At 44.7% G+C, this 72,089-nt stretch overlaps 2 protein-coding genes across 2 annotated transcripts; both read right to left on the bottom strand.

Annotated features, from left to right (window-relative positions):
• Positions 1-3,786: 3,786 nt before the first annotated feature.
• On the bottom strand, positions 3,787-8,892 carry LOC115461953 (olfactory receptor 1G1-like). Its single transcript, XM_030192004.1, has 2 exons — positions 7,970-8,892; positions 3,787-3,862 (listed from the first exon to the last, which is right to left on the bottom strand). The coding sequence occupies exons 1-2, from the start codon at positions 8,890-8,892 to the stop codon at positions 3,787-3,789; spliced, it is 999 nt and encodes a 332-aa protein (XP_030047864.1).
• Positions 8,893-33,044: 24,152 nt separating this feature from the next.
• Positions 33,045-34,013, bottom strand: LOC115461954 (olfactory receptor 1F1-like). Its single transcript, XM_030192005.1, has one exon. The coding sequence runs from the start codon at positions 34,011-34,013 to the stop codon at positions 33,045-33,047; it is 969 nt and encodes a 322-aa protein (XP_030047865.1).
• Between the last annotated feature and the right edge of the window lie 38,076 nt (positions 34,014-72,089).

Raw genomic sequence — 72,089 nt, forward strand, 5'->3', positions numbered from 1 at the left:
TATAACTGATTTCTATGGTGATGGCACAAGGAAAGCAAGTTTGATCCAGTGAAGACTATCTCAAAGTAACCTGTTCCTTAGCTGGGCCCTAGTATTACCATATTGAAAATGGACCATACCATGCCTCTGTGGTTATGTTCCACTAATAAGTTAAACAATTAACTGACTTTCTTGAAAGGATTATATAAACTTTGGATGCATGACTAGGGATACAAACACACTTATTTATTCAACGTCACAATTCCTCATGTACAGCCACAAAACAACCTTTTTAGGGTTGATAGTGTTCACAATCAATTCTTTTTATTATTGACCAGATAGAGAGGAGTTTTCATTTTTGGCACAGCATATATATTTTTTTTTGTTACATTTGTACGCCACGCTTTCCCACTCATGGCAGGCTTAATGCAGCTTACATGGGGCAATAGAGGGTTAAGTGACTTGCCCAGAATCACAAGGAGCTGCCTGTGCCTGAAGTGGGAATCGAACTCAGTTCCTCAGGACCAAAGTCCACCACCCTAACCACTAGGCCACTCCTCCACTCCATCACGGGAACAAAATATAAGAAAACCAATGGACTGCATTGGGGACTTATAGCCTGTTATGTTTAAACAGAAGAAATCTGCATGAAACAAAATATTTTTTTATTTTGACTCATAAAAACACTTGTCCCTGAAACTTGTCTCAAAATAAAATAATCTATTTGAGTATCTACAATGTAAAAACTTCTACAAAACAGATGAAGTGAAGATGTGATTCCATATGTCCCAATGAAAGAGTTTAATTTAATTTTACTTCCATTTAAATGCAGTATATTCCATCTTTATAACACCAGCTCTGGAACTCTTTGCTGGAGGATGTGGTAACAGCGGTTAGCGTTCTAGGTTTAAAAAAGGTTTGGACAAGTTCCTGCAGGGAAAGTCCATAGTCTGCTATTGAAACAGACATGGGAAGCAACTGCTTGCCCTGGGATTTATAGTATGGAGTGTTGCCATGATTTGAGTTTCTGCAGGTACTTGTGATCTGTCTTGGCCACTGTTGGAAACAGTGGAATGTGGGGAAAAAAAAGACTGGGACCAGCCCAATTAGAAAATTAAATTCCCAGACAACAAAGGTAGAAAAGAAACAAATATGTTTATGTAATACTTTGTAAGGACCGAGATGTACCTGCTTTGGAAAATGTACATTTTTTCTTTTTTCTATTTTTATTTTGCAGAGTACAGGAGAAAATGCATTCTGTTTTTCTTTTACCAGTATTGCACTGAGTCTGGCTTTCTTGGGCAGAGTGGAGGGGGTCTCTATTTCAACTTCTGTTTGTATGTTTTTTTTGTTGTGGCTCCGTATTCTGTATTAGATGAGGGTCTGTCCATGTTCTGCATATGCGACTGAGATGAAGGATTCTGCTTTCATGTAGTGTCTATGTAGGAATGTGTAACAGTACAGCTTGTTCCAGTTTCCCAAAAGTAGGTATATTGGTGCGCTAGAGTCCAGTATAATATATATAGCACTGTCTTTTCATAGGTGGGTTAGGGCTGTTATGGTGTGGTAAGTTTGGTGTTCTAGGGCACTGTTTCCCAAATTGGACCTGGAGTACCCCATTGCCAGTCAGGTTTTCAGGCTATCCACAATAAATATGCATGAAATTGATTTGCATATACTGCCTCCATTACATGCAAATTCATTGTGGATAGCCTGAAACCCTGAATGGCAAGGGGGTAATCCAGGACCACCTAGGGAAACCTCTCTAGGGCCCAGTGTAATATTTGTAGTACCGTCTTTTCATAGGGGGGTTAGGGCTAATATGGTGTTTGTAAGTTTTCAGTATAGGTTTTGGGTGTCATTTTGCAGAGTTTTGAGACCTATTTGTCTGGTCCTTTTTGAAAGTAGGCTGTGGGGTAGGGGCCGCCTTTGGTGGCACTTGTCACACAAAATAAAAATGCTCAGGACTAGTGGTCTCCAAATCCTGTAGAGTCACCACACAAACAAAAGCCCATCCGGTTTAAATAAAGTGTCCATCACTGGAAGAAGTGTATATGCTGTTCCTGAGGTGATGGTCACAATTTAATATTTTTACTTGTAGTTAAGAAGACAGGTTGCCTGCTCTGACCAGTCCAGGGATCTCTTCTGTGGCCTGTCTCCTGATGTAACTTCCTGTTTCCTTGTAGGCAGGACGCAAAAGAGACAGCCTGTATTAATCATTGCCCACCACAGCCACTGCACCTGAGACCAACATAGGCACTGCTGTCTAGCTGACACCAACCGACGCCTATTTTATAAAAGTCTGCTCCCCCTGCTGTCAAAACCTGGCTATGCCTCTGGCTTTAGTCATAACAAGACCTTGCAATTTGCATATAACACTCTTGACATTTTGAATACAAATGGTTAAGCATTGAAATGAAGACTATCAGTTGCAAGCTCACTGCCGCAATCAGCATTTGGGTGGGAACAACCCTAAGGAAGCCTTTAAGTAAAAAGGATGTGCCTCACCTAGCCCTTTGCAGCCCTAATGTCACCCACCCTCCTTCTAGTTGCTCCTCTCTACAAGCACCCTCACTTCCCCTTTCAACATCTGACTCCTTTTCTTCCCTCCTTAGCTCCTCTCTGTCTGGATGTGTATGTAGTCCTATATCATTGATGCTGGTAGCCCCCAGGTGCCATTGCTGGTGGGTACCAGTTGAAATTGGTGGGTGAGTGGAGTGAGTTATTGTTCCTGTGGGTACTGGCTCACATGAAAAACAGGCAACAGAGGAAAGAAAAAGGGAAGTGATTTGATATACTACTGCCATTCTGTGGTTACAATAAAAGTGGTTTACATATTATATGCAGCTACTTATTTTGCGTCTGGGGCAATGGAAGATTAAGTGACTTCCCTAGAGTCACAAGGAGCTGCAATGGAAACTGAACCTAGTTCTCCTGGATCTTGACCCATTGCACTAACCATAAGGAGAACCCATGTGTAGAAGGTATACAGGCCTAGATCACAGTTCATGGCATCACTGAGAAACAATTTGTGTACAGATTTAGAATTAATCAGGAGACAATACTACACCTCTGCAACCAGTTAGAGGAAGTCATAGAACCTAAAACATGCATGGGACAAGCCTTACCAGTCCATCTAAAGATTGCCACAGCTCTAGAATTCTTTGCCACTGGATCTTTCCGGCAGGGCTGCCGAGAGACTAGGCCGTGCTCGGGGCAAGGCTGCCTCCAGGGCCCCGCTGCTGCCGCCTCCCCCCCCCCCCCCCCCCCGAGGTCATTGCCGCTGCCCCCCCCCTCCGTCTGCCACCAGGCCTGGCCCCCTGCATTCAAATCACAGCGCCTCACCTCACTCTGTGTGAAAGCGCAGCAGCAGCAGGTCACCTCCCTTTGGGCCTTCCCTCCCTGTGTCCTGCCCTCACAGAAGTTACATCAGACGAGGTCAGGACACAGGGAGGGAAGGCCCGAAGGGAGGTGATCTGCAGACTGCCGCTGCTGCGCTTTCACATGGAGCGAGGTAAGGCGCTGTGATTTGAATGGAGGGGTGGGTGGGACTGCAGCGCCAGGCCCGGGGAATTTTGTCCCCCCTGCCCCTCCTCTCAGCGGCCCTGCCTTCCAGACACCCCTCAGGACCACTGTGGTCATTAGCCATCCAGCCACATCACACTACATTACCTATCCCCATGTCTCAGTAATACCAAAGAAAGAAACTGGACATCATAAAACAGACCCGCATCTTATTTTATACAGTGTCCACCAAAACCTGATAAATGCTTCTTTGTTGTGGTGTTCTAGGTATTTTTTGTGATTTTACCGAGAATTTTCCCAAAATCTTATAAAAGTAAAAGTAAGGGTCTCAGTTACTGATATTCTAATGTGCACATCACTGTGATTTCATGTATGTTAAAAAAAATGCAAGCTCTTTTATTCTCAGTGATGTCCATTAATTAACTATACATTTAACTCAGATAAATGCAGTCCACAGGTTAACATACATTAATTAGGGGTCCTTTCACAGAGGCGCATGTGTTACATATGCATGTACTAAATGCTAGAGACGTCCATTTATTCCTATGGGCAACTTTAGTGTTTAGAGCGTGCTAAAAATGTTAGTACACCTTTGTAAAAGGACCCCTAATTGAGGCTCCAAGTTTACAACACAGTCATTGAATGTAACAAAAATTAAGGGGGTCGATAGTCAAAGGAATTTAAATGGCTAGAAAGTGCTCCTGGCCATTTAAAATCACTTGCCTGGGACTAACTGGGTGTATTCAGTGACACTTAACCAGATAGTGCCACTGGAAATACGTTGTTAGCACCTAAGCTCAAACCAGAAACTTTGAGTCAGCACTGAGGGGACTTTTTACAAAGCGGCGGTAAGCCCATCGCGGGCTTACCACTTGCTGCAAAGGAAGTACCGCCGGGCTATCGCAGCAGCCCCACGGTAGTTCCCATCCTCAGCGCGCCATCGTATCTGGCGCTAAAAAACTATTTTTATTTTTGCAGCATTGGTGTGTACCCGGCAGGGGCAGTGCCGCTCGCTGCCCAGTTACCACCGGGTTAGCGCAGGAGCCCTTACCACCACCTCAATAGGTGGCAGTAAGGGCTCCCCCCCCCCAAAAAAAATGGCCAAGCGGCAAGTGCTTCTCTTGCCACGTGGCCATTTCCTGAAAAAAAAAAGATCTACCTTTTACCTGCTGCGGTAAAAGGGGGGCCTCGGCGCGCATCAAAAGCACATGCCAATGTCAGCGCAGGCCCCCTTTTTCCATAGCTTGGTAAAAGAGACCCTTAGCCAATTAAATGCCAATATTCAGCCCTTAACCTGCTAAAAAATAAGTTCATAAATAGGGCCACATAAAACACAGTCCTATCTTAATGCAGTTCATGCTAGTTGGTTAAGAGGGTCTTTTACAAAGGTGCGCTAGCTTTTTTAGTGTGCACTAATTATTAGCACACGCTAAATGCTAGAGATGCCCGTAGAAATATATGGGCGTCTCTAACATTTAGTGCGTGCTTATTTTTAGCACACGCTAAAAACGCTAGCGCACCTTTGTAAAAGGACCCCTAAGTGCGGCATATCACACTTAACCAGCTATGCTTTAGCTGCCCATGTATATGCCCAGATATTCAATGCTGGTGTACGAACATGACCTGACACTGAATATCTGGGAATAAAGCTGGTGGAAGTCAACAATGAAGACTACATTCACATAAGCAAGTGCTGGTCTTTCTCTTATAATTATGGTTACCAGCTTTTCCAGTACCAGTTTTACATATTTATTTATTAGGATTTATTTACCACCTTTTCTGAAGGAATTCACTCAAGGCAGTGTACATTAAAAGTAGATGCCTCTATATTCACACTAAAAGTTGATTAGCAAGCTAATTAGTATTAATTTGGAGCAATAGCTTCCCATTACTTTTCTTTGAGAGGCAATTTCACATTTGATTTAGTTGCTTATGAGGGTAGTTATTAAGGTGGTATAAGGTAATAACACCCAATATTTGCTTCTTAATGCTTGTTAAATGGCAATAATTCTGCAGCATGTTAGTTTAAGTCACTGCAGTGAAACATAATAATGAAATGCAAAGCATGCAAAACACGTCATTTTATGTAAATTGAATAATACCACTTATGGGGAATACCACAAGCTGTGCTATTCCCAGAGAAATTATGTCAGTTCGAAGCTGGCATTATTTTTCCTGCTTAATAACCCACAGCCCAATGCTCTCAGAAATGTTAAGTAGTAGTAGGTGTCATCTTAAAGGGGCCAAAGCTGAAGTATGGTTCCCCCTCCCTTTTCTCTTATAGAGACTCCATCCCCCACACCCACAAAGATTCCTCTAAGAGACACTCTGAAATGCCTTCTCCCCCATAGAGACCCACCTTAAAGATCTCTACCCTCCCTTATGCTCCCCCCTCCCAAGACCTGTCTCTTCAAATTCCTTGTGGGCCAGAGGTTCCAGATAGGAAAGAATCCCAGTAGTTTCTGTTCCTGCCAGCACGAGGTTCAAAATGGTGCCGGCAACCCTAAAAGTATTCTCACGGTACTACCACTAGAAGGTCAGGCCCCCATATATGTCAGTTGATGGTCTGATCCCTTAGTGATAGTACAGTGAGACTACCACTAGGGAACACTGGCACAATTTTGAACTCTACCAGTAGCAACAAGGGATCATTTCCGTCCTGAACCACCAAGGATTAGAATAGATACACATGGGGGTAGAGGTTATGGGGAAGGGATTCTTTATAAGGGGAGGATACTTTTGAAAGGGTGTCTGCAGAGACTGTCTGTAGAGAAGGAATAGGCTTCAGTTTGGCTCCTTTAAGGAGCATTGGGCCATGGGTTAGTGGCCTGATGCTCCCAAGCAGGATGAATAACGTAGCTTGCGAGGGTGATTGCTGTTCCATTATTCATGTACTGAGATACCGCAAGTTGGTGACTGCAGTATACTGGGGAGTGATAAAATGCCAACCTTAACTGCACATTAGTAACTATCTCTCTTAGAGGCCCATTTACTAAGCCGTGTAGGTGCCTACGCACACCCAACGTGTACCAATTCAGAACTACCACCCGGCTACCGCGTGGCTCGGGCAGTAATCCCACTTTTTACATGAGCGCACTACGCACGCTGGAAAATATATTTTATTTTGCGGCACATGGCACTAGCCAGGCAGTAACTGACATCACGCGTGCTAACAATTACCGCCTGGTTAACGCGTGAGACCTTACCGCTAAGTGAATGGGTGGTGGTAAGGTCTCAGGCCCAAAATGGATGCGTGCTGATTTTCATTTTGCCATATGTCCATTTTCAGCAAAAAAAGGCCTTATTTAAACGTGCGCTGAAAAATAGACCTGCGTGCATCCAATACACACGTCTACACCAGTGCAGGCCACTTTTCGGAGCACCTTAGTAAAAGGGCCCCTTAGTAATTAATACTGCATCAAATGTAAACAGATATTTGGAATTCCCTCAGATATCAAGCTTAATCAACATCGATTAATATGTTTAGTCCTGGAGTAATTCCTCAAAATGAATAAAATGGGGAGTAAAATCACTCCACAAGATCCACAAACAGGAATAGATTTCAGATTTATGAAACTTGGCTAACAAGCCTTGTTCTTATATCTCATATATGCAGATGCATCTAGGGGCCCTTTTACAGAGCGACAATTAGCCCAACACAGGGAAAAAGAAAACCCCTGGAAATGGCTAGCACGGCGGTAAGCTGGGTTAGCGCAAGAGCCCTTATCACCACCTCAATGGGTGGCAGAAAGAGTTCCCTGTTGCATGGCCACATGGTGATTGTTATCTCACTATGTGGCCATTTTTTTTTGGGGGGGGGGTTTACTGGCTGTGGGAAAAAGGGCAATGGCACGTGGAAAAATTGGCCCCTGCTGCCAGCGCTTGGCCCTTTTTCCTGCAGCTTTGTAAAAGGATCCCCTAGTGAGTATTCATCATGGACATCTTGCAAACCACACTATTTGCAGGTTATTTGGAAAAGAATGTGTTACCTATGAATGTAGTATAAAAGTGACCTGTACTCAGACTACCAGCTAGAATTCAGTGTTCACTAGCATTTAGATGGTAATTGTTGACACTGGTTATATGTAATTTTTTAGGTCTTTGATGGATCTACATATAACTCTGGGCATTTTATTATAAAACTGTCCAAAGTTCCACATTGTGAAAAAGGGAGTAGCTTGGGGGAGGGGGGCCGACAGTTAAACAAAAACTTATATGTTCAGTTGGAAGATTAAGCTGCTGAATGTAAAAGTTATACAGCTGAATGCTGAATGTATAACAGACCATTTAAAGTTATGGGAAATTTTTCAAAGCAGAACTTATTAGGATATATACTACCGAAAATATGCAAACCTTTAAAAGGCTAGCTATATGTTCAAAACATAAATAGTAGCTATACCACTGAATTTTGACACCCTAAACTTAAATTAGAGCAGAGACTTTAGGTGTCTGAACTTGAACCAACTTTCTACCAATGGCGCGTCTCAGAGCTCCCTTCACATCTTTGTTTCTGAGACTGTAGATAAATGGATTCAACATTGGTGATACAACTGTGTACATCACAGTCATAACTCTGTTCCTTTCATGGTTATAGCTAGAAGAAGGTTGAAAATAGGTAAAATAAGCAGACCCAAAGTACAAAGTCACCACGATAAGGTGAGAGGAGCAGGTGGAGAAGGCTTTACGTCTCCCCTCAGCTGATCGAACGCTAAGAATAGTGATCAGGATGTGTATGTAGGAGATGAGTATGCACAGGAAGGTGCCACAACCTATGATTGCTCCTTCAATAAAAATCACTACTTCATTGGTGGAGATATCAGAGCAGGAGAGCTTTAGTAGAGGTGGGAGGTCACAGAAGAAATGGTCTATTGTATTTGGCCCACAGAAGGTCAACTGAGACATCAACAAAGTGTGCAACAAGGAATGGAGGCTAGAAATGGTCCAGCATCCAGCCACTATTAGGCTACAGAGTTTCCTGTTCATCACCATTGTATAATGGAGAGGGTTACAGATTGCCACATATCGATCATATGCCATCGCTGAAAGAAGAAAACATTCAGCAATTCCTGTAGCAAGAAAGAAATACATCTGTGTAATACAACCAGAGTAAGAAATGCTTTTACTCTTGGAAAATAAATTGGCCATTAGATTAGGAACATTGACTGTGGCCAAACACATGTCTGCAAAGGACAAGTTACAGAGAAAGAAATACATGGGGGTTTTAAGATGAGGGTCAATGACTATTAATGTTGTCATGACAATATTTCCTAACAAGTTAAGCAGGTACAGAGCTAGGAACACCAAGAATAGTATGATCCCATGCTCTGGAAGATCTGACATTCCCAAGAGAATGAATGATGTAACAATAGTGTGATTTTTAGTTCCCATTTTTTGAGTAATACCTGTGGGAATAAAAATAAGATTGGTAAAATTTCTAAGTGTTTTCTAGCATCTGTCTTCTCTCTCTATTTTTACACAGGCTACAGCTGCAAGGAGGCCACTCTTCAGTGATGGCTCCCTCTTAGGAATTAGTAACAAGCATCTCTTTCCTTACCAATATTTACCTTCCATAAATATTTTATCTGAAGACTACTCTCTTCTCACTTTCTTTTCATAAGAGGATATTCGATTCTCTTTAAAACAGGTTCACCACTTAATTTTAGAAATCAAGAGAAAATTTTTAGGATCACTGAATTGTTTTAGGGCTTCTTTTACAAAGCAACCTAACGATTTCCATGAAGTAAATGAGAGGAAACTCATAGGAACTGAATAGGCTTCCTCTAAATTACCACACAGAAATTGCTAGCGTGGCTTTGTAAAAGAGGTCCTTATTGAGCCATTTTTAAAGAAAAGGCCTCATCTGAGAAACAGACTCTTGCAGATCTATACTAATTCCATTACTGCATCCAGAGTGTATCTAATCACAATCTGTGTTGTCTGTCATTCCATTAATGCATAATAGAGAACTTTCTTTTGAGTAACTGCATTCCACCCCTGTAAAAACTGTTGAGAATGCCCCTAATGGCTACCACAGAGGTTTGGCACCTAACTTACTATAACTTTTGCAGCAACCCCTCCCCATCTCAGTAGGTCCCCTGGGCCTACCTTAAATCTATGGTAGTCATGGGGGCAGGAGTGAACATCCCCTCCTCACTCCTGCCCTTAGCAGAGGCTTCTCAATATGGCTGCTTTGACCTCTCATGGTTATGGAAGCTATTTTCCAGAAGCTGCCACTAGGAACAGGATCAAAGAGGGTCACTCCTGTCCCCATCACCCCCAGTAGACCACCAGGGATTGAAGGTGGACCTGGGAGATCTACCAAGGTAGTGGGAGGTCATGGTGGGGGTGAAAGGGAGTGGGGGGGAGTGTAGTCACTCCAGGGGGGTAAGAGGGGGATCAGGATGGTGGGAGCAGCTGGAGCTGCTACCCAGTAGGTAACCGGGCGCTGGTCTATATTCAGACTGGTGCCCAGTTGCTTTCATCACATAAAGTTATGACAGACTTTTTTCTATCCTATCTCTGCTAACTGGCTATCTTTCTGTACCACCCTGTTCCTGCCTGTACACTGCCCATAAGGTAGCTGGTTCAGAATCACCGGTCAAAGGGGATATTCAGCGGCACTGAATAATCTGTATATTGTGGTGGTTGTGGTCATGTTCAGCCGCTCTCCAGATAACTTATCCAGATACATTTAGTACAACATTTTTGGTGTCCTAAGTTATCTGGATAATTATCTGGGTAGATGTGCTGAAATTGCCGATACCCAGATAGCTTTAGTCTCTTCCCTGACTCTACCCCATGACCAACCTGGCACTATCTGGCTAGTAAACTACAATAATAGAAAGTTTCTAAACTATAACTACAAAATATATAAATGTAACAAAATACAATTTTATTAAATTAAACAGATAATACCATTATCAAATAAGGCACAACATTCATTTCACCCCTCCATCATATACATTTTTTAAAAAGTATTTTTCTTTTTAGATCAGAAGAGTCAGTCCATGGAGAGTATATCCAAATATAACCCAAATCCAAAAGTAAAACTGACTGTAACTCAATGAAAGTAGTCTACACCATATGTTGTCCATGTGCAGCTACTTATACCCATTGAACCTCACTTACCTACAGCCTTGAATAAACTGATTACCTGTCTAACATCAATTCAAGAATGGGCTAAACACAACAAACTTTGCCTGAACCCAAGTAAAACCGAGCTTCTCTGGGTCCCTAACACAAGTGGATACATACCTGACATCAAAATCCCTTTTGGGAAGTATAAACTCCCACTCAAATCACAAGTCAGGAACCTTGGAATACAGTTAGATTCAACACTTACTCTGATTCCCCAAATCCAAGCAACCTTCAAGAGCTGCTTCTACTATTTGCAACAGCTCCGCTGTCTCTCTCCTTACATTGAGAAGGTAAATCTTATCCCAGTTGTGCATGCCAAGGTAACATCAAGACTGGATTACTGCAATGCACTATACAATGGTCTGACTACAAAGGGCCTGCATCAGCTCCAGTTGATTCAGAATGCAGCAGCAAGACTCATAAAAGGTTGCAAGTGACGTGACCACATCACAACATTTTTGCAAAAACTTCATTGGCTACCAGTACAATACAGGGCTAAATTTAAAACTCTATGTCTGATCTTCAAGGCCCTGAAAGGAAATGGCCCTGAGTACCTGAAAAGTAGGATGATCCTCCACACACTGCCAAGGGCACTAAGGTCCTCCTAAGGATTTTCACTAACTACACCCTCTGGAGTAGCTCCCACACTCTGGAAAAAGCTCCGCTTAACACAAGACTACCTCTACTTCAGGAAGCATGTGAAAGCTTGGCTCTTCAACCAAGCCTTTAATGGAAGAAGTAACTAACTTGTTAGTCTCACTCACACACACAAGGATTGACTCGGGCTGCATATACTGCAGCAGGACATGTTTATCCACTCCTACCCTAGCTGAGATAATATTTAACCATCTCTCTCTGACCTCACGTGCAACTTTCTTCAAATCAATCACCTTATTTTCGAATTCCTCCTACTTTCTTACTGATCTATATGTTACAACTTTGCCTTACCCTTCACTACCAATTATAATGTTCTAGTGTATATTGTGTTGCCATTGCAAGTAGTATACCATGCCATACTTTGTATTGTTATTTGAATATTTTTACTGCTGTAATTGCCTATTACTCATGTTTGATTTATTCTTACTGTACACCGCCTTGAGTGAATTCCTTCAAAAAGGCGGTAAATAAATCCTAATAAGTAAGTAAGTAAATAAATAAATAAATATAGATCTTTTCCTTGTATCATCTTCGCTGTGCCTTTTGTGTGACCTACGTGTAAACAAACATATATATCCTGTTAAGTTCTATTCTATAAAGTAAACTGGGTGCTACTTTCCTTCATAGAATATGCACTAATCAGACACCATCTCGGTACTTATATATAAATGCAGTATTATAGAATTGACCTCCAAATGCTTTTCTCACCTTGTACCAGTTTGGTACTGCTACCACCCCCACAAATTTGCCACCCAAGATAACTATCTTGGGTAACCTAATGGAAGATCTGCCTCTGTTACAGCTCTCAATGAACACATGAAAGTAAACTGCACGGGGTGGAAGTTAACCTACCTTGTACATAAGACAAAATAATTCCATATTAGGTACATAAGTAATGCCACACTGGGAAAAGACCAAGGATCCATCGAGCCCAGAATCCTGTCCATGACATCGGCCAATCCAGGCCAAGGTCACATGGCGAGCTTCCCAAACGTACAAACATTCTATACATGTTATTCCTGGAATTGTGGATTTTTCCCAAGTCCATTTAGTAGTGGTTTATGGACTTGTCCTTTAGGAAACTGTCTAACCCCTTTTTAACCTCTGCTAAGTTAACTGCCTTCACCACGTTCTCCGGCAACGAATTCCAGAGTTTAATTATGCGTTGGGTGAAGAAAAGTTTTCTCCGATTTGTTTTTAAATTTACTACACTGTAGTTTCATCGCATGCCCCCTAGTCCTAGTATTTTTGGAAAGTGTGAACAGACGCTTCACATCCACCTGTTCCACTCCACTCATTATTTTATATACCTCTATCATGTCTCCCATCAGCCGTCTCTTCTCCAAGCTGAAAAGCCCTAGCCGCCTTAGTCTTTCTTCATAGGGAAGTCGTCCCATCTCCGCTATCATTTTAGTCACCCTTCGCTGCACCTTTCCAATTCTACTATATCTTTCTTGAGATGTGGCGACCAGAATTGAACACAATACTCAAGGTGCGGTCGCACTATGGAGCGATACAACGGCATTATAACATCCTCACACCTGTTTTCCATACCTTTCCTAATAATACCCAACATTCTATTCGCTTTTCTAGCCGCAGCAGCACACTGAGCAGAAGGTTTCAGCGAATTATCGACGACGACACCCAGATCCCTTTCTTTGTCAGTAACTCCTAGTGTGTAACCTTGCATGATGTAGCTATAATTCGGGTTCATTTTTCCCACATGCATCACCTTGCACTTGCTCACATTAAACGTCATCTGCCATTTAGCCGCCCAGTCTCCCAGTCTCGTAAGGTCCTTCTGTAATTTTTCACAATCCTGTCACGAGTTAACGACTTTGAATAACTTTGTGTCATCAGCAAATTTTATTACCTCGCTAGTTACTCCCATCTCTAAATCATTTATAAATATATTAAAAAGCAGCGGTCCTAGCACAGACCCCTAAGGAACCCCACTAACTACCCTTCTCCATTGTGAATACTGCCCATTTAACCCCACTCTCTGTTTCCTATCCTTCAACCAGTTTTAATCCACAATAGGACATTTCCTCCTATCCCATGACCCTCCAATTTCCTCTGTAGCCTTTCATGAGGTACCTTGTCAAACGCCTTTTGAAAATCCAGATACACAATATCAACCAGCTCCCCTTTGTCCACATGCTTGTTTACTCCTTCAAAGAATTGAAGTAAATTGGTCAGGCAAGATTTCCCCACACAAAAGCCGTGCTGACTTGGTCTCAGTAATCCATGTCCTCGGATGTGCTCCGTAATTTTATTTTTGATAATAGCCTCTACCATTTTCCCCGGCACCGACGTCAGACTCACCGGTCTACAATTTCCCGGATCTCCCCTGGAACCTTTTTTAAAAATCGGCGTTAAATTGGCCACCCTCCAATCTTCCGGTACCACGCTCAAATTTAAGGATAAATTGCATATCACTAACAGTAGCTCCGCAAGCATGAGACTCATCATGCAGGACAAGGATCAATGTTATTTGGCATTCACAAATTTTCTGGTAAAGGGAGCAATGACTAAACTGCAGTAAAAAGTGGCCTTAGCACACACACTTATTTGGTCTTTCCCAAGTGCTAAGGCCATTTTTAGCAACTATTTCCCATTTTTTGTTTTCATAGCCTTGTGCTGATTTGCCATTAGCAGTGGTCATTTTTAAAAATACCGCATTAGCACTTATCACCACCCATTTTGTAAGCATTAAGGGCTCTGGAGAGCTAACCAGTTAGTGCACAGTAATGTAAATATGCTAACTGATTAGCACAAGAGTACCTATTCTCTGCTCCTGACATGGAGAACATATTTTAGTGCCTTGTTGGCGTGCTCACATTTTGAAGTTATCACAGGATGTCTTACTGCATCCTGCACTACTCCATTTTTAACTGCATTTGGCACAGGTTAGCACCTAACACAGCTTAGTAAAAGGATCCCTAAATTTGCAGAAAAGTCAAAATCATTTAAATTTGAATGTTTTTTATTGAGTGCATTTCAACACAGAACAAGAGACAATCAACAACTAGGTAACATAGCATTCAAACAAAAGTCCCCAAACTCAGAGGAAACATACTTCTGATATTGATTTACACCAACCAAAACCTCCCACCTACCCAATCCCCTTCACTACCCCCCACAGGATGCTATACTATGCTCTGCTATCAAGGACTTATTACTCGCCAATTCTCTTAATTAAGATTCAAGGCGAGTTACAGTCATAAAAAGAGACTGATACAATCAACCAGTAATTTCACATCTTAAACAATATATATATGAAAAAAATTACATCGCTCTCTCTCTCTACATTTCTGTTAGCATATCCGTGTAAATGTATAGTTAAATATGTGGGACTTAAGTACATTTTCTTTATGCCAGAACAATTGAAAGCCTTTATAGACCTGAAAAGAGTAGCTAAGACATGACAACAGCAGGCATTAAGTATATACAGGTGGAGGGATTGCCTTTTTGGTTTGTCAATTTCCTTTTATTTAGATTTCCCTGATCTTTTCTTTCCACCCCCCCCCCCCAGGTAAGTTTTGTGGTCTAAGGAAGGGACAAAATAATCTTTTTTATGTTTTCTTCCGATTATATATCATGATTATAATATACTTGACTTCTTCTGTATCCTGATTTATATGTAACAAGATGTATGCTTGTGTAAACTATATAAATGAATAAATAAAAATAAAAAATTACATCTCTCTCAATCTAGAAAACAAATACATCTTCAAAAGTTTTCAAAAAAGTAAATAATTACTTATAGAATGTATCTTTGAGGGGAGATTCTTCCAATGATGGACAGCTGAGAAGAAAGAGTGAGAAAAAGCAGCTTTAAACCTATAGCTAGTCCTAGACTTTAGCAAGCTTACTAATTGAGGTCCACCTTTAGGACCTGTACCATCCAAAAAAAAAAAAAAGACAAAACAAAACAAAGTATTTTTAACATAATTCAAAGTTGAACAGGCAGCCAGTGTGAAGTACTTAACAATGTAGTCACATGAGCCATTCAAGTCTTTCAAAATATTAATTTAGCTGCTGAATTTTGGATCATCTGAATTCTTGAAAGTTGCAGGGAAGACAAACCCAAATATAATGAATTATTATAAGCTAATAAAGGTAAAATAGTCTATTTTAATTCTAAAATGGTCTTGTAAGAATTAAGATCTTAACATTCTTGATTGTTTCAACTTAAAATAAGCTATTCTTAACAAGCCAATAATTTGTGGCTCCATAGTCAAAGATGAATCCAAAACTACACCTAGAACCTTAGGAATTTTCATAACACTTAACCGGGACCCATCATTACTCGAAGTTGTCTGGTGGATCTCATTCAAATCTAACAAAAACCGTAATAGCTTAGTTTTGTCAGCATTAAGTTTAAGTTTGAACCTAAATGACCGATCTTTTACCCTATTTATACAAACGTTAATCCCAGAGAAAGTAGAGTTCTTACGGAGATCAGAAAGAAAATAATGTCAACAATTCAAAATCCTACTGCATGCTGTGGGAGTAAGCATAGTCCAGAAAGGTTCCCAGGTAGTCTGAAAACCACGGCCAGCCCAGGACGCCTGGTCCAAGACGCGATGTCTCTCCATGGTGAGTCAACACCCACAGAAGGTGATCTCTCCACAGGAGAAACGGAAGTCAAATGTACAAACAGTGGATCCAAAAAAGAAGTCTTCTCACAAATCGTGTTTCCCAAACAAGGTCTTTATTTAAATTAATAAAATGACCTGACACAAATTGTGTTTCGGCCACAAAGGCCTGCCTCAGGGGTCTATAAATAAAAACACAAATAAATCAAAACCACACATATCTTAAAAATAATTAATACATAAAAATAGTCAGAAATGAAACATATAAAATGATTAAAATATTGTAATACAAGCAAAAATATATGATAGTTAACACATACTGACCTACAGACCTTTGGTGTAAAACAATGGTAAAACAAATGACTCACAGTCAAATTGTCTAGAAAGGTATCTAGAAAAAAACATATATATATATATATATATATATATATATATATATATATATATATATATATATATATATATATATATAAAAGTAAATATGATACAATAAGATAAAAAAGATGATAAAAATGTACCCATGAAATACCAAAACCTATCGTCATTCAGAACAATATATGTCAGAAAAAACACTTTGCATACAGAAGATGTCAGAAAAAAACTATAAATTTAAAAGTCAATCAGGAAACACATATGTAAACAGGTTATATGTATGTTCTGTGTCTTTTACATCTTTCTATTAAAAGTTTATTTTTGGTCGATTTAAAGATAACCGGCTACATCGATATTCAGATTTACCCAGTTATCTTTAAACCAGTCAAAGATATCCCAAGTTTTCATGTGGCCAAATATGGCCACTAAACCGGCTTTAAAAATTGGCAGATAGCCGGTTATATTGCCCGATATAACCGTCTATCTCCTAGCCGCTAACCAGGGATATTCAGCCAATTATCCCCTGCTGAATATTGGCGGATAGCTGGTTAAGCACTATTTAACTGGTCAGCAGCCGTTCTGGCCAGTTAAATAGCATTGAATATCGGGGAGCTTATCTTGTACTAAGGAGGAGGGAAATTGCCATGACCACACATTCTGATAAAATGGCTTCTCCCTGACCGCCAACCAAATTGGAGCATGGTCAGAATCACTATTATGCCGATGATCTCTGCCCCAACAACCAAAGAAAAGTATGAAGATGTCACTAATATATAATCAATGCAGGAGCAGGAACCAAGGTCATGACACAGGTGTGTATAGGCATGGAAGTCAAGATGAACCAACCTCCTACCAAGTCTAAAACTTGACAACTTGAAAATAAGGATTTTCCCCTCCCCCCCCCCCCCCCCCCCCAGGAAATGAGTGTAAGTGCAGATTTATTCATTAGAGAATCTGAAATAAGTTTAAAATCCTCCCCCCCCCCCCAACCAGCAGTGATTGTCCCACATAAGGAGCACACAGGTGTATTAATTGTTGAAATAATTGTGTATCGTAAGCATTACTACTACTACTACTATTTAACATTTCTAGAGCGCTACAAAGTGTACGCAGCGCTGTACAAACACAGAAGAAAGACAGTCCCTGCTCAAAGAGCTTACAATCTAATAGACAAAAAGTAAAGCATTTAAATTTAAAATATTTAAGCAGTCAAGCACAAGAGAACAGTCACAGAAGGACAGAAGACGTTGAAGGGTGGTCAGTGTGATTAGGTGTAACTCTGGTTGGAGTAGTGGGAGAAGGTGATGCATTAGGGCTTTATACAACCAATAACGCTAGTTCTCGGCATTGTAAATAGATAATAGCCTATGGTGTCCTTTGCTAGAACCGATACTGTGTAGAATATGGACTTATGAATCAGAATTGCTACTCCATCACGTCATCTCCCAGAGGATGAATTAAAAACCTCTCCTATCCAATACTGCTGGAATTTAAGATGCTTAATGTCAGTAAGTTTCTCTTCTGTAAGTAGGCTACACCAACCCCTATACAATTCAAAGTAGAAAGTATCTTAGATCTCTTTACTGGGGAAGTGATTCCCCCCCCCCCCCCCCTCCATATACACACACACACACACACATTCCAGGAGACAGTTTCACATTAGCCATCATCCAGTAGTCAAGCAAGACAGTGTATTAAAAATACCCATAATAGAAAACAAGCAGGTCCCAGGAGCCCAGCCTCCTCCTGGAACCATGAAAATATCTAATTCTCTATCAGGCTCATTTTCAAAAGAGAAGGACGCCCATCTTCTGACACAAATCAAGATGAGCGTCCTTCTCACAGGGTCGCCCAAATCGGAATAATTGAAAGCCGATTTTGGGTGTCCCCCAACTGCTTTCCATTGCAGGGATGGCCAAAGTTCACGGGGGCGTGTCAGAGGCATAGCAAAGGTGGGACTTGGGCGTGCCTAATACATGGCGTCCTTGACCCATAATGGAAAATAAAAGGATGTCCCTGACGAGCACTTGGATGACTTTACCTGGTCCTGTTTTTCTTACGACCAAGCCACAAAAAAGTGCCTGAACTGACCAGATGACCACCGGAGAGAAACAGGGATCACTTCCCCTTACTCCCCCAGTGGTTACTAACCTCCTCCCACCCTCAAAAATCATCTTTAAAAATATTTTGAGCCAGCCTCTATGCCAGCCTCAAATGACATACTGAGGTCCATCACAGCAGCATGTAGGTCCGTGGAGCAGTTTTAGTGGATGCAGTGCACTTCAGGCAAGCAGACCCATGCCCATCCCCCCTTACCTGTTACACTTGTGCTGGTAAATGTGAGCCCTCCAAAACCCACTACAAACCCACTGTACCCATATCAAGGTGCCCCCCCTTCACCCGTAAGGGCTGTGGTAGTGGTGTACAGTTGTGGGTAATGGGTTTTGGGGGGGGGGGTTGGGGGGCTCAGCAAACAAAGTAAGGGAGCTATGTACCTGGGAGCAATTTATGAAGTCCACCGCAGTGCCCCCTAGGGTGCTCGGTTGGTGTCCGGGCATTTGAGGGGGACCAGTGCACTACGAATGCTGGCTCCTCCCACGACCAAATGGCTTGCATTTGGTCGCTTCTGAAATGGGCATCCTTGGTTTCCATTATCGCCGAAAATCAGAAACGACCAAGTCTAGGGACAACCATCTCTAAGGACGACCTAAATGTCAAGATTTGGGCATCCCTGACCGTATTATCGAAACGAAAGATGGATGTCCATCTTGTTTCGATAATATGGGTTTCCCCGCCCCTCCACGGGACGTGCTGAGAGGACGTCCTCAGCAAAACCTATACAACCAGTCCTCACTTTCATAATTCAGGCATGAGTAATCTTGGAGGAGTACCTGTAAACGTCAGATTCAGGACCCCTGAGGAAGGCCTGCTGGCCGAAACACGGACCGTGTAGGGTCCTATTAAACTTTTCTGGCGCTCTAACTCCCTTGTTTTTGGTCTGTTTTGGGTTGTCTTCCACCTTTTTTTGTGTTTTGTTTTGTCTTCACGGGAGATTTGGACTTCTCTTTTTGTATGCTGTGCCCTAAGTACAGCATGCAGTCCTGGTTGCCCGACCTCAAAAAGATATAATGGTGTATAAAAGGCAAATAGGAGAGCAACCAGAATGATAAAGGGGATGGAATAACTCCCCTGTGAAGAAGGGTTAAACAGGTTACGGCTTGTCAGCTTCAAGAAGAAATTATAGGAGGGATAGAGTGGGTAAAAAGGTAATGGCTGTTTACCAGTTCAAATTGTACTAAAACTAAAGGAAACTCCATAAAATAAGCAGTAGATTTTAAATAAATCAAAAAATAATTTGCGCTCGACATACAACAAACTTATGGAATTTGTTGTTCAAAGAAGTGGTCAAAGTATTTACAATAGTTAAGTTTAAAGGGGGCTGAGACAAGTCCATAAAAGATTAATAGCCAGGTAGACTTTTGAAAACCATCACTTATCCCTGGGTATGAGCAACAAAGAATAGGTTTGATCTTTGGGCTTTTAGCAGATATTTGTGACTTACATTGGTCACTGTCTGAGACAGAATGATTCTGTTCTTATGATTTAGAAATCTCATGGGGCCGATATACAAAGCCACATCTTGTTTGAAGGTGCTGCTAACTGGTTAAGTGCCAGTGAGAGGCACATTCAGCAGCAGTAACCAGATGGTGCTACTGAATATGTCTTCTGAATGCCTTGGCATTATCTGGACAGACTATGGGTGAAGCCTGGGCAAAGCCAGAGGTCATCTAGATAACGGCCAAATTCAGACTGCTAACCGGGTAACAAACTATATAAAATTAAACAACAAAAAGGCTGTCCTAATTTTATCTGGTTTGCTATGCATTTAGTGGTCTGAACATAACTCTAATTGGATAGCACTTCCTGGTCAGTGCTGAAATTGGGTCCCCAATTTATATGCAGTTAAATTTTAACTGTATTTGTTTTGCTGTTTCATTTTTACTTGCAGCAAGTCTACAGATTTAAAATGTAAATCAAAAACCCTGAAATAAAACTTTTACAATTTACTGACCCAAACTGGTATCTAGTGCTGGGTGACAGCTTGCTACTGGCTGTGAATACCTGTGTCTATGGTGAACCCCAAAAGTTATCTGGGTGACGGTACCAGGACAGCTATCTAGGTGACTTGACCCAGACTGTTAAAGAAGCCAGTTCTCAAAGTCTCCATTCTTGGAAAACCACTGCCTTTTTCCTAGTGAAAAAGGTGCTGGTGCTCAAATGGCAGGCCACCCTTCGGGGTGGGTGATCAATAAGGGACCCACCCCACATAGCCAGGCCCTCTGCAACCAGTCACAGAATCTATGACAAGGCAGAATTTGTCTGTAGAGCATGAGCTTTTTCATTAAAACTTGGGGACCACAGATACATTTAGCAGACAATGGAAAAGGTGCCAATATTCAGCACCCCCCAAGTACCCCCTCAAAAAAGCCCTGTGGAAAACTCACCTTATCTGTGCTTCCTGAGTCCAGAGGTTTCTATGGGCTTTACAGACTTTCTTCCTTGACCAAGAAAGACCTAAAAGGCCTTTATATCAATACAGGACACAGGCCCATAAACTATATGCAAAATCTACTCTCAGGAAGACTAACGAAGAAATGACTTGAAAACTTATAGACACCCCAGATTGTCTGATCCTTTGGTAGTGCACACCCTGCTGTTTCTCCAGCTTGCCGAAATGAGGAAAGAGGTGATTTTGGAGGATATTTCATTGCGATTAATTTTGTTGGCCCTGGGGTCTAGGAACCCTAAGGCTTTCAGTTGTTTACAGAATTCACTTCCATGTCTTCTGAGTAAAGCAATTTCTTAAAGTGATTAATTTACTAACATGTATTTTATGTGGTCCTAATTTCCCCATTAGTTATTCGAGAAAATCAGCGGTGCCCAGATAACTTGCAGAAACACCCAGACTCCGCCCCCAGACCACCCTGGAACTAACTGGATAGTGCCACAGCAGTCTATGCCAATATTCTGCCGTACTCTCTGAATATTAGCTGGGAACCCAGTCAGTGCTATTTAACTGGGTAGGATCCTCCTTTAGCCAGTTAAATAGCACAGAATATTGATCTGTATGTTTATAAATGTAGGTCTGGACAACACAGGAAAAGCAGTTCTGTGATATAAGCACAGCAGAATAAACAGTAGACCAACAAATATTAATTGAAGGCAAAGACTTTAATTTAACCAAATAAAAACATATAGATGAATTAAAACATATTAAAGTCATGCATTTCTTTATATTTCACAAAGTGCACAAAGAGTGATAAACTTGTGAAGCAGTTCAGCATCTCTAGGGGTGATTTTACTAAGGTGCATTATTGCCCGGGCCACGTGGTAGTTGGGTGGTAGCTCATATGTGATGCACGTAAGATGCATGCAAGCACAAACGTGGCTTAGTAAACGGGCCCCCTAGTGTTTTTAATTCTAGAGATGCTTCAACTGCTTCACAAGCTTGCTTCATTTTTTCGCACTCTCAGGCTTATTTTTGAAAGAGAAGGACGTCCATCTTTCGACACAAATCGGAAGATGGGCATCCTTCTCACAGGGTCACCCAAAACGGCATAATCGAAAGCCGATTTTGGGCGTCCCCAACTGCTTTCAGTCACAGAGATGACCATAAGTTTATGGGGGTGTGTTGGAGGCATAGCAAAGGTGGGATTTAGGCGTGCCTAACACATGTGCGTACTCGACCCATAATGGAAATAAAAGGGCGTCCCAGACGAGCACGTGGACGACTTTACCTGGTCCTGTTTTTCTTACGACCAAGCCACAAAAAGGTGCCTGAACTGACCAGATGACCACCGGAGAGAATCGGGGATCACTTCCCCTTACTCCCCAGTGGTCACTAACCCCCTCCCACCCTCCAAAATTTACACGTGCAGTTACAGAATATGGTCCAGTGTACATAAATCTACTCACAAGGATTTACACCACGTTTATACTGGTGTAAATGGAGTCACATAGCTTTAGGCACTGGGATATCAACTAAGCATATTTACCGCACCTAAATCTAGGCACCACTTATAAAATAAGCTTAGGGGAGAAATGTTTACCACACAGATTTTAAGGCATCTTATATAGAATCTGGCCCTTAGGGTCAATTCTATGAAGTGTTGCCTAGGTATAGATGCACTTACTTGCATCAAAGGTGCTATCAGGTTGAGAGCTGGCCACCTATCCTGCTTATTTTGAAGGAGAAGGCCGGCCACCTTCCGACACAAATCGGGAGATGGCCGGCCTTCTCCTACGGCCGGCCAAATCGATATAATCTAAAGCCGATTTTGGCCGGCTTCAACTGCTTTCCATCGCAGGGCCAGCCAAAGTTCAAGGGGGCGTGTCAGCAGTGTACCGAAGGCGGGATGGGGGCGTGGTTGAGATTGCTGGCCTCAGCCGATAATGAAAAAAAGAAGGCCGGCTCTGACGAGCATTTGGCCGACTTTACTTGGTCCTTTTTTGTTCACGACCAAGCCTTGAAAAGGTGCCCGAACTGACCAGATGACCACCTGAGGGAATCGGGGATCACCTCCCCTTACTCCCCCAGTGGTCACCAACCCCCTCCCACCCAAAAAAAAAAAAATTTAAATACATTTTTTTGTCAGCCTCTATGCCAGCCTCAAATGTCATACCCAGCTCCATCACAGCACTATGCAGGTCCGTGAAGCAGTTTTTAGTGGGTACTGCAATGCACTTCAGGCAGGTGGACCCAGGCCCAGTCCCCCCCCACACCTGTTACACTTGTGGTGGTAAATGGGAGCACTCCAAAACCCACTAGAAACCCACTGTACCCACATGTAGGTGCCCCCCGTTACCCTTTAAAGGCTATGGTAGTGATGTACAGTTGTGGGTAGTGGGTTTTGGGGGGGGGGGGGGGTTGGGGGCTCAGCACTCAAGGTATGGGAGCTATGCACCTGGGAACAATTTGTGAAGTCCACTGCAGTGCCCCCTAGGGTGCCCGGTTGGTGTCCTGTCATTTGAGGGGGACCAGTGCACTACAAATGCTGGCTCCTCCCACGACCAAATGGCTTGGATTTAGCCGGGTTTGAGATGGCCGCCATTAGTTTCCATTATCGGCGAAAACCAATGGCGGCAATCTCTAATGCCGGCCCAAATGTTGAGATTTGGCCGGCCCCAACTGTATTATCGAAACGAAAGACGGCCAGCCATCTTGTTTCGATAATACGGTTGAGTACGCCACTTTACAGATGGTCAACCTTATAGATGGGCGGCCCCGTTCGATTATGCCCCTCCATGTGGACTAAGTGCTAATCTATAAGGTAGCGTCTAATTGCCATAGGCCCTAACTGCAAGACAGGTGAACACAAAGGTGAAGAATGAGCGGGCTATGGGTGTATCTCCCAGTTAGGTGAATAATACCTGCCATTGACATGGTGTAAAAGGTTGAACTTACACATGACTTGACAATGCCAACCTTACGCTAGTATTCTATAACAGAATCTTGGTACCAAGATACCATTACAGAATTGGTGCTAAGCATGCGGCATTGGGCTGCTAGACTGAGGCACCAATTTATAGAATTCAGTTTTAGCATTTCATATTTAGAAGGCCGAAAGTGGTCTTGCGTAACTCTGCATTAGTCAGAATGCAGTAAGTACAACACGCTAACTACTAAATACTTTCCATGCCCACTCTCCTTCCATGCTGTACTCCGTCACATAAATAGCACTAAATGCACGACTTACCACACAATAAACTGTGCATTAAGGTCTGGATTCAGTAAATGGTGCTCAAAATTCAACACTGAAAAAATCTGTCCTGAATGGTATTCTTTAACGGGCAATCGGGGGATCATCGCTTCTATAGAATAGCGTGTAGCACCAGGATCTGCATCCAGCTTTGGGCACGAAGAGTTACACTGACTAAAACCAGGTGTAAATCCTGGCCCGCAAGTTGGGTGTGGATTACACTATTCTATAAAACTGTGCACATGCCCCTCCCATGGCCACACCCCTTTGCAGATCCACATGGAACACTTAACTACTGTTCTACAAATGCATGTGTGTGTGTATGTTTTCAAGCAGATCTGGCGTTTCTGTCCCATTTCAGCGCCTTACATCCATTAGAGCGCTTTCTATAGCAAAGGTTCAACACGGAAGTAGCACCTAACCTTCAGCACCATATATAGAATTTCCCTGAATGTGCATAACTTGGTTTGGTAAAAGAGCACTTATGTTGTCTTCCTTGCCCTAAATCCACCCCTGTTGCCACCCACATTTTATGCTCCTAAAATTGGAACGTTTGTGAAATTTTCAGTGTAAATTTAAGAGCTCAACCCTGGTACATTTTCAAAGAGGTCATTTTAGGAACTTGACTCTCTCAAACACCCCTGTTTACTAAGCCGCCCTAGTGGCTGCCTTGTGGCAAGTGCCAACACAACAGGGGAGAAAGGTGCATAAATCTTTTGATTATCAGCCCATAGTTTATCCAAATAGCAGCTGAACATTGCACTATCTGGATACTTTTTGCAGCCTACCCTCTCTCTGCCCTTTTACTATACTGATAATATTGGGATAGTTAGAGGAAGGGTTGAAAAGGTATGGATTATAGAATTATGCATTCACTGGCTACCGGTGAGCATATCACTCTATTTAATAGCAGGTCCTACGTGCCTCAAACCTAAGTTTGGCTAGCTGGCCAGGGTATTTTGAATTCATGAATTATTTTCTCTTTGGATTCTGCTTATTCCTATTGGTGGGTTGGATTTTCAAATAGTAGGGATGGGTTTCTCTTTATTTATTTATTTTTAAATTTTTTTATTTATAACCATTTAAATTTTTACAAGTGATAAAACAACTTGCCAGAAATACAGAGAAAGTAATAAATAAGAATTATTTCAATCAGGTAATTCTATTCTCTTCCTTAGACCACTAAATAGGGAGAGTGAAACAAGACAAGGAGATTAATTAAACAGTAAACAGAAAAAAAAAAGTGGTATTAACCTGATTATCCCCAGATATTTCTCATCTAATTCATTATTCCACATTGATCATCTGGTTGGCTTCTTCAAGGCCAGTATGGTGTAACATTGAAACATACTTATTGTCCAACAGTAGTTAGAATAATACTTCTGATTACATTCTTTCTCTTTAAAAACCAGAAGTTATTTAACAATACATATACTTAAGTCTCTAATTCAAATCCTACTGATTAAAGTAATCCCCAGTTTTCACAGACTTCACTCCTTTTAAAGTAATAATTGAGGAATATTTCTGAGGAAAACTTTAGGAGTCATACCCGGAACTCTGGGAAAAACAATAATCTCGATATTAATCATCTATAATAATATTCATTTTATTATTCAAAGTTTCTATTCTATTATCATTTTCAAAATCATAACCACTTCTTGCTCGTGTAGAATCATTTGTTATATCAATTTTTCACTCTCAAAGGGTTCAGTTAAAATTGTCCATGTAACTCTCTAATAAAATTATATCTGAAACAAAATTATTTACTGCCACAGTTAGGTCCGAGGCGTCTTCCAGATGGTATTCAATGTAACCCTCCACGGGAGCCAAAAACTCCAAGTTGATTTCTCTTAGGTGTTTAGGAGTGGTTCCGCCGATTCGAGTTCTGCTGTAAACATCCTCCGTTTCAGCATTTGCCTCTAACTCACTCCTCCACTCCTTTGGACATGGTGGTTGAATAATTCGGAAGCGATGGAGTTGTTTTTTTTCCAGGTCCAAGAGCGTCGACGCTCCTTTGCCGGCGCTAATCAAGGGACTCGCCAACCCTTTTCTCTTTATTTTTAACCTTGAAGCTAGGTGGTTTCAAGACCATGTTGAGATGTTTGCTCTGTAACAAATGATCTATTTCAATTTGTTTGGAATTCTTAAGGTCTGTTTACTAAGGTGCACTAATGGTTTAGCACATGCTAACGAGTAGCATGCACTAAATGCTAAGAAATCCATAGGTATAAAATGTTGGGGGAGTTTTAGGATTTATCATGCACTAAATCTGTTAGCACACCACTTATGGGGAATACCACAAGCTGTGCTATTCCAAGAGAAATTGTGTCAGTTCGAAAATGGCATTATTTTTCCTGCTTAATAACCCACAGCCCATGCTCTCAGTGTCATCTTAAGGGGCCAAGCTGAAGTAAGGTTCCCCCTCCTTATAGAGATTCCACCCCCCACACCCACAGAGATTCCTCTAAGCGACACTCTGAAATACCTTCTCCCCCATAGAGACCCACCTTAAAGATCTCTACCCTCCCTTACAGTGGCGTAGCTAGGTGGGGTGCAGGGGGAAGCGGTCACTCCCCCTAAACAGCTGTTTAGAAAAAAATGGCGCCTATGCGCCTCAAGCCAATACATATTTTTTTTGCTGCTTCCTTGCCCCCGAGTCTTTAATCTTTTCCTCTCTCTTCTGCCCGCGCTCTCCTGTCCACGTGGTCACTTTTACTTCCCTGAAGCATTCTCCCTCCGGCACCAGCGATTCACAGTCAGCCTTCTGCCAGAGTCAGTGCCTCTCTTCAGGCACGTCCCACCTTTGCGGAAAACAGGAAGTTGCTTAGAGTAGGCGGGATGCGCCTGAGGAGAGACCCCGACGCTGGCAGAAGGGCTGACTGTGAATCGATTTGCCGGTGCAGGAGGGAGAAGTCTTCAGGGAAGTAAAAAGTGACCACGCAGATGGGAGAGATGGGCAGAAGATAGGGTGACGACAATTTGGGTAATCTGTTTCCTCCCCTCCCCCATGCAGCCGTTGTTGCTGTTCGGTTCAAAACAAGCAAACATGATCTGCTGCATACACATTGTCGTTCTTATTGTTGGTCCATCTATAACAATGCTAAAGCTGTTTCAGTTGGATAGACAGTGCTTTAAAAGCTGGAAGAGTAAAGAAATAAAAGTTGAATGGGGACACAGGGCACTATGGAAAAGGGGGAGAGATAGGGGCTCTACTGAAAAGGAGAGAAGGAGATAGGGACACAGAGAGGGCACTACTGGAAAGGGGGGAGTAGATAGGGACACAGAGAAGGCACTACTGGAAAGGGGGAGGAGATAGGGACACAGAGGGGCACTACTGAAAGGGGAGGAAGAGATAGGAACACAGAGAATGCACTACTGGAAAGGGGAGGAGATAGGGACACAGAGGGGTACCACTGGAAGGGGATATGGGGACAATGGTGAAAAAGGGGTGAGATGGGGACAAGTTGTAATGCTGGAAAAGGGGGAAGATGGTAACATGGGTAATGCTGGGAAGATGGGGACATAGGACAATGTTAGAAAAAGGGAGAGGTGGGGAAACCAGGATGGCAGATGCTAGAAAGGGGGAGATGAGGAGACCAGGTAGGCTTGTGCTGAAGAAGGAGGGGAGATGGGGACACAGAAAGAGCAGATGCTGAACTTTGGGGTAGGATAGGGACAAGGGACACAGAAGGGAGATGCTGGACAGGATAAATAGTGGTGCAGAGGAAAAAAGGATGGTGCACTTGGAGACAGATGTAGAGAAGGAAGGAAGAAGACAAGAGGCGAGAGAATAAATGGAAAGGCCAACCTGGAAAAGTATTTGTAAGGATGACTCATGGAACATGGGGAAAAAAGACCGGGACCAGCCAAATTCCCAGACAACAAAGGTAGAAAAAAATTATTTTTATTTAATACTTTGTAAGGACTGAGATGTACCTGCTTTGTAAAATGTACATTTTTATTTTGCAAAGTACAGGAGAAAATGCATTTCTGTCTCTTTTTTTACCAATATTGCACTTTTTAGAGTCTGGCTTCCTTGGGCAGGTGGGGGGGGGGGGGGGTTCTCTATTTCAATTTTTGTTGTTGTTGTTTTTTTTTTTTTTTGTGGCGCCCTATTCTGCATTAGATTGGTAGCATGGAATGTTGTCACAATTTGGGTTTCTGCCAAGTGCTTGTGACCTGGGTTGGCCACATTGGAAACAGGATACTGGGCTGCATGGACCATTGGTCTGACCCAGTATGGCTACTCTTATTTTATATAGATGAGGGTCTGTCCCACTTTAATATTTATAGCACTGTCTTTTCATAGGTGGGTTAGGGCTGTTATGGTGTGGTAAGTTTTCAGTATAGGTTTTGGGTGTCTTTTTGCAGGGGTTTGTGTTATTTCACAAAGTGTCTAGCCCTATTTGAAAGTAGGCTCTGGTGCCACCCAAAATAAAAATGCTCAAGACTAGTGTTCTTCACATCCTGTAGAGTCAACACACAAACAAAAGCCCATCTTGATTAAATTTGCACTCTGGTCCACAAAATAATCCATGGTCTGGCCCCAACCTACATAACCGAACTTATCGACTTACCAACTAGAAACATCATCGAATTATCAAGAACGTTTCTAAACCTGCAGTATCCAAACTGTAAAAGACTAAAATACAAATCAATCATATGCATCCAGCTTTTCCTACATTTGCAACCCAGCTCTGGAATGCTTTACCTAGAAACATTAGAACTGTGAACACCCATCTAAAATTTCGAAAAGACCTCAATACTCATCTCTTCCGGAAAGCCTACCCAGCAGACCCGAACTAATTCATGAACAATGCATCACATCTTTCGATCTAGAAATGAACAATACCCCTTTCACATAATCCTATTACTTTCAAACTGTACAAATTTTACCACTCCAGTTATAATTAAGTGTACTTCTACCCTTATCCTACTAGTATTGCTCACTAGAAGCTTTAGTCCCATCCCTGGAGACTTATCAGTTTTATTGGGATTACTTCTCTCTATATGCTACTATATATTCATCCCAGAGTTGTATTCTCTTTTCCGGAACCTTATCAGCTTCCTTGCACCTTCTGTTACTCTATTTTTCCACTCTGTATATATTCCCGAAGTTGGTACTCTCCTCTCCGGAACCTGTAAGCCACATTGAGCCTACTGCTATGCGGGGAAAATGTGGGATACAATGTAATAAATAAAATAAATAAACAAGGTGTCTAGCAGTGGAAGGACTGAGTGTGCTATTCCTGAGGTGATGGTCACGATTTAAATATTTTTATTTGAAGTTAAGAAGACAGGTTGCCTGCTCTGGCAGTACAGGGACCTCTTCTGCCTCCTGATATAAGTTACTGTTTCCTTGTAGGCAGGGCGCAACAGAGACCGGCGTATTAATCATTGCCCGCCACAACCCCCTGAGCAATACACAGACACTGCTGTCTAGCTGACACCAACCGTCGCCTATTTTATAAAACTCTGCTCCCCCTGAGATCAAAACCTGGCTACGCTTCTGCTCCCTTATGCTCCCCCCTCCCAAGACCTGTCTCTTCAAATCCCTTTTTGGGCCAGAGGTTCCAGATAGGAAAGAATCCCAGTTGCTTCTGTTCCTGCCAGCCACCAGATTCAAAATGGTGCCGGCAACCCTAAAAGTATTCTCACGGTACTACCACTAGAGGGTCAGGCCCCCATATATGTCAGTTGATGGTCTGATCCCTTAGTGATAGTACAGTGAGACTACCACTAGGGATCACTGGCACCAATTTGAACCCTACCAGTAGCAACAAGGGATCGTTTCTGTCCTGAACCACCAAGGATTAGAATAGATACACATGGGGTAGAGTTTATGGAGAAGGGATTCTTTATAAGGGAGGATACTTTTGAAAGGGTGTCTGCAGAGACTGTCTGTAGAGAAGGAATAGGCTTCAGTTTTGGCTCCTTTAAGGAGCATTGGGCCATGGTTAGTGGCCTGATGCTCCCACGCAGGATGAATAACGTAGCTTGAGAGGGTGATTGCTGTTCCATTATTTATGTACTGAGATACCGCAAGTTGGTGACTGCAGTATACTAAGGAGTGGTAAAAATGCCAACTTTAACTGCACATCAGTAACTATCTCTCTTAGGGGCCCTTTTACTAAGCCGTGTAGGTGCCTATGCACACCCAACGTGTACCAATTCAGAACTACCGCACGGCTACCGCGTGGCTCGGGCGGTAATCCCATTTTTTACATGCGCCCACTACGCGCGCTGGAAAATGTATTTTATTTTCCGGCACATGGCACTAGCCGGGCAGTAATTGTCATTCTATGCGTGCCAACAATTACCACCCGTTAACGCGTGAGACCTTACCGCTAAGTGAATGGGGTGGCGGTAAGGTCTCAGGCCCAAAATGGATGCATGCCAATTTTCATTTTGCTGTATGTCCATTTTCAGCAAAAAAAGGGCCTTTTTTAAACGTGCGCTGAAAAATAGACCCGCATGTGTCCAATACACATGTCTACACCAGCGCAGGCCACTTTTCGGAGCACCTTAGTAAAAGCACCCCTTAGTAATTAATACTACATCAAATGTAAACAGATATTTGGAATTCCCTCTGATATCAAGCTTAATCAACATCGATTAATATGTTTAGTCCTGGAGTAATTCCTCAAAATGAATAAAATGGGGAGTAAAATCAGCCACTAGATCCACAAACAGGAATAGATTTCGGATTTATGAAGATTGGCTAACAAGCCTTGTTCTTATATCTCATATATGCAGATGCATCTAGGGGCCCTTTTACAGAGCGACAATTAGCCCAACACGGGGAAAAATAAAACCCTGGAAATGACTAGCACGGCAGTAAGCTGGTAATCAGGCATCGCTGTGCATTGCCTGGTTACCGCCAGGTTAGCGCCAGAGCCCTTATCGTCACCTCAATGAGTGGTAGTAAGAGCTCCCTGTTGCATGGCCACACGGTGAGTGTTATCTCACCGTGTGGCCATTTTTGGGAGGGGGTTTACTGGTTGTGGGAAAAAGGGCAATGGCACTTGGAAAAATTGGCTGCTGCCGCCAGCGCTGGGCCCTTTTTCCTGTAGCTTTGTAAAAGGATCCCCTAGTGAGTATTCATCATGGACATCTTGCAAACCACACTATTTGCAGGTTATTTGGAGAAGAATGTGTTACCTATGAATGTAGTATAAAAGTGACCTGTACCCAGACCACCAGCTAGAATCCAGTGTTCACTAGCATCTAGATGGTAATTGTTGACACTGGTTATATGTAATTTGTTTAGGTCTTTGATGGATCTACATATAACTCTGGCCATTTTATTATAAAACTGTCCAAAGTTTTACATTGTGAAAAAGGGAGTATCTTGGGGGAGGGGGCCGACAGTCAAACAAAAACTTAATATTCAGTTGGAAGATTAAGCCGCTGAATGTAAAAGTTATACAGCTGAATGCTGAATGTATAACAGACCATTTAAAGTTATGGGATATGTTTCAAAGCAGAACTTATTAGCAGTGGTGTGCTGGAGCCGGCTCTGTCCGGCTCGCAAGAGCCGCTTGTTTAATTTTGACAGCTCTTGCAAGCCGGTTGTTGTTAGGAGCGAGCCGGCTCCATTATGGTAGGTAAGCTTGGCAGGAGGGCGCCATCACAGGCCATGCTTACCTCCCCTGCCACTCCGAAACATGTCCAACGATGTCCTTCGCCCACCCTCCCCTCCCGCTCCCATCCGTCTTTTTTAATTACCTCCGTCGAAGCGCGCACTATTTAAAGCCCTGCTGTGTGCTGCCCGTCTCCAGGCTTCCCCTGCTTGCTTCGGATGATGTTCGTGCCCTTAGTCCCGCCTTCTGACATAATTCTGACGTAATTTCCTTTTTCTGCGAAGGCGGGACTAAGGGCACGAACATCATCCGAAGCAAGCAGGGGAAGCCTGGAGATGGGCAGCATGCAGCAGGGCTTTAAATAGCGCGCGCTTCGACGGAGGTAATTAAAAAAGACGGATGGGAGCGGGAGGGGAGGGTGGGGGCGAAGGACATCATTGGACATGTTGGGAGCGGGAGGGAAGGACAGGGAGGGAGGAGAATCGCTGGGTATGGATGCGTAGAGGGGGCAGGGAAGAGAATTGTATGGATGGGTAGAGGGGGACAGGGGAGAGAAGAGAATTGCTGGGTATGGATGGATAGAGAGGGGCAGGGGAGAGATGAGAGTTTCAGGACATGGATGAAGGGGAGGGCAAGAGAAATTCTGGACATGGATGGAGGGGAGGGAAAGGAGAGAGAAGAAATGCTGGACATGGAGGGAAGCTACAGGAAGGAGATTAGATGAGGGAAAAGGAAGTGAGGAGAGAAACTGCACATGGATGGAGAAAATAGGCAGAAGCTGGATCCACTGTACAGTCAAGTCTGCAGAGGACCAGAAATGAAGAAGAAAGGAGGAAAGAAAAGAAATAAATGGAAAGGAAGCCCTGGAAACGGAGTCAAGGGAACAGATAGAGAGCAGCAGAATCAGATACTGGGCCAGCATGATCAGAGAAACAAAGTCACCAGACAAAAAAGGTAGAAAAAAAATAATTTTATTTTTATTATAGTGTTTGGAATATGTCTACTTTGAGAATCAGGTGCTGAACGTTAAAAGTTTATATTTATTTACTTATTTATGGCATTTTATCCCATATTAAACATGAATTAGATTGGAACCTGAGATCATTTAATTTTTTTTCCTGGAGAGAGTAATGCATTGCCCCCCCCCCCCCCCCCCCGGCTATAGCCAGCTCTGCAATTTTGGGGTGGCGCAGAGGTGGGTGGGGGGCGCAGTGGTGGATGGGGGGCACAGAGATGGATGGGGAGGCGCTGAGGTGGACGGGGGGGGGGGGCGCCAAGGGGGACTGGGGAGAGAGCCTGTTGTTAAAAATTTACCAGCACACCACTGCTTATTAGGATATATGCTACTGAAATATGCAAACCTTTAAAAGGCCAGCTATATGTTCAAAAGATAAATAGTAGCTATACTACTGAATTTTGATACCCTAAACTTAAATTAGAGCAGAGATTTTAGGTGTCTGAACTTGAACCAACTTTCTACCAATGGCGCGTCTCAGAGCTCCCTTCACATCTTTGTTTCTGAGACTGTAGATAAATGGATTCAGCATTGGTGTTACAACTGTGTATATCACAGTCATAAATCTGTTCCTTTCATGGTTATAGCTAGGAGAAGGTTGAAAATAGGTAAAATAACCAGACCCAAAGTACAAAGTTACCACGATAAGATGAGAGGAGCAGGTGGAGAAGGCTTTGCGTCTCCCCTCAGCTGATCGAACGCCAAGGATAGTGATCAGGATGTGTATGTGAGATGAGATGAGTATGCACAGGAAGGTGCCACAACCTATGATTGCTCCTTCAATAAAAATCACTACTTCATTGGTGGAGATATCAGAGCAGGAGAGCTTTAGTAGAGGTGGGAGGTCACAGAAGAAATGGTCTATTGTATTTGGCCCACAGAAGGTCAACTGAGACATCAACAAAGTGTGCAACAAGGAATGGAGGCTAGAAATGGTCCAGCATCCAGCCACTATTAGGCTACAGAGTTTCCTGTTCATCACCATTGTATAATGGAGAGGGTTACAGATTGCCACATATCGATCATATGCCATCGCTGAAAGAAGAAAACATTCAGCAATTCCTGTAGCAAGAAAGAAATACATCTGTGTAATACAACCAGAGTAAGAAATGCTTTTACTCTTGGAAAATAAATTGGCCATTAGATTAGGAACATTGACTGTGGCCAAACACATGTCTGCAAAGGATAAGTTACAGAGAAAGAAATACATGGGGGTTTTAAGTTGAGGGTCAATGACTATTAATGTGATCATGACAATATTTCCTAACAAGTTAAGCAGGTACAGAGCTAGGAACACCAAGAATAGTATGATCCGGTGCTCTGGAAGATCTGACATTCCCAAGAGAATGAATGATGAAACAATAGTGTGATTTTTAGTTCCCATTTTTTGAGTAATACCTGTGGGAATAAAATAAGATTGGTAGCATTTCTAAGTGTCTTCTAGCATCTGTCTTCTCTCTCTATTTTCAAACACGCCACAACTGCAAGCAGGCCACTCTTCAGTGATGGCTCCCTCTTAGGAATTAGTAACAAGCATCTCTTTCCTTACCAATATTTTCCTTCCATAAATATTTTATCTGAAGACTACTCTCTTTTCACTTTCTTTTCATAAGAGGATATTCGATTCTCTTTAAAACAGGTTCACCACTTAATTTTAGAAATCAAGAGAAAATTTTTAGGATCACTGAATTGTTTTAGGGCTTCTTTTACAAAGCAACCTAACGATTTCCATGAAGCAAATAAGAGGAAACTCATAGGAACTGAATAGGCTTCCTCTAATTTACCACACAGAAATTGCTAGCGTGGCTTTGTAAAAGAGGTCCTTAATGAGCCATTTTTAAAGAAAAGGCCTCATCTGAGAAACAGTCTCTTGCAGATCTATATTAATTCCATAACTGCATCCAGAGTGTATCTAATCACAATCTGTGTTGTCTGTCATTCCATTAATGCATAATAGAGAACTTTCTTTTGAGTAACTGCATTCCACCCCTGTAAAAACTGTTGAGAATGCCCCTAATGGCTACCACAGAGGTTTGGCACCTAACTCACTATAGCTTTTGCAGTTGACATATGTTAAGTGCAAAACATTATTTTTCTGGTCTTCAGCCAGCGGTGGTCAGCATATATTTAAACGCTGACCATCGCCAGCTAGATTAGCCCCCAATATTTAATGCTGGGCCATGTGCAGGTCTCAGCACTGACTATCCAGGGCTAAATGGTGCCTCACTGGCTGCTGGGGCTTATGCGTATTCCAGCTAATATTCAGCTGGAGCTCGCATAAGAGAGTTATGTGGGCCCAAGCTGAATATCGGCCAAGACCCACAAAACTGAGGGTCATTAGCAGCCCTCCAAGTCACTTCATGCCCCAGCCTTACTTCCTTCCCCAGCCACAACCTTAAGTACCTCCCTTCCACCCTCCTCACAGCAACCCCCTCCCCATCTCAGTAGGTCCCCTGGGCCTACCTTAAATCCATGGTGGTGATGGAGGCAGGAGTGAACATCCCCTCCTCACTCCTGCCCTTAGCAGAGGCTTCTCAATATGGTTGCTTTGACCTCTCATGGTTACGGAAGCTATTTTCCAGAAGCTGCCACTAGGAACAGGATCAAAGAGGGTCACTCCTGTCCCCATCACCCCCAGTAGACCACCAGGGATTGAAGGTGGACCCGGAGATCTACCAAGGTAGTGGGAGGTCATGGTGGGGGTGAAAGGGAGTGGGGGGAGTGTAGTCACTCCAGGGGGGTAAGAGGGGGATCAGGATGGTGGGTGCAGCTGGAGCCGCTACCCAGTAGGTAACCGGGCGCTGGTCTATATTCAGACCGGTGCCCAGTTGCTTTTATCACATAAAGTTATGACAGACATTTTTCTATCCTATCTCTGCTAACTGGCTATCTTTCTGTACCACCCTGTTCCTGCCTGTACACTGCCCATAAGGTAGCTGGTTCAGAATCACCGGTCAAAGGGGATATTCAGCGGCACTGAATAATCTGTATATTGTGGTGGTTGTGGTCATATTCAGCTGCTCTCCAGATAACTTATCCAGATACATTTAGTACAACATCTTCGGTGTCCTAAGTTATCTGGATAGTTATCTGGGTAGATGTGCTGAAATTGCCGATACCCAGATAACTTTAGTCTCTTCCCTGACTCTACCCCATGACTAACCTGGCACTGTCTGGCTAGTAAACTACAATGATAGAAAGTTTCTAAACTATAACTACAAAATATATAAATGTAGCAAAATACAATTTTATTAAATTAAACAGATACCATTATCAAATAAGGCACAACATTCATTTCACCACTCCATCATATAAATTTTTTTAAAAAGTTTTTTTTCTTTTTAGATCAGAAGAGTCAGTCCATGGAGAGTATATCCAAAAATAATCCAAATCCAAAAGTAAAACTGACTGTAACTCAATGAAAGTGGTCTATACCATATGTTGTCCATGTGACAGATGGAATATAGGTCAAATAAAGCATAAAATTAAAACTAGGATAGCGGAACACTTGAGTAAGATCAGATTAAAGAAACAGGAAGCTCCGCTTGTTACTCATTGGATGGAAGCTGAACATCCTCTGGAAACATTGCAGTTTGTAGTCTTATATCAATTATGTGAAGGTGGGAATTTATCTCAGAGATTACATCGTATAGAACAAAGATTTATTTATCATTATAATATGCTTGAACCATTTGGGTTAAACTGAGAAATAGAATGGGATATTTTGAAATGATCTGTTGAGCTTAATTGAGATAATTGGAAATAGAATGTGATGCTGCATTCTGAACAGGCCAATGTTGAGCTTTTATAAATATATAGCTAAGGGGTGCCTCCTTATGTCAAATACGCTTGTGCTAACGCGCTTTTTAGCATAACAAGTGAAAGAAAACACTGTTTGAATTCTTCAGCTGTGTTTTGCTAATATGGGGTTTATTTGTTATCTAGTGAGTTTGTTTATTGTGTTATGTTCTTCATCATGTATAATACTGTAACTTGATGGCTTTGTTGGTAAATGGTAATGTTTGTATGCACAGGCTGACTGCTCCTGATGACGCCCTTGGAACGAAACACAAGTTTGTGTCATGCTGGATGATCCTTTTTAAAACTGGAGTGTAGAATGTCACATTGTGCTTATATCATTGTGAGAACTTATGGACTGAAGAGCTTGTGATTGAAGTTCCATGGGAGAACATTGACTTTTTCAACAGACCGCATGGATGGTTTTTGCTACCAAATATATGGTGATTGTACTGGTAGAAAAAAGTCTGTCATAACTTTATGTGATATAAGCAACTGGGCACCGGTCTGATATAGGCCAGTGCCCGGTTACCTACTGGTAGCGGCTTCAGTTGCTCCCAGCATCCTGATCCCCCTCTTAACCCGCCCCCCTGGAGCGACTACACTCCCCCCCCCCCAACCTTATGTACCTCCCTTTCAAATATCGATGTTGGAAGGTCATGGGGACTTTAAACTGGATTTCAGCATCAATGCTTTGTCTAATGTTTCTTGAATATCTCCTGTTTAGCAAGCTTTATCCCAAGGTGTAGAAATTGAAAGGTAATAGAATGCCTCCCTTCAAGGTGGAAGATATTCATTTTGTAATGTCTCAAAGAGTTTAAGAGACCCATCATTCTTGAGTACCTGATGTAGAAAACAAAAACAGGGAGTGCATTCCTGGTGGGAACCCTCCATTGTGACGAATGGTAGTAGTGGCATAGTTACTGAATCAATGTGATGCCATCTCCAAGTGGCATGTAATGGTCAATAGAGAATGTAGTCCTTTGGTATACTGGGTAAATTAACAATAGGTACATGTAGATAATAACTAAAATGAACATTTCCCAGGATCACAGACTCTAGTGAGGTACAGTATAATATTCCGATTTCCAGAACCAGTCAATAATGTGTCTCATGATATATCAAATTGTGAGAGGAGTATATTGAGAAGTCCCGGTCCACCTTGTTCTCTGGGCAAGCTCCTATTTTAATTGGGAGCCGAGGGCATTTCCCTCGCCACAAGTAGAAGTGTAGTGTAAAGTACAATGTCCTCTCTTCCTTAGCACTCAGATATAAAGGCAGCATTTAAAATATTTACAGCCAATATGGAGCAATAAATACATTAAATAAACATACGTCCCAAAAGGGACAGGGATACACCTCCCAAGCTTGTAATTTGGACTTGGTATCTGACAAAAGGGTTCTACATTGACTACATACAAATGAGAAAGATCAGATGGAATATGCACCCCAAATACTTGGTGCTTCCATCTGCCCACTGCAGGAGAAAGGACCCCCCCTCCAGTCTGATTGAGCTGGCAATGCGAAAGATTTATCTAAATTCAACAAAAAGCCATAATCCTCCATCAGCTCAATCACCAGTAGAAGGAGCTGCTGGGAACAAGTTAAAATTAGAAGCAAATTATCCACTAAGGTTAGTATCTTCAAAGTAGCAGATCCCAGGACAAGTCCCACCACCCTTCCGTAGCACGCAATGTACAAAGCTGTGGCTCCAAGGATAGAGGAAACAAAAGAGGGGAAAGTAGGCAGTCCTGTCTTGTGTCCCGCTCTATATAGGAAAGGAGTGAGTGGTTCATGAGGATGTGCATAAAGAAACCAACCCAATATCCCGACATGCTCCGACACCCAAAAAAGAAAGGGCCAATTAACTCTTGTAAAGGTCTCCGCGTCGGGACCAGTCCGGGAAGGCCTTACCACACCACCGGCCTCAGAGCTGTCGTTTCCTCTTTTACTTTTCTTTACTCAGCAGGCTTTTTGGGTTTTTAACCAAAACACCCTTCAATATTCCGGCTGTTCCAGACACAGTATAATTACCGCCCAGTTTGACTCAGCACCGTTCCATATAGCCAGGCTGTACTAAACACAGTCCAAAATACAGCCAGGCTTTTCTCACCTCAGTTCAATTATCCAGGCTGTTCAAACACAGTCCCAATTACAGCCAGGCTTTTCCCACTCAGTTCAATATAGCCAGGCTGTGCTAACACAGTCCAAATACAGCCAGGCTTTTCTCACTCAGTTCAATATAGCCAGGCTGTGCTAAACCAGTCCCAATACAGCCAGGCTTTTCTCACCTCAGTTCAATATAGCCAGGCTGTTCAAAACACAGTCCCAATTCAGCCAGGCTTTTCTCAACTCAGTTCAATATAGCCAGGCTGTTCAAAACACAGTCCAATTACAGCCAGGCTTTTCTCCACTCAGTTCAATATAGCCAGGCTGTTCAAAACACAGTCCCAATTACAGCCAGGCTTTGCTTCAACTCAGTTCAATATAGCCAGGCTGTCTAAACACAGTCCCAATACAGCCAGGCTTTGTGCGGGCTCAAAGCCTCGGGTCCCACCCTCTTGGTCAGCCTTCCTCCTGACCTCCTCCCGCTTGACCCGGGCATTCCCACTATACCTCCTGCTCGGGCTGCCTCAGAGCCAAGAGTTCCATCGGTTCTTCTGAGACATTCTCTGGCTCCTCTTGCTCCATGGCCTCCTGTTCCTCCTCTCCTCTCTCTCTGGAGCCCAGTCCATTTTCTCCTCTCCCCACCCCTTTTCCAGCTGATCTCTCTTTTCCTCATTAACCGGGCTAGGCTGCTTTTCCTTCCCCCACCCCCGGTTCAGCCACCTCCTCCACCAGGGTGGTGACTCGCTTTTTCCCCTTTTCTGGCAGCCCTCTTCTGGAGCTTCTTGGTTTTGCACCCTATTTCCTTACCCGGGGTTCTCCTGGGGCTTTCTGGGAGTTGTAGTTTCTTATTGGTATGTCCCTCTTAGGCAAAACAGGAGCCCCCCTAGGGTCTTCCCTCCTACCCTCCAGCTCTCTTTTCCCCTGTAGGAAGCTGGGGTTCCTCTCCACCCTTTCCTTCCTTCATACTCCTTACATACCCCCCCCTTAAGATTTCACTCCCCAATTCTTTTCCCTTTTCTCCTTATCCTCTCCTACCCGGGATAGGGCATCCACATTTCCCAAACATCTCCCCGGACGATGCTCCACTGTGTACTGGAAGGGTTGCAATGCCAAGTACCAGCGCATTAGCCTTCCGTTATTATTTTTCATTAAATTCAGCCACTTCAATGGAGCATGGTCCGTTACTAGCTTAAAAGGCCTCCCTTCGAGATAGCCCGTACACTCTTGTACCGCCCATCTTATTGCTAAACATTCCTTCTCTATGGTGGAGTAATGGTCCTCATGAGGTAGGAGTTTACGGCTTAGATACAGTACCGGATGTTCTGCCCCTTCATGTTCCTGAGACAGCACGCCCCTAGCCCCCTCCCCGAAGCATCGGTTTGCAGAATAAAGGGTTTTTCGAAATCTACGGCTTTCAACACCGGTTCCTGGCACAAGGCCTTCTGCATCTGCTCTAAGGCCCCCAACTCCTCCTCTCCCCACCTCAGATGATCCGGACTCTTACCCTTCAACATGTCCGTTAATGGAGTGGCCATTTCAGAAAAGTGAGGGATGAACCTCCTGTAATACCCCACCATACCCAGAAAACTACGCATTGTTTTTTCTGTTGGGCCTAGGAAATTCTTGTATGCTTTTAACTTTATTCAGTAAGGGTCGCACCTCCCCCCTGCCTACGTTATACCCTAAATACTTCACCCTATACTGGGCAAAGTAACATTTCTTCGGGTTCAGGGTAAGTCCGGCCTCCCTAAAAGATTGCATCACCGCCCCTACGTGTTTCAAATGGGTGTTCCAGTCCTCACTGTGTATTACCACATCATCCATATATGCCGCAGCATATGTCTGATGTGGTCTGAGGACCCGGTCAAGCAATCTTTGGCAGCTCGCCGCCGCCGAATTAAGGCCAAAGGGGAGCCTTTTGAATTGGTACAAGCCTATGGGGGTACTAAAAGCTGTCTTGGCTTGAGCTCCCGGAGACAGGGGAATCTGCCAGTATCCTTTTGTTAAATCAAGGGTCGTAAGATACTGTGCTGACCCCAACCGGTCCACCAGCTCCTCAATATAAGGCATAGGATAGGCATCCGTCCGAGAGATAGCATTAAGTTGGCGGAAATCAATACAAAATCTCCACTCCCCTTCAGGTTTTGGGACTAATACCACTGGGCTTGACCAGGGACTATGGGACTCCTCAATTACCCCAAAATCTAACATTTCCTGCACTTGTTTAATGACTTCCCTCCTTTTCATTGGGGAGAGTCTATAGGGCCTTTGCCGTACTATCTTACCCCGTTCCGTTACAATATCATGCTCTACTAGGTGGGTATTCCCGGGCATGCCGTCAAAACATCTTTAAAGCGCTCTAAAAGCCTTCTTATCTCCTTTTTCTGCCCCTGGGGTAGCCGGGGGTTAACTCCGGGCTCGCCGGGCTTGAAAATCTCCCGTATTTGAGGCCCTAACTCCTCTCCTTCCTTCTCTTCCCCCGAGTTTGAAACCCTACCCTAGCTACCCAAGGTTTCATAAGATTAACGTGAAAAGTCTGAACCCGACCCCTCTCATTTGCCACCTCATACGTGAGGGGGCCGAGTCTCCTCCTCACCACCCAGGGTCCTTTCCACCTAGAGGCGAACCTATGTGGATCTTCCGATATCAGGATAAGGACCCTATCCCCGGTTGCAAACTCCCTTTCCCGAGTCCCCCTTTTGTTGTTCTTGGCTCTGTTCCAGCCGGTCCCGGGCATATTCCTGTATCCTATCCAATCGGCCCCTCAGATCCTGTAAATATTCAACCACAGACTGATCGGTGGTTTCGGGCGGCACCCAATGCTCCTGTACGATATCTAACATACCCCTGGGTCTCCTACCAAACATTAACTAAGGTGAAACTCCTAAAGAGTCTTGCACCTTCTCCCGGTATGCATATAGCACAAATGGTAAAAGCTGGTCCCATCCGGTCCTATCCTCTCCTAAGGCTTTTTTTAGCATACCCTTTAAGGTCCTGTTAAAGCGTTCCACCATCCCATTGGTTTGCGGATGGTAAGCTGCCGTGCGTACATGTTTTATCCCAAACGCCTCCCATACTTGCCTTAAGGTATGTGACATAAAATTGGACCCCCTGTCGGTCAAGACTTCTTGGGGAAAACCTACCTCACAAAAAATTTTATGAGTTCCCTGGCAATACCCTTCGCTGAAATGTTCCTTAATGGCAGGGCCCAGGGATACCTGGTGGCCATGTCCATAACTACTAAGACATAGAGGAACCCTCTCTGTGACCTAGTTACAGGCCCCACAATATCCATGGCTATCCGCCTCCCCGGTTGCTCTACCCTCGGAAGAGGCTTTAATGGTGCTTTAGGAGGGAATCTGTCTGATACCTTTTGACAGTTGGTGCAGGACTTGCAGTACTTCTCCACCTCCCCATAAACACCTGGCCAATAAAACCTCGCCAATATTTGAGTCAGGGTAGCCTGGGAGCCCTTATGTCCGCCCAGAGGATGATCATGGGCCAGCCTTACCACCAAAGGACGAAAAGCCCGGGGGATCACTAGCTGTCTCCCTCCTCCCGAGTTTTCCCAGCTTGGCACCCTTCGATATAATATGTTCCCTTCTATCATGAACCCCGGAGCTACCTGACCTTCTCCCTGGCGCGCCCTTTCCCAGGCATACTCTAAAGTAGGGTCAGTGGCCTGCTCCCTATGAAATTGGGGAAACTGCTCTCTTAATTCTTCCGGAGCCACGGCAGGTAACTCTCCCTCTGTACCCGCTGAAAAGCCTCCCTTCGATCTTTCTGTTCTTTTTTTTCACCGCTTTTCTTTTTTTTCGGCCCGGCTCGCCCAAGACCTCCCCCTGAAAAGGGAAAACAGCCCCTATGCCTTCCTCTTCCCCGTCCGCCTCGCGGTGAGACTGAGCTCTGGTAGTGACCAACACTTTTTTCTCGCCCATACACTCTATAAACGGTGGCCAATCCCTCCCCAAAATCATGTCCTGGGGCAATCGGGGTAGAACGGCCATGGCCAGCTCTATCTCCCCGGTGGGCCCCTGTAAGTTGACCCGTTGGAGCGCATAACGTGTCTTGGCCCCATGAATACATTGTATGGACACCCCTCCATCATAGGTATCCCTACCCGGGGGCCTCCTCTTTCGTATTTGTTGCCACAACCTCCTAGAGATCATGGATTGGTCCGCCCCAGAGTCTAACATGGCTGTGATGGGCACTCCCTCCACCTTAACCTGAGTTAGGTATCGGGGCCTAAACCCCTGGGCCACCTGAGAGATCCACCCCTCCCGCCCCTGGCAATCTTTTTTGAAGTGTCCAGATTTACCACACTTAAAGCACACCTTGCTCCCAAAAGGAGTAGCCTTTCTACTCTGGCCGGTGTCTAGCCCTGTTTTTACTCCCTGCGGGGGTCTCCGGCTTAACTAGGGAAACTTTTTGCTCCCCTTTTTCTAACACCCGAGCCTTGCCTCCCTCCCGCTCTGGTCCACCCCACTGCTGGGCTTCTAGGTAACACTCCAACCCCGAGGTCACCCCCTCTACCGTCTTACATCCCCTCTTTATTAATTCTGCCCTAATCTCGGCTGGCAGACCCTGGAGGAATTGCTCCACTACCAGTTCTTGCAGTACCTCGTGCAGGGTGTGTTGCTCGGGCTCCACCATTTTTTCACTAAATCCATTAGTTTATTTGCTACCGCTTTAGGGGGGGTCCCCTTTTCCCATTTAGTGGCTCTAAACTTACGCCTGTAAGCTTGTGTACTGAGTCCATATCTGTCCTTAATAGCCTCTTTCAACCTTCCATAGTTGGCAGCCTCCCCAGGAGACAAATCCCTAAAGGCTGCCAGCGCCTCCCCTGAAAACGGCACCAATCTCATGGCCCACTGCTCTTGTGGCCACCCAGCCGCCCCAGCCACCCTCTCAAATGCAGTCAAAAAATCGTCCACATTATCCTGCTCGGACAACTTTCCCCAGTTAAGTGAATGCATGGAGACTTGTCCTACCGCACCGCTTCCTCCGGCCCCAGTCCATTCGCTCCTATGTCCCCCTCTCGTGGAGCACTAGCACCTCTTTGGAAAAAGTCTTGTAGCATGTTTAGTACTGGTTGCTGCTGATCCCTGGCCGCCATCAATGAGTCCTCGACTATCTTGGCTGTCAGCTCCTGCTGTTTTTGGAACTGCAGAGTCATCCACCCGAAGATCTCCTTGGGGTCCATCCTGGCACTGGAATCGTCACCTGGAAAAAAAAACAACAGAGAACCACTCCAAGTGCGATTACCCCACTTATGTTGGACTTTCTCTGCTCCCTCTACCCTCCCCCAAGTTGGGCCCGCTTACCGGAACCCAAGACGGGTCTGCGCCTTTCTCAGCGTTGGCCCTCTCGGGGGCTTTTCGTCTAGGCAGGTCGCGGCCTCCTCTAGCGACAGGTCCTGCAGATGATCCCACCACTGCCACCACTTGTAAAAGGTCTCGCGTGGCCCAGTCCGGGAAGGCCTTACCACACCACCGGCCCAGAGCTTCGTTTCCTCCTTTACTTTTCTTTATTCAGCAGGCCTTTTGGGTTTTCAAACAAAACACCCTTCAATATTCAGGCTGTTCCAGACACAGTATAATTACGCCCAGTTTGACTCAGCACCGTTCCATATAGCCAGGCTGTACTAAACCAGTCCAATACAGCCAGGCTTTTCTCCCTCAGTTCAATATAGCCAGGCTGTTCAAAACACAGTCCCAATTACAGCCAGGCTTTTCTCACTCAGTTCAATATAGCCAGGCTGTGCTAACACAGTCCAAAATACAGCCAGGCTTTTCTCACTCAGTTCAATATAGCCAGGCTGTCAAACCAGTCCAATACAGCCAGGCTTTTCTCACTCAGTTCAATATAGCCAGGCTGTTCAAAACACAGTCCCAATTACAGCCAGGCTTTTCTCCACTCAGTTCAATATAGCCAGGCTGTTCAAAACACAGTCCCAATTACAGCCAGGCTTTTCTCAACTCAGTTCAATATAGCCAGGCTGTGCTAACACAGTCCAAATACAGCCAGGCTTTTCTCACTCAGTTCAATATAGCCAGGCTGTTCAAAACACAGTCCCAATTACAGCCAGGCTTTTCTCACTCAGTTCAATATAGCCAGGCTGTTCAAAACACAGTCCCAATTACAGCCAGGCTTTTCTCCACTCAGTTCAATATAGCCAGGCTGTTCAAACACAGTCCCAATTACAGCCAGGCTTTGCTTAACTCAGTTCAATATAGCCAGGCTGTGCTAAACACAGTCCCAAAATACAGCCAGGCTTTGTGCGGGCTCAAAGCCTCAGGTGCCACCCTCTTGGTCAGCCTTACCCTCCTGACCTCCTCCCGCTTGACCCGGGCATTCCCACTATACCTCCTGCTCGGGCTGCCTCAGAGCTAAGAGTTCCATCGGTTCTTCTGAGACATCTCTGGCTCCTCTTGCTCCATGGCCTCCTGTTCCTCCTCCTCCTCCTCTCTCTCTGGAGCCCAGTCCATTTTCTCCTCTCCCCACCCCTTTTCCAGCTGATCTCTCTTTCCTCATTAACCGGGCTAGGCTGCTTTTCCTTCCCCCACCCCCGGTTCAGCCACCTCCTCCACCAGGGTGGTGCCTCCGCTTTTCCCCTTTTCTGGCAGCCCTCTTCTGGAGCTTCTTGGTTTTGCACCCTATTTCCCTTTACCCGGGGTTCTCCTGGGGCTTTCTGGGAGTTGTAGTTTCTTATTGGTATGTCCCTCTTAGGCAAAACAGGAGCCCCCCTAGGGTCTTCCCTCCTACCCTCCAGCTCTCTTTTCCCCTGTAGGAAGCTGGGGTTCCTCTCCACCCTTTTCCTTCCTTCATACTCCTTACACTCTGTCAAATGCCTTTTGCAGGTCTAAACTAGCAATAAGAACAGGATGATGTTTACAGTGTGCCAAAACCAACAGTATCTTGTGCACATTATGAACAGATTGCCTGCCTAATACAAATCCGGTCTAATCATCTCCCACTATTGACGGTAACAGTTCCAGACGATCTAGCAGGATTGCGACAACAACTTCACATCAACGTTAATCAAAGAAATGGGATGATAGAATCCTGGATCATCACATGGCTTTTCAGGCTTTAGAAGTAGGGTGATCAAGGTTTCATTTGCATAGTGCGGTAAAGTGCCAGGGCACACCACGTCTTGAAAATATGCTAACAAAGGACCACAAGTGTAGTACTCATTAATTTATGAAACTCGCTAGAATACCCATTTATGCCAGGATCAGTTCCATTTTTGATCACTTAATCACAGCCTCTTTTGCCTGCAAAGGCCTATGGACAATGCTCTCCACAGAAAGGCCTTACATACCAGAGTGCCTAAAGTATTCCTCAAATTGCTTAGGAGAGAATTCCACATCTGCCTTGTACATAGCAGTATAATAGTTTACAAATATGTAAGTGATTTCCTTCACCTGAGAAGTAAGTATACCATCTGCTTGCTTTAAGGTGAAAATTGGTTGTCTGTCCTTCCAGGACTTAAGCAGGCAAGCAACTTGCCTGATTTGTTACCATAGCGGTAAAGACAATATTTGTAGCCCAAATTACATCTTTTTAGTTCTAGAATGGAGCAGAAAATTAAGGGTTGCCTGAATAAAGTAGTTAGTTTCTTTACGTGCCATGCTAGGATTCTATGCATATGCCCGTCTAGTCCTAGAAAGGGATCTTTCTAAAGTAATGATAGTCTGCGAGAATCTCCTATTCTGGATACATGCAAATGCAATAATATCATCATGTACCACCGTCTTGGAGAATTCCTAAAACAAAATTGGATCATCTTGATGTTGATTATTATACTTACAAAATTCCTCCCATTTAGTCTGCAACTATGTCTGAAACTCCTTGGGGCCAATATTCATACCACGGGAGTTAGACTGGCTAATTCCAGTGGTCGACACTAAGCCTGGATATTCAATGCCAGGCTGTTTACGGTGACCGGCATTCAATATCCAGTTTATTTTTGGTTGATTTAAAGATAACCGGCTATATCGATAATCAGATTTAGACAGTTATCTTTAAACCAGTCAAAGATATCCCAAGTTTTCATGTGGCCAAATATGGCCGCTAAACCAGCTTTAAAAATTGGCAGATAGCCGGTTATATTGCCCGATATAACTGTCTATCTGTTAGCCGCTGTCCAGGGATATTCAGCCAATTAGCCCTGGCTGAATATCAGCGGATAGCTGGTTAAGCACTATTTAACTGGTCAGCAGCTGTTCTGGCCGGTTAAATAGCGTTGAATAGGAGGGAAAATCGCCAAGACCACACATTCTGATAAAATGGCTTCTCCCTGACCACCAACCAAATTGGAGCATGGTCAGAAATCACTATTATGCCGATCTCTGCCTCAACAACCAAAGAAAAGTATGAAGATGTCACTAATATATAATCAGTGCAGGAGAAGGAGCCAAGGGCATGAGACAGGTGTGTATAGTCATGGAAGTCAAGATGAACCAACCTCCTTCCAAGTCCAAAACTTGACAACATGAAAATAAGGATTTTCCTCTCAACCCAAGGAAATCAATTGTTGAAAAATTTGTTTATTGTAAGTATTAGGGCTATATACAACCAATAACACTAGTTCTCAGCCTTGTAAATAGATAATGGCCCATGGTGTCCTTTGCTAGAACCGATGCTGTGTAGAATATGGACTTATGAATCAGAATTCCTAGTCCATCACGTCATCTCCCAGAGGATGAATTCAAAACTTCTCCCACCTAATACTGCTGGAATTTAAGATGTTTAATGTCAGTAAGTTTTGTCTCCTGTAAGCAGGCTACACCAACCCCTATACAATCAAAGTAGAAAATATCGTAGATCTCTTTACTGAGGAAGTGATTCCCCCCCCCCCCCCCAATACACACACACACACATTCCAGGAGACAGTTTTCACATTAGCCATCATCCAGTAGTCAAGCAAGACAGTGTGTTAAAAATACCCATAATGGTAAACAAGCACGTCCCAGGAGCCCAGCCTCCTCCTGGAACCATGAAAATATCTAGATCTCTATCAGGCTCATTTTCGAAAGAGAAGGACGCCCATCTTCCAACACAAATCGGAAGATGGGCGTCCTCCTCACAGGGTCGCCCAAATCAGCATAATCGAAAGCCGATTTTGGGCATCTCCAACTGCTTTCCATCGCAGGGACGACCAAAGTTCACGGGGGCATGTTGGAGGCATAGCGAAAGCGAGACTTGGGCGTGCCTAACACATGGGCGTCCTCGACCCATAATGGAAAAAAAAGGGCGTCCCTGATGAGCACTTGGACGACTTTACCTGGTCCTGTTTTTCTTATGACCAAGCCACAAAAATGTGCCTGAACTGGCCAGATGACCACCGAAGAGAATCAGGGATCACTTCCCCTTACTCCCCAGTGGTCACTAACCTCCTTCCACCCTCAAAAAAATCTTTAAAAATATTTTGAGCCAGCCTCAAATGTCATACTCAGGTCCATCACAGTAGTATGCAGGTCCCTGGAGCAGTTTTAGTGGGTGCAGTGCACTTCAGGCAGGTGGACCCAGGCCCATCCCCCCTTACCTGTTACAATTGTGCTGGTAAATGTGAGACATCCAAAACCCACTACAAACCCACTGTACCCACATCTAGGTGACCCCCTTCACTCGTAAGGGCTATGGTAGTGGTGCACAGTTGTGGGTAGTTGGTTTGTGGGGGGGGGGGGGGGTTGGGGGTCTCAGCAAAGTAAGGAAGCTATGTACCTGGGAGCAATTTATGAAGTCCACCGTAGTGCCCCTTAGGGTGCCCAATTGGAGTCCTGGCATGTCAGGGAGACCAGTGCACTATGAATGCTGGATCCTCCCACGACCAAAGAGCTTGCATTTGGTCGCTTCTGAAACGGGCATCCTTGGTTTCCATTATCGCTGAAAATCAGAAATGACCAAGTCTAGGGATGAGCATCTCTAAGGATGACCTAAATGTCAAGATTTGGGTGTCCCTGACCGTATTATCGAAACGAAAGATGGACGTCCATCTTGGTTTGATAATATGGGTTTCCCCGCCCCTCCACCAGGACGTTTTGCGAGGACGTCCTCAGCAAAACTTGGGCATCCCTTTCGATTATGCCCCTCCACGTTGACCTCCACTGATCCTACCATCAAAGAATGGCACCTCAGGAAAGCACCCCAGTAGTAAGCAAAAGAGTATGCACAGCCTATAATAATGAAACTGTTTTAAACATAGAAGCAACCTATCTCATTCCCCAAACCTCCCCAATCCTCCTCCCCACCCTGCCCACTCCCTAGTGCCCCTTACTACCCCAATGTATCCCTTCCCTTTTGCCAGACCAACTGGCGTGTCACTCCCACTACTGCCAGTATATAGATCCCCCCTCATGCCTTCCCTTGAAGTGCTGATCATATAGAAGTACCTCCCAATCTTGACAGCAGCCATCCAACAGTATAGGGACTTTACAAAAGAAGAAAATCTGCACCTCCATGGTGGCTGCCAAGCTAAGGCCTACGTGATCAGTCCTGCAATACCACAAATTAAACATTAAGGCACATAGGAACATTCATCTATAGGGCCTGCTAGTTCTAGGGGGCAGTTCAAAATGCAGGCGGTATCAAACAATGTGCATAGTTCTGACTCTCCCACCTCTTCTGGGAGACCTATGAGCCTTACATTATTCCTCCGATATCTGTTTTCATGATTTTCTATGTGTTCTAGCAGCCGCGTATTGTCTGCCATGAGCTGTTCCATCTGCTCCTCCATGTGGGCTGAGAGGTCCTCCTCATCCAAAATTCTGACCTCCATCCAAACTTTTTGTATAGGAGTCAAACCATCCTCATTTTGAGATCTCCGGGGCAAAGTCACCCGTGAGCAGTTCTGCAAGCCTGTTAAGAGAGGATGTCATGCTTGCTTTTCTCTCGTTGCAGCTTAGGAGTTTTTGGCGGCATTGCTCAAGTAGTAAATGCTGCCATATTCCAAGCACAGATCACATCTACCCAAATTACAGGATCCACCAAGTCAGGTCTAAGGTAACAAAACTGTGATTAGAAAGATTAATAGACTAGGATTCCGAAAGGAAGACAGGAGGTCCAACCACACAGGGCTGTTCAGCTCCTCGGCATAACGGAAGTCCAAGTGGAATTTATTTAAATTTGTTAAAATTCAAGCAAATTATGAGTAACTGCAGCAGGACTTTGCAACTAGAGTACTGGACAATAGCAGATGAAATGTAAGTGGACAAGTAAAAAGTGATGTAGATAAGAAAAAACAATCCTAACTGTAGGTAGACAATTCCAGTCTCCATATTGGGAGCCATCACCCAGGAACAGGATCCTTGGAATCACTGTGAGCAATACATTGACATCCTCAACTAACAAATGATTAAAACCAATGGAATGTAAAGAATGATTTGGAAAGGAATGCAGAATATCTGTGTTGCTTTATGATGTGAATGTGCCCTAAGTACAGCATGCAGTCCTGGTTGCCCAACCTCGAAAAGATATAATGGTGTATAAAAGGCAAATAGGAGAGCAACCAGAATGATAAAGGGGATGAAATAACTCCTCTGTGAAGAAGGGTTAAACAGGTTACGGCTTGTCAGCTTCAAGAAGAAATTATGGGAGGGGTAGAGTGGGTAAAAAGGTAATGGCTGTTTACCAGTTCAAATTGTACTAAAACTAAAGGAAACTCCATAAAATAAGCAGTAGATTTTAAATAAATCAAAAAATATTTTGCACTCAACATACAACAAACTTATGGAATTTGTTGTTCAGAACTCTGCTGCACGTCTCATATTCCGCCAGAACCGATATACTCATATCACCCCTCTCCTCAGGTCACTTTACTGGCTTCCGATCAGATACCGCATTCAATTCAAGCTTCTCCTTCTTACCTACAAATGCACTCAGTCTGCTGCCCCTCACTATCTTTCTACCCTCATCTCCCCTTACGTTCCCACCCGTAACCTCCGTTCACAGGATAAATCCCTCCTCTCAGTACCCTTCTCCACCACTGCCAACTCCAGGCTCCGCTCATTCTGCCTCGCCTCACCCTATGCTTGGAACAACCTTCCTGAGCCCTTACGCCAAGCCCCTCCCTACCCGTCTTTAAGTCTTTGCTTAAAGCCCACCTCTTCAATGCTGCGTTCGGCACCTAACCCTTACCATTCAGTGAATCCAGACTGCCCCAATTTGACTGCCCGTATCGGACCGACCGTTCACTTGTCTATTAGATTGTAAGCTCTTTGAGCAGGGACTGTCTCTCTTTGTTAAATTGTACAGCGCTGCGTAACCCTAGTAGCGCTCTAGAAATGTTAAGTAGTAGTAGAAGTGATCAAAGCATTTACAATAGTTAAGTTTAAAGGGGGCTGAGACAAGTCCATAAAAGATTAATAGCCAGGTAGACTTTTGAAAACCATCACTTATCCCTGGGTATGAGCAACAAAGAATAGATTTGATCTTTGGGCTTTTAGCAGATATTTGTGACTTACATTGGCCACTGTCTGAGACAGAATGATTCTGTTCTTATGATTTAGAAATCTCATGGGCCGATATACAAAGCCACATCTTGTTTGAAGGTGCTGCTAACTGGTTAAATGCCAGTGAGAGGCACATTCAGCAGCAGTAACCAGATGGTACTACTGAATACGTCTTCTGAATGCCTTGGCATTATCTGGACAGACCATAGGTGAAGCCTGGGCAAAGCCAGAGGTCATCTAGATAACGGCCAAATTCAGACTGCTAACCGGGTAACAAACTATATAAAATTAAGCAACAAAAAGGCTGTCCTAATTTTATCTGGTTTGCTATGCATTTAGTGGTCTGAACATAACTCTAATTGGATAGCACTTCCTGGTCAGTGCTGAAACTGGGTCCCCTATTTATATATGCAGTTAAATTTTAACTATATGAGTTTTGTTGTTTCATTTTCACTTGCAACAAGTCTACAGATTTAAAATGTAAATCAAAAACCCTGAAATAAAACTTTTACAATTTACTGACCCAAACTGGTATCTAGTGCTGGGTGACAGCTTGCTACTGGCTGTAAATATCTGTGTCTATGGTGAACCCCGAAAGTTATCTGGGTGACGGTACCAGGACAGCTATCTAGGTGACTTGACCCAGACTGTTAAAGAAGCCAGTTCTCAAAGTCTCCATTCTTGGAAAACCACTGCATTTTTTCTAGTGAAAAAGGTGCCGGTGCTCAAATGGCAGGCCACCCTTCAGGGTGGGGTGATCAATAAGGGACCCACCCCACAATAGCCAGGCCCTCAGCAACCAGTCACAGAATCTATAACAAGGCAGAATTTGTCTGTAGAGCATGAGCTTTTTCATTAAAACTTGGGGACCACAGATACATTTTAGCAGACAATGGAAAAGGTGCCAATATTCAGCACCCCCCAAGTACCCCCTCAAAAAAAGCCCTGTGGAAAACTCACCTTATCTGTGCTTCCTGAGTCCAGAGATTTCTATGGGCTTTACAGACTTTCTTCCTTGACCAAGAAAGACCTAAAAGGCCTTTATATCAATACAGGACACAGGCCCATAAACTATATGTGAAATCTACTCTCAGGAAGACTAACGAAGAAATGACTTGAAAACTTATAGAGACCCCGGATTGTCTGATCCTTTGGCAGTGCACACCCTGCTGCTTCTCCAGCTTGCCGAAAATGAGGAAAGAGGTGATTTGGGAGGATATTTCATTGAGATTAATTTTGTTGGCCCTGGGGTCTAGGAACCCTAAGGCTTTCAGTTGTTTACAGAATTCACTTCCTGTCACGTTCTCAAACCTGGAAACTGGTTTGTGAGCCCTTGGGCCACTGCCGAGGAGCGGCAGTGGCAGGCAAAACCACCCCACACCAGAGACTAGGCAGAACAGGACTGGATCTCCAGACTGGAGTTGCAGCAGAGGCAAACAGGCAGAACTTAAGCAGAGCAGGCACCCTTAAACTTCACCTGCACTTGGCTACTTTTCACCAAAAGTTGAGCTTTTGGCTGCAGGTGGCCGGCAGGGCTTACTGGGCAAGGCAGGACTGGATAACAGCAAGGCAGCACAGGGACTGAGGGTCAAAGGGAGGAACATGGGCAGCAAGGCAGGAGACTGGGCAAGGAAGGGAAAGCTAAAGGGCAGAACAGAAAACTGCAGAACAGCCACTAAACCGGGAACAAACACTGACTAACAAGACACAGAACTAAGAGATGCAAGCAGCCCCAAAGCCAGAACACAGACAAACAGAAACTAAACACAGAATTACAACAAGAAACCAGGCAAGGACATCAAGTAAAACCTAAACTAAACTAAACTAAACTAAACACAAACTAACTAGAAACAGGCAAGAATCTCAGGCAAACAACCGGACTAGCAGAAGTGCAACAAGCACCAACATATCAGGGCCTTAGACGCAATGCAAAGGCAAGCAGAGAGATTTCAGAATGGCTAATAAGCCCTGCAGCAGCTGAGGCTTCAGCTGCAGTAATCACCAGGCAGCTACGAGTGCTGTGCAGGGCCAAACAAGACAGACAAATCTGGCAGCCTGGAAGATCCGGACTGGACTAGGCTAAAGTCTAGACTGGGGTAGGAACAGCAAGACAGTCTATGGCAGTTCATAGCGACCACTGGTTCTGGCCACCAGAGGGCAAGGTGAGCACAGATGTGACAGTATCTCCCCCTCAAGGCCCCCCCGACCTCCACTGGGAATTCAGGTCTCCATGGGAAGCAATGGTGAAATCTACGGAGGAGCCTCAAAACATGACCAGGGGTAGCTTGGCTGGATCTTGAACAAGGCTCTTGGCTGGAACTTGGCTCGGACTCCGCATTGCAGCTGGAGCTGTGACTCGGTCTGGACTCAGCATCATTTCGACTGGCACTGGAACTTGGCAGCGGCTTGGCTAGCAGGGCCACTCCAACTGGCATCAGCGGCTCGGTCAGAAGCGTCCCTCGGACTGAACTCAGGGGCTTAGCTGGCCGTACCACTTGAACTGGGACTGGAGACTCGGCCAGAAGTGCCGCTTGACCAGAAATCGGAGGCTCAATTAGAAGCGTCCCTTGGACTGGACTCAGAGGCTTGACTGGAGGCACTACTTGAACTAAGATTGGAGGCTCAGTTAGAAGTGCTGCTTGGACAGGAATCAGAGGCTCAATTAGAAGCATCTCTCGGACTGGACTCAGGGGCTTAACTGGACGTGCCACCTGAACTGGGACTGGAGGCTCGGCCAGAAGCGTCACTTGACCAGGAATCGGAGGCTCAATCAGAAGCATCCCTCGGGCTGGACTTGGGGGCTTAACTGGACGTGCCACCTGAACTGGGACCGGAGGCTCGACCAGAAGCGCCACTTGAACAGGAATTGGAGGCTCGATAAGAAGCGTCCCTTGGACTGGACTCAGAGACTTGACCGGAAGCGCTACTTGAGCTGAAATCGGAGGCGCAGTTTGAAGCATCACTCGGACAGGACTCAGAGCTTGGCTGGAATTGGAACTCGACTTGGACTCCGGAGCAATTTGGCTGAGAGCGTCCCTCAGGAGGGACTGATTTTATGCCTGGACCTCGGGATTCGCCAGGCGCTTCCTTTTGATGGCAGCTTCCCGAGTATTCCGCAGAGTGGGGTCAAAGAGAAGTAGGTGGCAATATTTCCAAAGAGGGGTCCTAGGATCAATGGCCGAAACAGGGTTTTCCACAAGCCCAAGCTGCCTGATACGCTTCCTCTCTGCTGAAGCTTCAGGCAGTTTTTTCATGAGTGGATCAGCCAAAAGTTTCCCACGATATTCCTCCAGAGTCATGAAAAGATCAGGAACAATAATAGAGCCAGAACCGAACTTCACCAGGGAAACAAGGCAGAAGCTCTAGGCCAGAAGCCTAGCAGATAGGGTGATCCTGCCGAGCTCATGGCCTTTGCATTCTGTCACGTTCTCAAAGCTGGAAACTGGTTTGTGAGCCCTTAGGCCTGTTATGATTGGGGTCTGAACCCCTCTCAAACTTACCTCTTTCCTGGGAGTCAGCTTCTTAGCTGGCTTCTGTTTCTTTCTCTGTCCTTTCTGAGCTGGCTCTGTCTCTCTGTGCTGGCAGCTTACAGCAGCAGGGCTCTAATTGTTTCACTATACTGCACCTGTGTGGGTAGTCTGAGTTGTTCTAACTCTCTTTGGGTGTACTGGCTTCAAGTGTTTCACGGTGTTGCATTGGTGTGGGTTGGGCCTCTCTGGGTCAGTGTGCTTTTGCCTAGGTCTAGGGAGTGTGACATCATCAGGGAGGGCCTTGATAAGGAAGTGGTGTTGTTTCCTTCAGGGCCTTTGCAACAGTGGCGTTTGCTTCTGGCTACTTGCTAAGGGCCAGGTTAGTGTTAGTGCAGTGTGCACTGGTGACTGTGTGTTTAGCTTTCTTGCTTTTCCCTCTTGGTTTTGAAAGCATTGCTGTGTGTAGGGCTTTGGAAGCTCTGTTGCTGATAGAAGTACTTCAGGGTTTGGTGTTGTTAGGAACACTGCAGAGTTTGCTGTTAGAAGTACTTCTGGCGTTTGTGCTATTGCAGTCTTTGGTGTTTGGTGCTTTAGAAGCAATTTTGGCTTATGTGTTAGCTTCCCTGTTTTTTCCTTGTGGCTCCCCTGTCTTCCCTTTTAGTGCTAGGAGCTCTTCTGGTTGCTTGCCAGAGTAGTGCTTAGGAAGCACCTTGTTAGTTGTATCTAGCTTGCTAGAGCAGTGCTTAGGGAGCTGGTTAGTTCTGTGTTTAGCTTATTAGTGTAAAGCTCTGCTTGTAGCTTGGTGCTTAGTAGCACCTGTGTTAGCTTTGTGTTTAGTTCCCTGCTCTGTTAGTTTAGGGCTTAGGAAGTCCCTTTCTTGAGCAGGGCTTAGGGGCTCCTGTTTAGTATAGGGCTTAGGAAGTCCTTTTGTCAGTTTACTGTTAGGAACACTCCTGCTGGTTTAGGGCTTGGGAGCACGTAGATCAGTTTAGGGTTAGGAGCACTTCTGTTTCCAGTCCTGGTCCCTATGTCATCCGGTATCCAGTAAGTCCTGTCGGCTACTCGAACCCAGGAGCTCAACTCCTGGGGGGCTTAGTAGCTAAGCGCAGGTGAAGCTGTGCGGACCAGTCCAGTGTGCTCCAGTCCAGTGTGTTCTGGTCCGGTGTGTGTTCCAGTCCTGTGTCCTCCAGTCCGGTGGATTCCAGTCCATGTGTTCCGGCTCGCTGGGCAGTGCCTGCAGTCCCTGCCGTGTCGGTGTGCTTGCCCAGCGTTGGTTGGTGGGTTTTGCCTTCTGCTGTCGCTCCTCGTCAGCAGCCCAAGGGCTCATGTTTGCTCCAGAGCCCGGCCCCGCGGGCTCTGAACCTGAGAACCTGACAAGGCCACTGCCGAGGAGCGGCAGTGGCAGGCAAAACCACCCCACACCAGAGACTAGGCAGAACAGGACTGGAACTCCAGACTGGAGTTGCAGCAGAGGCAAACAGGCAGGACTTAAGCAGAGCAGGCACCCTTAAACTTCACCTGCTCTTGGCTACTTTTCACCAAAAGTTGAGCTTTTGACTGCAGGTGGCCGGCAGGGCTTACTGGGCAAGGCAGGACTGGATAACAGCAAGGCAGCACAGGGACTGAGGGTCAGAGGAGAAAGGGAGGAACATGGGCAGCAAGGCAGGAGACTGGGCAAGGAAGGGAAAGCTAAAAGGCAGAACAGAAAACTGCAGAACAGCCACTAAACCGGGAACAAACACTGACTAACAAGACACAGAACTAAGAGCTGCAAGCAGCCCCAAAGCCAGAACACAGACAAACAGAAACTAAACACAGAATTACAACAAGAAACCAGGCAAGGACAGCAAGTAAAACCTAAACTAAACTAAACACAGACTAACTAGAAACAGGCAAGAATCTCAGGCAAACAACCGGACTAGCAGAAGTGCAACAAGCAACACTGCAAATCAGCGGTGCCCAGATAACTTGCAGAAACACCCAGACTCCGCCCCCGGACCACCCTGGAACTAACTGGATAGTGCCACAGCAGTCTATGCCAATATTCTGCCACACTCTCTGAATATTAGCTGGGAACCCAGTCAGTGCTATTTAACTGGGTAGGATCCTCCTTTAGCCAGTTAAATAGCACAGAATATTGATCTGTATGTTTATAAATGTAGGTCTGGGCAACACAGGAAAAGCAGTTCTGTGATATAAGCACAGCAGAATAAACAGTAGACCAACAAATATTAAATTGAAGGCAAAGACTTTAATTTAACCAAATAAAAACATATAGATGAATTAAAACATATTAAAAGTCATGCATTTCTTTATATTTCACAAAGTGCACAAAGAGTGATAAACTTGTGAAGCAGTTCAGCATCTCTAGGGGTGCTTTTACTAAGGTGCATTATTGTCCGGGCCATGTGGTAGTTGGGCGGTAGTTCATAAGTGATGCACGTAGGATGCATGTAAGCACAAACGTGGCTTAGTAAATGGGCCCCCTAGTGTTTTTAATTCTAGAGATGCTTCAACTGCTTCACAAGCTTGTTTCATTTTTTCGCACTCTCAGGCTTATTTTCAAAAGAGAAGGACGTCCATCTTTCGACACAAATCCGAAGATAAGCATCCTTCTCACAGGGTCACCCCAAACGGCATAATCGAAAGCCAAATTTGGGCGCGCCCAACTGCTTTCAGTCGCAGAGACAGCCAAAGTTTATGGGGGTGTGTCGGAGGCATAGTGAAGGCGGGATTTGGGCGTGCCTATCACATGTGCGTCCTCGATCCATAATGGAAAAAAAGGGCGTCCCTGACGAGCACGTGGACGACTTTACCTGGTCCTGTTTTTCTTACAACCAAGCCACAAAAAGGTGCTTGAAATGACCAGATGACCACCAGAGAGAATCGGGATCACCTCCCCTTACTCCCCAGTGGTCACTAACCCCCTCCCACCCTCAAAAAAAATCTTTAAAAATATTTTGTACCAGCCTTTATGCCAGCCTCAAATGTCATACTCAGGTTCATCACAGCAATATGCAGGTCCCTGGAGCAGTATTAGTAGGTGCAGTGAACTTCAGGCAGGCAGACCCAGGCCCATCCCCCCTCCTACATGTGGTGGTAAATGTGTGCCCTCCAAAACCCACTACAAACCCACTGTACCCACATCTAGGTGCCCCTCTTCACCTGTAAGGGCTATGGTAGTGGTGTACAGTGCTGGGTAGTGGGCTTTAGGGGGGCTCAGCACACAAGGTAAGGGGAGCTATGTTTCTGAGAGCAATTTCTGAAGTCCACTGCAGTGCCCCCTAGGGTGGCAAGTTGGTGTTCTGGCATGTCAGGGGGACCAGTGCACTAAGAATGTTGGCTCCTCCCATAACCAAAGGGCTTGCATTTGGTCATTTTTGAGATGGGCGTCCTTAGTTTCCATTATCACTGAAAATCAGAAACGACCAGGTCTAGGGATGACCATATCTAAGGATGACTTAAATGTCAAGATTTGGGCGTCCCCGACCGTATTATCGAATTGAAAGATGGACGTCCATCTTGTTTTGATAATACGGGTTTTCCCGCCCCTCCATCTGGACGTTTTGAGAGGATGTCCTCAGCAAAACTTGGGCATTCCCTTCGATTATGCCCCTCCACGTGAAATATTTTACCCGCTTCTCACATGACTACTATTATACAAAGTTTTTTTACACATTTTAATGTTACTATTTAGATATCTTTAATCATGTTTTACATTTATTTGCATGGTTCCTATATGATTTGTGTATGATTTATGTAATTTTGCAAATTTTATAAAGAAATGCATAGTTTTTAATGTATTTTAATTAATTTATATATTTTTTATTTGCCTTTTAGTATGTGATTATAATTATGGGGCCCTGTTTATAAAGGTATGCTAGCGTTCTTAGTGCACGCTAAAAATTAGCATATGCTAACCATGAAGATGCCCATAATATTCCTATTGGCATCTACATAGTTAACACATGCTAAAAAGGCTAGTGTGCCTTTGTAAACAAGACCCTTGCTGTTTTGCCCTACAATTTTGCATCTGACACAGCCTTCTGGAGAAATGTGGCCACGTCAGGCATTTGTGATTATTTGATTGAATTAAAATTCTTGTCTTCACTTTTTATATTTGTTGATCTGATGTTCTGCTATAAATTTAGGTCTGCCATTCATTTTCCTTGATTTAAGATCCTAATTTATAAGACTAGTTCTGAAAGTCAGTGCTAAAGGGCCATTTTGTTAAGCCACGGTCAAATTTGCAGTTACTGCGTCTTACCATGGGACTTTACACCAAGGTAGCTGCAAATTTAATATGGCAACAATTGAAGGGTGTGCCCAGCATGTCCTTTAAAGTCCCGTTTTAATCTGTCAATTAGCACATGGTAATCATGCAATTACCACAGAGGCACTTACTGCCAGATTCTATATAGCGCACCTAGAGATCCGTGATGAAATCCAGGCGAATTCTATAACGCACATAACTTAATTGGCTTAACAAGCTAATCAGTGTTGATAGTAGCACTTAACAAGCAATAATGAACACTAATTGGTAATAATTAGAATTTATGCACACAACTCGCTAAGTGTATTCTGTAATGAACTGCACCTAAGTTCTAATGCGCTCAGTTAAAAAGGGGTGTGGCTATGCGTGGAAAAATGGGCATTTTGTAGGTGCTCCAAAATTTACATGTGTAGTTACAGAATATGGTCCAGTGCACATAAATCTACTCACAAGAATTTACACCACATTTACATTGGTGTAAATGGAGTCACATAGCTTTAGGCACTGGGATATCAACTAAGCATATTTACCACATATTTACCACACCTAAATCTAGGCACCACTTATAGGATAAGCTTAGGGGAGAAATGTTTACCACACAGATTTTAAGGCATCTTATATAGAACCTGGCCCTTAGGGTCAATTCTATGAAGTGTTGCCTAGAGATAGATGCACTTACTTGTATCAAAGGTGCTATCAGGTTGAGAGCTGGGCACCTATCCTGATTATTTTCGAAGGAGAAGGCCGGCCATCTTCCGACACAAATCGGGAGATGGCCGGCCTTCTCCTAAGGCTGGCCAAATTGGTATAATCGAAAGCCGATTTTGGCTAGCTTCAACTGCTTTCCATCGCAGGGCCGTCCAAAGTTCAAGGGGGCGTGTCAGCAGTGTACTGAAGGCGGGAAGGGGGCGTGGTTAAGAGATGGCCAGCCTCGACCAATAATGAAAAAAAGAAGGCCGGCTCTGACGAGCATTTGGCCAACTTTTTTTGGTCCTTTTTTGTTCACGACCAAGCCTTGAAAAGGTGCCCAAACTGACCAGATGACCACCGGAGGGAATTGGGGATCACCTCCCCTTACTCCCCCAGTGGTCACCAACCCCCTCCCACCCAAAAAATTTTAATACATTTTTTGCCAGCCTCTATGCCAGCCTCAAATGTCATACCCAGCTCCATCACAGCACTATGCAGGTTCCTGGAGCAGTTTTTAGTGGGTATTGCAGTGCACTTAAGGCAGGTGGACCCAGGCCCATCCCCCCCTCTACCTGTTACACTTGTGGTGGTAAATGGGAGCCCTCCAAAACCCACCAGAAACCCACTTTACCCACATCTAGATGCCCCCCATTACCCTTTAATGGCTGTGGTAGTGATGTACAGTTGTGGGTAGTAGGTTTTGGGGGGCTCAGCACCCAAGGAAAGGGAGCTATGCACCTGGGATCAATTTGTGAAGTCCACCGCAGTGCCCCCTAGGGTGCCCGGTTGGTATCCTGTCATTTGAGGGGGACCAGTGCACTACAAATGTTGGCTCCTCCCATAACCAAATGGCTTGGATTTGGCCGGGTTTGAGATGGCCGCCATTAGTTTCCATTATCGGCAAAAACCAATGGCGGCGATTTCTAAGGCCGTCCCAAATGTTGAGATTTGGCCGGCCCCGACCGTGTTATCGAAATGAAAGATGGCCGGCCATCTTGTTTCAATAATATGGTTAGGTACGCCACTTTACGGGGCCGTCATTACAGATGGCTGCCCCGTTCTATTATGCCCCTCCATGTGGAATAGGCGCTAATCTATATGGTAGCATCTAATTGCCATAGGCCCTAACGGCAAGGGGGGTGAACACATAGGTGAAGAATGAGCAGGCTATGGGTGTATCTCCCAGTTAGGTGAATAATACCTGCCATTGACACGGTGTAAAAGGTTGCACCTACACACGGACATGACAATGCCAACCTTATGCTAGTATTCTATAACAGAATCTTGGTACCAAGATACCATTACAGAATTGGTGCTAAGCATGCGGCATCGGGCTCCTAGACTGAGCCACCAATTTATAAAGTTCTGTTTTAGCATTTCTTATTTAGAAGGCCGAAAATGGTCTTGCGTAACTCTGCATTAGTCAGAATGCAGTAAGTACAACACGCTAACTACTAAATACTTTCCACGCCCACTCTCCTTCCATGCTGTACTCCCTCACATAAATAGCACTAAATGAACGGCTTACCACACAGTAAACCATGCATTAAAGTCGGGATTCAATAAATGGTGCTCAAAATTCAACACTGAAAAAATCTGCCCTGAACGGTATTCTATAACGGGCAATCGGGGGATCATCGCTTCTATAGAATAGCGTGTAGCACCAGGATCTGCGTCCAGCTTTGGGCACGAAGAGTTACACTGACTGAAACCAGGTGTAAATCCTGGCCTGCAAGTTGGGCGTGGATCCACACTATTCTATAATACTGTGCACATTTTAAGGGCACACCCTGACCCACCCATGCCCCTCCCATGGCCACACCCCTTTGCAGATCCACATGGAACACGTAAGTACTGTTCTACAAATGGGTGAGGGTGTGTGTGTGTGTGTGTGTGTTTTCAAGCAGATCTGCCATTTCTGCCCCGTTTCAGCACCTTACATGCATTAGAGCGCTTTTCTGTAGCAAAAATTCAGCACGGAAGTAGCACCTAACCTTCAGCACCATATATAGAATTTCCCTGAATGTGCATAATTTGGTTTGGTAAAAGAGCACTTATGTTGTCTTCCTTGCCCTAAATCCACCCCTGTTGCCACCCACTTTTTATGCTCCTGAAATTGGAACTTTTGTGAAATTTTCAGTGTAAATTTAAGAGCTCAACCCTGGTACATTTTCAAAGAGGTCATTTTAGGAACTTGACTCTCTCAAACACCCCTGTTTACTAAGCCGCCCTAGTGGCTGCCTTGTGGCAGTGCCAACACAACAGGGGAGAAAGGTGCATAAATCTTTTGATTATCAGGCTCATAGTTTATCCAAATAGCAGCTGAACATTGCCACTATCTGAATACTTTTTGCAGCCCACCCTCTTTCTGCCCTTTTACTATACTGATAATATTGGGATAGTTAGAGGAAGGGTTGAAAAGGTATGGATTATAGAATTATGCATTCACTGGCTACTGGTGAGCATATCACTATATTTGAATAGCAGGTCCTATGTGCCTCAAACCTAAGTTTGGCTAGCTGGCCAGGGTATTTTGAATTCATGAATTATTTTCTCTTTGGATTCTGCTTATTCCTATTGGTGGATTGGATTTTCAAATAGTAGGGATGGTTTTCTCTTTATTTTTTAACCTTGAAGCTAGGTGGTTTCAAGACCATGTTGAGATGTTTGCTCTGTAACAAATGATCTATTTTCAATTTGTTTGGAATTCTTAAGGGTCCGTTTACTAAGGTGCACTAATGGTTTTAGCACATGCTAACGAGTAGCATACACTAAATGCTAAGAAACCCATAGGTATAAAATGTTGGGGGAGTTTTAGCATTTATCATGCATTAAATCCGTTAGCACACCTTAATAAAAGGACCCCTTAGATAATTATTTTGGGGGTCAATATTTAGGGGCACTGTTCCAGGTCGGAGAAGCTCCTTCCCAGATAAGTATCATTCACTAGGCCACCCAGATTTTGTGCAGCTGAAAATTTTTACATAGTAATATAGCAGAGTAACATAGTAGATGACAGCAGAAAAAAGACCTGTATGGTCCATCAAGTTTGCCCAACAAGATAAACTCATTACATACGGTATGATGTGATACTTATATATATATATATGCACAGACTGTAGAAGTCTGCCCAGCATTGTCATTGTTCTAAATTTCTGAAGTTGTCAAAGCCCCTGAAAAGTTCCACCACAGCCCATCCAAATCTATTCAGCCATGATCAGGGCACAGACTATAGAAGTCTTGCCCAGCACTGGCTTTGCTTCCCAATTAGTGGTGTTGCTACCTAATCTCTGCTAAACATTTTTTGGATCCATTCCTTCTGAACAGGATTCCTTTGTGTTTATCCCTCACATTTTTTTAATTCCACTACTGTTTGCATCTCAACCACCTCCTGTGGAAGGACATTTCAAGTACCTACCACTCCCTCAGTGAAAAAATACTTCCTGATATTATTTCTGAGTGGCAGATGCCAAACATTACCGGGCCAGAACTGTTTGTTTTTGACTGGCTCCAGCCAGTTTACCAACCACAATATTCATCAGGTGAGACACAAAGGGGTTTTGCGGACTGTTTTCCATCTGCGGTGGCAGTCAACAGGAATCGCATGGAAATGCATGCAAACAAGCTGGTTAGTATTTAGATGTGCATTCTGTAGGATGCACAACCATTTACAAGGGATGCACAGCAAGGTTTGCTTACCTTTAACAAGTAACATTTACTGGGAGGTCTGGAGCAGCTGTTAGCAGTGTTCTTCACATTTGTGTTACTGGGCTCTATCTTGCAGCTTCACACAGCACAGTCAACTGTCCTGTTGATATGTCTGGATCAACTGCAGCTCTTGTTGAAGTCTGTCAGCGCCTCCCCAGATGCCCTTGCTGAACTCTGTCAACTCCCCATAAAAAAAATTAGACTTTTTTTTTAATTGAGCCATCAGTCGCCCTCCTCCCTCTTTTTTCTGCAGGCTCCTGTGACATCCTGCCCAGAGGGAACACTGCTGTGCCTTGCCCTGTCCCCGCTTATGCCACATGTTTGGGGGAAAAAAAGATACACACACAGCTTTCATATATGCAGCTTGTATACGTGCATGAAAACCATAGCAGGTGCTGCTCTGAGTCAGGGCTGCCGAGGGGGGGACGGGGGGACAAAATTCCCCGGGCCTCCAAGGGGGGCCCAGCGCTGGGGTCAGGCCGCCGGCGCTGCAGTTCCCGGTGTCACCTGCCTGCCTCTTCGGCTCCAGGCCCCCTGCATTCGAAGCGGCAGTCACAGATCGCCTGCCTTCGGGCCTTCCCTCCCTGTGGCCCACCCTCGCGGAAACTGGAAGTTACATCAGACGAGGGCAGGACACAGGGAGGGAAGGCCAGAAGAGAGGCGATCTGCGACTGCCGCCTTGAATGCAGGGGGCCCGGAGCCATGGAGGCAGGCAGTTGAGACTGCGGACTGCAGCAGCGGGGGGAGCGACGGGGGGGTGGCAGCAGCGGGGAGAGTGACAAGGGGCAGCAGGGGGAGCGACGGGGGCGGCAGCGACGGGGGGGTGGAGGCGGGGCGGCCTTGCCCCGGGCCCGGCCTAGTCTCTCGGCAGCCCTGCTCTGAGCATGTGCAGAACAGCCACACTTCGCGATTGGCTATTCTGCTCATACTCAGCTGACCGATTTGCTTTCCTCCTACCGAGATGCTTGCTGTTTTTACGAGCAGCTCATTTGTATGCAATTTGCTTTGGGAACCATTTGGGATTTTTTTTAACTAAAGGTTAGCTTGCGTTATCTGCCGCAGGTCCCATTTTATTCCTATGGGCCCTGTTGCAGATAACTCGAGCTAATCTTTAGTAAAAGACCCCCTTGGTATTTTCAACTTGGTAATTTTTACAGCGGTGGAAATACCAGGTGATTCTTTCTGGAGACTTGTGTGCATCTCCCCCTGAGTCAGCCCCCCTTTTAACCTCACCTTCCCATCTCTGGAAAATGTTTGTCTGTGGATTTATACCCTGTGGATAGCACCAGAGCAGTCCAGGGGCAGAGCCAAGGTGGAGTTAGAAGCTGACCTGACCATTATCTGGTTACTGGCACTAAATACCGGCGGTACCTTATATCTGTATATTAAGTGCTGGTATCTGGGTATGGCTCAGCACTGAATACCCAGGTACAACTTTAAATATCTGGGGGGGGGGGGGGGAGTTGATTTTTTAAATGGTCTTTTTTGATATATATTCTTCATTTTCATGTCATAAATAATGTAAAACAATGATGAGAAAGCAGTCCTTGGACCAGTACCCAAGAGTGGCTGTATGCACGTAGGTCATTTTTTTCTAGAAACATGCTGCATAAATCCACATTGATGCAAGACATGCATTTTAAAAAAATAATCACCATTTTTTTTTTTTAAATCAAGATACTGTAACACAGTAACCTGTTCAAACATTCAAAGAGTTGTAAACTTGTTTAAAACAGAGATTGAAAGCTGTAGAACACTTACAAAAAAAAAAAGAGAGAGTCTCCTCAGGGGATCTAATTTTGATTAGTTTCACTAAGGTCTGACATGAGATATGTTAACATAAGAAGATGTCACTGTATGGCTTGAGTCTTGAATCTAATTCCCTGACCTGCCACAGTCATAGGGTTAAACAGAACCTGCACTCATCATCTAAGGCTCTCAGCTCATTAATTTGTTTGTAAATAGACTGATAATTAAATGGAATTTTAAAAGCTGCTGTAGAAGTTTCTCCTTCAGTCTTTCCCTAAACAGAAAACTCTTGTTAATAATAAACAGCAATACCTGCCTTGGCACCAGCTGCCTAATCAGGCTCACAGGGACTAATTGTACAAGGCTGCAATTAGCACTTCATTAATTAGTGTATACACAGAGATACAAAGAAACTAAAAAGTTGGGCATCTCTGGTGGCAGGAAGTTCAGGTGTTCTGCAATCAGCCCCTTCAGTAATCATTTCACTGCAGGCATGGGACTGTATGAGGCATACTGTGTGTCACAAATTATAGACAAAGGTGCAGAATCATGCTTTGATTAGCTGCTCTGCTGATGTCACATGCAGTGTTTACAGGGATGACTGGAAGTGCTGATCAGAGTTTGCAAACCTTAAAGATATCAGATCAAATGGACAAAAAGATGTGATCCTTGAGATAAGAGAATTAAGTTCTGTTTTATAAGAAAATTGCATTGAGAGGATCACTAGATGAGTCCAGGTATCAGGCAAATGTGCAGGTACAAGGGCATTAGCCACTCTAGATTAACATTCACTCTATGTGCACTCCAGTTTGCCCGCCCCCTCCCCAAAACACCACAAATCCCTGGGCTCTTCCACACCCCTATCTCTCCAATAAGGGGGAAATTATTTATTTATTTGTTGCATTTGTATCCCACATTTTCCCACCTTTTTGCAGGCTCAATGTGGCTTACATGGTACCATAATCGGCGTTAACCGATTTTGGTATGAACAAATACAAGTTGCAATTAGTATCAAGGTGATATGGTAGAGTGAGATACATGTAAGGTAAAGACAATTGGGGAGAGCTACCCCCCATTCAGCACCTTGTATCTCTTTTTCATCCCTCACTCACCCATTGCCTTCCCTCTCCAACGCCACATTTTTGTTTTAAGCACCCCCCAATCACCCATTCCCTACCCTAATGTCCTCCCTTCTTCTGCTTGCCAAAAAATTGTGGAATATTAAAAATCACCAATTTATTTCCCAGAGTCAAAATTATTCATGACACTTTGTCATTTTTTTTATATACACTTAATAAAGAGGATGCAAAGACTCACTGATTACTGCAATGAGTGTTTTTCATAAATCATAAATTCTATAAAGAAGGGTCTAACACAGAAGTGTTCAACCCAGTCCGTGGGGCACACCTGAAAAACCCCAACAACCTGAAAACCCTGACTGGCTGGATGTGCCTCGAGGACTGGGTTGAAAGCCCCTGGTCTAACATTTATATGTCAAATGCATTAATAAATAACTACAATGGCAATGTGTGTGTGTGTGTGTGTGTGCTAATCTATAAATACCCATATATCTTCAATAAAATGTATTTTACAGGTGGGTGGGTGTACACATGGACAGAGATATGCATGTATCTTTACATCTAGATGCAAGCATAAGTGCTAGTACCTAATCCCATACTCACATATATACTCAGTTATGCTAGTCCTATATAATAATTCTCACCTCCAGCATTCTGAGGCTGCCTGGAACCGTGGATCCCTTGGAGGTGGTCTGGAGTTGGAGTAGATAATAGTAACGTCACACAACCCACACCAGATTAGCCAGTAGAAGGGAGATGGGCGGAGCCACGATACCGGGAACAGCGAATCAGCACAACACGGGGAATGCACAGCAGCAGGAACAGAAGCCTCTCTCACGCAGTCACTCTCACATACACTCTCTCAAACATACACACTCAGAGGAAAACTTTGCTAGCGCCCGTTTCCTTTCAAACAGAAACGGGTCTTTTTTACTAGTATTCTATAAAGGACAGTAGATGCCTGCTTTCCTTTATAGAATAGGCTCCCAATAGATATTCTCTAGGCACCTCTTTATAGAAATGCCCTCAACATGCCAAGCCCTAGTTGTCAATGGGCTGTCCATGCCCAGCCAACACTATTTTTCAAACTTATTCCATAATGGTTTTCTTCCACTGCAGAATCTGCCACACAGGCTTTTACTGTCTAAGAAAACATTGCTGGCCTTGGGTCAGTCAATGTCATTTTGAAAACAGCCGTTGCAAGCAGAAGGGACAGGGGATCAATCATTCCTGTGCACGGAAGTCCCACAAACAAGTTCAGCAAGATAGGTAGTGATGTGAGTGTGCAAGATGCGGGAAGTCTGAGGGACTAGAGTGGCTCTATAACTGCATTCCTTTTTTGGCAGCAGTCTCTTCTGTGGCATAGCTTACTCTCTGGCAAGCCTAACAATCCCTTTGCCTTCTGTGCATAGTCCTCAGCATTCCGTGTCCCTCCAGTCCACCTAGCACATCCTCTCATTTTCTCATTGACTCTCCCACAGTGCATTCCTCTGTACTCCTCGTCCAGTGTACAAGCACCACTCTTGTCTTTGCCCTTTCTATGCAATATTCTCTCTCCACTTGTTATTCCCACCAACTCAGTGCTCTTTCTTTCTTCAACCTGCTACCCCCATTCAGCACCTTGTATCTCTTTTTCATCCCTCACCCACCCATTGCCTTCCCTCTCCAACACCACATTTTTGTTTTAAGCACCGCCAATCATCCATTCCCTATCCTAATGTCCTCCCTTCTTCTGCTTGCCAAAAAATTGTGGAATATTAAAAATCACCAATTTATTTCCCAGAGACAAAATTATTCATGGCCGTTTGTCATTTTTTTATATACACTTAATAAAGACGATGCAAAGACTCATTGATTACTGCAATGAGTGTTTTTCATAATTCATCATCACCCTCCTACATTTCTTATATATATATATATATATATAGTAGAAAGGATCCAGCTGGCCCTCAGCTCCGATCCCTTCTTCTCGGTTGTCCCAATTCCTTAGGGGTCTTTCAACTCAAAACCCCGGCTCCCTGGGGAGACAGGCTGTTTCCAGCACCTTTCAATTTACAGCAAGGCTTTTAAACACAGTTCCACTTGCAGCAGGGCTTTTCCAAACACAGCCCCAAATGTAGCCTGGCTTTTCAACCACAGTCTCACAAAGTAGCAAGGCTTTTAAACACAGTTCCACTGGCAGCAGGGCTTTTCCAAACACAGCCCTAAATGTAGCCTGGCTTTTCAAACACAGTCTCCCAAAGTAGCAAGGCTTTTAAACACAGTTCCACTTGCAGCAGGGCTTTTTCAAACACAGCCCTAAATGTAGCCTGGCCTTTCAAAACACAGTCTCCCAAAGTAGCAAGGCTTTTAAACACAGTTCCACTTGCAGCAGGGCTTTCCCAAACACAGCCCCAAATGTAGCCTGGCCTTTCAAACACAGTCCCACCCAGTAGCAAGGCTTTTAAACACAGTTCCACTTGCAGCAGGGCTTTTCCAAACACAGCCCCAAATGTAGCCTGGCTTTTCAAAAACAGTCTCACAAAGTAGCAAGGCTTTTAAACACAGTTCCACTTGCAGCAGGGCTTTCCCAAACACAGCCCTAAATGTAGCCGGGCCTTTCAAACACAGTCCCACCCAGTAGCAAGGCTTTTAAACACAGTTCCACTTGCAGCAGGGCTTTTCCAAACACAGCCCCAAATGTAGCCTGGCTTTTCAAACACAGTCTCACAAAGTAGCAAGGCTTTTAAACACAGTTCCACTTGCAGCAGGGCTTTCCCCAAACACAGCCCTAAATGTAGCCGGGCCTTTCAAACACAGTCCCACCCAGTAGCAAGGCTTTTAAACACAGTTCCACTTGCAGCAGGGCTTTTCCAAACACAGCCCCAAATGTAGCCTGGCTTTTCAAACACAGTCTCACAAAATAGCAAGGCTTTGCGCGGGCTCAAAGCCTCCGGGTCCCACCCTCTTGGTCAGCTTTTTCTCCTGACCTCCTCCTGCTTGACCCGGACAGCCCCTTGTACCTCCTGCTCCGACTGAGTCAGAGCCAACAGCTCCATCGGTTCCTCAGGGACCTCCTCTGGCTCTCCTTGTTCCATTGCCTCTGGCTCCTCTCCTTCCCTCTCCTCTGGAGCCCAATCCATTTTCTCCTCTCCCCTCCCCTCCCCCAGCTGATTCCCTTTTCCCTCATTAACCGGGTTCTGGGGTTGTTCTTTCTCCGCCCCCTTTTTCCACCACCACCTTTTCCACCAGGGTAGGGCTTCAGCTTTCTCCCTTTTTGGTTGGCCCCCTTTTGGAGCCTCTGGGAGGTGCACCCTTATTTCTCCCCCTTATCAGGTGCTCTCCTGGGGCTTTCTGGGACTTGTAGTGTTCTACTCTTATGTCCCTTTTGGGCAGGATCGGAACCCCCACCGGGCCTTCTTTCCCTTTTTGGTAGCTGGGGTTCCTCCCCATCCCCTTCCTTTCTCCAGACTCCTTACCATACTCCTTACATACCCCCCCCCCCTTAAGTTTTCACTCCCCCCCCCCCCCCGTTTTCCCTTTTCCTCTGTATCGTCCCCTACCCGGGATAGGGCGTCCACATTCGCCAGACACTTCCCCGGACGATGCTCCACTGTGTACTGGAAGGGTTGCAAGGCTAAATACCAGCGCATCAGCCTTCCATTGTTGTTTTTCATTAAATTAAGCCACTTCAGTGGAGCATGATCCGTCACCAAGTTGAAGGGTCGCCCTTCCAGATAGACTGTACATTCTTGCACCGCCCATCTTATGGCTAGACACTCCTTCTCTATGGTGGAATAATGGGTCTCATGCGGTAGGAGTTTTCGGCTTATATACAGAACAGGGTGCTCCGCCTCCTCGTGTTCTTGAGACAGCACCGCCCCTAGCCCCCTACCCGAAGCATCGGTTTGCAGGATAAAAGGTTTTCTGAAATCTACTGCCTTCAACACCGGTTCCTGGCACAGGGCATTCTGCATCCGCTCTAGAGCCCGTAACTCCTCCCCCCCCCATCTCAGCGGATCGGGGTTCTTACCCTTCAACATATCTGTTAAGGGGGTAGCTATTTCGGAAAAGTGAGGGATGAATCGCCTGTAATAGCCCACCATACCTAGGAATCGCCGCAAATGTTTTTTCCTGCTGGGCCGGGGAAATTCTTGGATGCTTTGAACTTTGTTCAATAAAGGCCGCACCTCTCCTCGGCCTACGTTATAGCCTAAGTACTTGACCCTATATTGGGCAAAGCAGCACTTTTTAGGGTTAAGGGTAAGACCCGCCTCCCGTAAAGCTTGCAGCACTGCCCCTACCTGCTTTAAATGTGTGTCCCAGTCCTCACTGTGGATTACCACATCATCCATATACGCTGCAGCATAGGTCTGATGTGGTCTGAGGACTTGGTCAAGCAAGCGTTGGCAGCTGGCAGCAGCTGAATTGAGGCCAAAAGGCAGCCTTTTAAATTGGTATAAGCCCATGGGGGTACTAAAAGCGGTCTTCGCTTGGGCCTCGTGAGACAGGGGGATTTGCCAGTACCCTTTTGTTAAATCGAGAGTAGTCAAATACTGGGCAGCTCCCAACCGGTCCACTAGCTCTTCTATATACGGCATAGGATAAGCATCCGTTTGGGAGATCGTTTTAAGCTGCCTGAAATCAATACAAAATCTCCATTCGCCTTCAGGCTTAGGTACTAACACTACCGGGCTGGACCAAGGACTATGGGACTCCTCAATTACCCCAAAGTCTAATATTTCTTGTACTTGGGTAATGACTTCCCTCCTCTTCATCGGGGAGAGTCTATAGGGCCTTTGCCTTACGATCTTCCCCGGCTCGGTGATTATCTCGTGCTCTACTAAGTGGGTACTCCCCGGACAGGCCGTCAACACATCCTTAAAGTGCTCTAAGAGCCTTCCTATTTCCTTCCTTTTCTCCTGGGGTAACTGGGGATTCACTCCGGGCTCGCCGTGCTTAAAAATCTCCCTTATTTGAGGCCCTAACTCCTCGGCCCCCCCTTCTTCCTCACAGGTTTGATACCCTACCCTAGCTACCCAGGGTTTCATTAGATTAACGTGAAATGTTTGTACTCTACCCCTCTCATTCGCCACCTCATAGGTGAGGGGACCGAGTCTCTTCCTTACCACCCAAGGTCCTTTCCACCGGGAGGAGAACCTATGTGGATCTTCCGAAATTAATATCAGGACCCTGTCCCCTGGGGAAAACTCCCTTTCCCGGGTCCCTTTGTCATAATACCCCTTTTGTTGTTCTTGGCTATGTTCTAGTTGGTCTTGGGCATATTCTTGTATCCTGTCTAACCGGCCCCTTAGATCCTGTAAATACTCCACCACGGTTTTATCTGTTGTTTCGGGGGGCACCCAGTGCTCCTGCACTATATCTAACATACCCCTGGGGCGCCTCCCAAACATTAATTCAAAAGGAGAAACCCCTAAGGAGGCTTGCACCTTTTCCCGGTAGGCTTACAACACAAATGGTAAAAGCTGGTCCCACCCGGTCCTGTCCGCCCCCAAGGCTTTTTTTAGCATACCCTTTAAGGTCCGGTTAAAGCGTTCTACCATCCCATTTGTTTGGGGATGGTAAGCCGCCGTGCGTATATGTTTTATTCCAAAGGCATCCCATACCTGCCTCAATGTCTGCGACATAAAATTGGACCCCCGGTCGGTCAATACTTCTTGGGGAAACCCTACCTCGCAAAAAATTTTTATAAGCTCCCTAGCGATATTCCCCGCCGTAATATTCCTTAAGGGCAGGGCCCATGGATATCGGGTGGCCATGTCCATCACCACTAACACGTAGAGGAACCCTCTCTGGGACCTTGTCACCGGTCCCACGATATCCATGGCCATTCTCCTCCCAGGTTGGTCTACCCTAGGCAGCGGCATTAAAGGGGCTTTTGGAGGGAATCTGTCTGATACCTTTTGACAGTTGGGACAGGATTTACAGTATCTTTCCACCTCCTTATAAATCCCTGGCCAATAAAACCGGGCCAATATTTGGTTTAGTGTAGCTTGGGAGCCCTTATGCCCCCCCAGGGGATGATCATGGGCCAGCCTTACACCAGAGAACGGAACGCCCGGGGTACCACTAGCTGTTTCCCTCCCCCCGAGTTTTCCCAGCTAGGCACCTTCCTATACAATATATTCC

This window comes from Microcaecilia unicolor, chromosome 2, assembly GCF_901765095.1.
Source record: "Microcaecilia unicolor chromosome 2, aMicUni1.1, whole genome shotgun sequence".
NCBI classification, from domain to species: domain Eukaryota; kingdom Metazoa; phylum Chordata; class Amphibia; order Gymnophiona; family Siphonopidae; genus Microcaecilia; species Microcaecilia unicolor.

Excerpts from the sequence above, each read along its gene's own strand:
- LOC115461953 (XM_030192004.1), bottom strand. The coding sequence starts at position 8,892 with ATGGGAACTAAAAATCACACTATTGTTACATCATTCATTCTCTTGGGA. Across the intron at positions 3,863-7,969 it reads AGACGCGCCATTGGTAGAAA|TGATGTGCACATTAGAATAT; the intron begins GTTGGTTCAAGT and ends ATGAAATCACAG.
- LOC115461954 (XM_030192005.1), bottom strand. The coding sequence starts at position 34,013 with ATGGGAACTAAAAATCACACTATTGTTTCATCATTCATTCTCTTGGGA.